General features: G+C 38.7%; 6 protein-coding genes across 19 annotated transcripts; 4 read left to right on the top strand and 2 right to left on the bottom strand.

The window, feature by feature from the left end:
- Positions 1-996: 996 nt before the first annotated feature.
- Positions 997-11,658, bottom strand: LOC110995882 (dual specificity protein phosphatase Mpk3). Of its 2 annotated transcripts, none has more exons than XM_022263271.2 (6): positions 10,967-11,658; positions 5,599-5,689; positions 2,711-2,885; positions 2,490-2,625; positions 2,167-2,402; positions 997-2,084 (listed from the first exon to the last, which is right to left on the bottom strand). In XM_022263271.2, the coding sequence occupies exons 1-6, from the start codon at positions 11,331-11,333 to the stop codon at positions 1,959-1,961; spliced, it is 1,131 nt and encodes a 376-aa protein (XP_022118963.1). In that variant the 5' UTR covers positions 11,334-11,658; the 3' UTR covers positions 997-1,958. The 2 variants fall into 2 exon arrangements, with proteins under 2 accessions (XP_022118963.1, XP_022118964.1); XM_022263272.2 differs by having other exon boundaries at positions 2,172-2,402; positions 10,967-11,657.
- Positions 11,659-12,661: 1,003 nt separating this feature from the next.
- On the top strand, positions 12,662-17,488 carry LOC110995877. Of its 3 annotated transcripts, none has more exons than XM_022263263.2 (7): positions 12,662-12,896; positions 12,969-13,040; positions 13,613-13,743; positions 14,079-14,186; positions 14,575-14,718; positions 14,807-15,372; positions 15,446-17,488. In XM_022263263.2, exons 1-7 carry the CDS (start codon positions 12,840-12,842, stop codon positions 17,287-17,289), a joined length of 2,922 nt encoding a protein of 973 aa, XP_022118955.2. In that variant the 5' UTR covers positions 12,662-12,839; the 3' UTR covers positions 17,290-17,488. The 3 variants fall into 3 exon arrangements, with proteins under 3 accessions (XP_022118955.2, XP_022118954.2, XP_022118953.2); XM_022263262.2 differs by having other exon boundaries at positions 12,663-12,896; positions 13,625-13,743; positions 14,792-15,372; XM_022263261.2 differs by having other exon boundaries at positions 12,663-12,896; positions 14,792-15,372.
- A 2,791-nt stretch (positions 17,489-20,279) lies between these two features.
- On the bottom strand, positions 20,280-28,435 carry LOC110995863 (kelch-like ECH-associated protein 1B). 5 transcript variants are annotated; one of them, XM_045630259.1, is made up of 13 exons: positions 28,176-28,435; positions 27,735-27,988; positions 26,663-26,820; positions 25,063-25,176; positions 24,755-24,919; positions 24,411-24,560; positions 24,000-24,116; positions 21,913-22,074; positions 21,604-21,795; positions 21,393-21,524; positions 21,247-21,326; positions 20,801-21,183; positions 20,280-20,735 (listed from the first exon to the last, which is right to left on the bottom strand). In XM_045630259.1, exons 3-13 carry the CDS (start codon positions 26,813-26,815, stop codon positions 20,575-20,577), a joined length of 1,809 nt encoding a protein of 602 aa, XP_045486215.1. In that variant the 5' UTR covers positions 26,816-26,820; positions 27,735-27,988; positions 28,176-28,435; the 3' UTR covers positions 20,280-20,574. The 5 variants fall into 5 exon arrangements, with proteins under 5 accessions (XP_045486215.1, XP_045486216.1, XP_045486217.1 ...); XM_045630260.1 differs by having other exon boundaries at positions 28,201-28,435; XM_045630261.1 differs by having other exon boundaries at positions 27,735-27,831; positions 28,201-28,435.
- A 740-nt stretch (positions 28,436-29,175) lies between these two features.
- LOC110995872 lies at positions 29,176-29,876 on the top strand. The gene is made up of 2 exons (XM_045630306.1): positions 29,176-29,320; positions 29,354-29,876. The coding sequence occupies exons 1-2, from the start codon at positions 29,235-29,237 to the stop codon at positions 29,874-29,876; spliced, it is 609 nt and encodes a 202-aa protein (XP_045486262.1). The 5' UTR covers positions 29,176-29,234.
- A 1,252-nt stretch (positions 29,877-31,128) lies between these two features.
- LOC110995878 (ran-binding protein 3) lies at positions 31,129-33,843 on the top strand. The gene is made up of 5 exons (XM_022263265.2): positions 31,129-31,339; positions 31,721-31,843; positions 32,519-32,904; positions 32,983-33,363; positions 33,440-33,843. Exons 1-5 carry the CDS (start codon positions 31,321-31,323, stop codon positions 33,692-33,694), a joined length of 1,164 nt encoding a protein of 387 aa, XP_022118957.2. The 5' UTR covers positions 31,129-31,320; the 3' UTR covers positions 33,695-33,843.
- A 486-nt stretch (positions 33,844-34,329) lies between these two features.
- On the top strand, positions 34,330-44,848 carry LOC110995864 (putative protein kinase C delta type homolog). Of its 7 annotated transcripts, none has more exons than XM_022263245.2 (13): positions 34,330-34,742; positions 36,034-36,131; positions 36,248-36,449; positions 36,791-36,920; positions 40,422-40,532; positions 41,181-41,255; positions 42,020-42,156; positions 43,336-43,509; positions 43,661-43,815; positions 43,942-44,080; positions 44,161-44,349; positions 44,436-44,576; positions 44,653-44,848. In XM_022263245.2, exons 1-13 carry the CDS (start codon positions 34,653-34,655, stop codon positions 44,800-44,802), a joined length of 1,791 nt encoding a protein of 596 aa, XP_022118937.1. In that variant the 5' UTR covers positions 34,330-34,652; the 3' UTR covers positions 44,803-44,848. The 7 variants fall into 7 exon arrangements, with proteins under 7 accessions (XP_022118937.1, XP_022118939.1, XP_022118938.1 ...); XM_022263246.2 differs by lacking the exon at positions 34,330-34,742 and adding an exon at positions 35,136-35,358; XM_022263247.2 differs by lacking the exons at positions 40,422-40,532; positions 41,181-41,255.
- Positions 44,849-58,624: the final 13,776 nt, after the last annotated feature.

Below are 58,624 nucleotides of genomic sequence, written 5' to 3'. Positions count from 1 at the left end.
ACAAGGCTCACTGGCTTGTTCTAAATTTTAACAGCTGTGCGATACACAAGAATAATATGATGTACATATGTGAAAATAGGTGTAAGTAGTAGGTCTCCGTCTGTTGCCTTTTGCCGTTCTGGTCTCTCGGTGCAGACATACCGTATTTATTTATATACTCACTATTTATGTGTAAGTTGCAAAAGTGCGTTTGTAGGACTTAGAGATCCGTAGGGTTGTTAGGTTCTTAGGAAGATAGCACATGTACATACAGATACTCCTAACATTTAATACATATAATTTTCAATATACATTTCAGTCAGTAATTTCAGCTGGCGAGCTGTTCCACCTGTAAATATAAGATATCGCTACAGGTCGATGTAATCAGGATTTGGGAGTTAATATTCTGTCCACGTTAACAAAATCGAACGAATTTACGGCCATTCTCCAAACATCTATGCCGATAAGTTACTACATTCGCTATAAATGCGATACGCCTTTTTGCCGATACCGACGCTTATTGAATTAAATTATAAACACTCACAATCTTTGGTAAGGATTAAAGGTTTAGTTATTGACATTCAGAATTAAAAGTAATAATTAAATTTAAATAACTGTTTATAATTAAAATTAACATTGATAAGATTTTTGCAATACTGTATTTTATTTGTAGATAAAACAAGATGCGCGTTTAAATTAACTTTTTAAAGCGCGAATTATTATATTTAAGAAATTTGAAAAGTATCGTTGTATCGGCGCTATATCGGTATCGGAGGCATCCCTAAAATGCTAGTATGAGAAAAGACTGACATATTTGATTTCTAACGTTTTGCCTCAAATGTTGTGCACTCGTGTCATTTATGTGTGTGTTTTTGTATTTCGAGTGTTATCTGTAAGCGTCGGTAAGTTTTTCGAAAGTGGTACCTTTTTAATATAAATAAATAAAATATTTTTTTTTTCAACAATGTCACGGGTGTCGAGCAGCAATGGCGCCGCAGAAAAAGCAAACCTCTCGGGTCAACGTACTATACATATATTTTTAAATTGTAATCATACACGGGTACAAGAATATCGTCATCTGTGACGTCACGAGCTACGTCGGGCCTGAGCGACTTTGTGCACTAATTTATATAATTCAATAACAACGTGCAGGTGAGCTCCGATAGATCGGACGTCCGCTCTCCGCTTCTTCCTAATTATAATAACAATAATGAAATCTAGTCCGCGCGGACGTTCGACGGGAAAGTAGGGAAAGCTGAATCTCAATAATATTCCTTAAACTATAACAAATTTACAATTTGTAACAATTTTCTACTTTTTAAGATACTTAACGTTAAAGCTTGTCTTACGCACGTAACAGACGAACCGAATCGTATAACGTATAACTTTGTGATAGAAAAATATATGAAATGGGAAATGCCGCCGGAGACAAAAATACATGTTCACTAGCGAAACGTGGAATACATTCGTCCACGGGTGTGGCATTTCCCACGATCTAATTGAGGAACACGAGTAAAAAAATAAACTTTCGATCTTTCTTCGTCAATATACTCTCGAATAAAATAATGAGACGAACCGAGGAACACGCACGACACTGGAAGAATCATCAGAAGCACTCCGTTAATTAAAAATATATCCTTTCAATGCATCGGAACTGCGGGACGGAAGACGGATGCGCGGCCCATGCTATTTGATACATACAATAAAAAACAAAATAGAATATGATTAAGACACAGAGAAATGTAACCGGACGGTCTGCAGGTGTGGCTCATCAGAGAAACTACAGAAACACAAAACATCGCGCTTCGCGAGTAGCAGTTGCGCGATCGCATGAGTATTGGCTCCGTCTTCCGGCCTTCCCGCGCAACAGACGGCGTCACCCAGTGACTTCGGCTAAATACAAAAGCGACGAGGCGTCCTCACGGAGGACAGGCGTCCCTCGGGGAGCGCGGGGAGCGCGGGGGTCGGGGGGCGAAGGGTCAGCGCGGCGTGTCGCGCGCGGCGCTCCAGCGGTCGAACTCGATGCCGGAGTCGGGCGAGACGCCGACGGCGCCGACGCAGCCGCAGCGCTCGGCCGGCTCACGCGCGCCCGTCTCCTCCAGCACCTGCACAAGCGCGGACTGTAGGCGGGCCTGAGGGCGGCCGGGCTGGCGTGGAGCGAGGGTCGCGGGGATGTCGAGCGCGGACCTTACTCAGAGGGGCGGAGCGCTCGTGCAGGCCCAGGTCCCGCTCCAGCGAGTGCAGTTGCCGCATGAAGTGGAAGTTGGGCGCGATGTCCGTCTTGCGCGAGCGCACCAGCTCGAAGGCGTCCCGCAGCGACAGGCGGTGCCGCTGCATGAGGTAGGCCAGCGTCACGGTCACGGAGCGGGACACGCCGGCCACGCAGTGCACCAGCACGCCGCATCCGGCCGCCATCGCCTCTTCTGCGCGTTCAACGAGAGAAATTTTAAAGCGGACCAAATCGATGCAGATGCCGCGTTTTCTTATTCGGCGAAAGATTCTTTGCTCACCGATGAAGCGAATGGCCTGCGGGAAGTGCACGGAGAGATTCTGGCTCCAGTGGTCGGCGATGGGGATCTTGAGGTAGCTGATGCCGCATCCCTGCTCGAACGTATTTGGCAGGTCGGGGGTCACGTTGAGCACGTACTGCAAAGCCATTATATAAAGCCACATTATATTAGTGAATCGATGATGATAACTATGAATAAATCTTCCTCGGGCCTTGGGGTACCTTAATGTTGTGACGGGCGAGCGCCTCGCAGTCCTCGCTGTTAGCGGAATTTCCGAGGAACAGATTGGGCAGGATCTCGACGGGGAAATCTTGCGGCACGTGAGTCTCTTCGCACTCCGAAGACGATCCCGAAGACAGCGCCTCGTCACACCCCGCGCCCGAAATGCGCAGCGACCTGCGACGGAAGGACCTTTACTATTTTTTATATATTATATTATTTACTATGGTAGATAATCGATTAAATTTAACAATTACTCAAAATTCTATGTGTTTAGGCCTCGGGCTCGGGCGACGAGCGAGAGGAGCAGGGGGCGATCGATGCAGGTCGCTGAATGGGGATCTCCATTCAGCGCCCCCCGGCCCCTCTCGTGGATCAATGGCCACCCACACCTTTCTCCCTCTTCGCCGACGCGACTCCTCCCACGCGATATCTTTCGGAATTCGCCCTCTCTCTTGTCTCGCCTCCATTGAGTAGACATGCCATTTCAAAAACAATCAAAGAGGCGAGCTCGTGCAAACCTACGCTACAACAACGGCAATGTTCAATCGCAGGAAGATGTAATAGGTCAGCAGGAGTCTTTGTTACTGCATGCATTCGCACTTTTTGAATAATTATAAACGCAATGAGCATGGCATCTGTTTGGGGAGCAATCGGGTGTGCGGCGTGGGCAGAGCGTAGGCGACGAGCGACAAGTCGCGAAGGCCCACGCGCCCGATTTAATATCGCCGCGCCGTTCCGGTTCAATAGAATCCATCCCACATGAACTCCACGAATGTACTCGTGATACTCGCAATCCCTTCCTAATTAGCGGTGCTCATTTTTGTTGTGGTCGAATTCAACAAACGAGGAATGAAATATCTTTACGGTCTACTATAACTTTATTTCTAATTCTCACTCCAATAAAAAGCAAGAGGTGTAAGTGACTACGAACGTGTACAAAGTAAAGGGAGGAGTTAAGCAGTTCGCAAACTGTTAGGTCATTGCATCAGAGCCGGGCAGGGCGCGTACCGGAAGCCGCGACACAACTCGCTCGTGTTATTAATGAGCGAGACCCATAACATGTCGAGTGGCCAAAGCGGCCAAGTTGGATGTGCATCTCGAACGGGTCGAGCGGTAGCAGGAAAACGCTGTCGTTATCGGTCGGAGTGGCAATGCGCGCGGTACGTGTAGGCGTGCGGTGCGCCAGCGCACAGGAATGTGGCCCGACCCGCCCGACGCCAATGACCGCCGGCGAGGGCTTTTTTAATGCCTCACTTACTAGTTTCCATCCTGTCAGGGCTTTAACGAGCGAAATCGGACAAAGAAGTTCTCGTCGCATTTATTCGGAATGCGCGTGTGTGCGGCTGACACTGTGTCCCTACAGATTAAATTGAATCGTACAGTCCAAGCGATATGGTAGGTGGCCCGTTTTGCCTTTATTAAAATGAAAGTTATATATTGAAGGACCGATACCTAAATCACGTAGGTATAACGATTAGCCTGCGGGCTCATTCGCGGCGCGTAGTGAATGCCGCCGGAAGATAAATGAACGATGACATCATTTGCGTAACCAAATAAATTTGACGCCTTCATTATCTCGTTCACGACTGGCGGCGACAAATGAATGAGTTGCACGTTCAGCCTTGAGCAGCTATGTATTTAGCAAACCGAGCGCAAACGTAAACAATGCCACGAGCGGAACAACCATATTTTTTACAACCTCATTCATCTCTCATTCTCTTCACATTATTAACATAGTGCTGTGGAGTTTTTATTAACTGTTTGGGCGTTTGCCAGCTATGATAGCGCGATTGCACTCGAAATGTACATACGGAGGATACATCTCGATGAGCCTATTAATTGTCACGAGCACAACACTTTAATTACACAACGTAAGACTAGGAAAAGAATCCCAGATCAATACAATTTTCTCTAGGATTTTTCGATTCAATAGTAATAATAAATCTAGTCCACTATACAATTATCAAAATCGTTCCACAATCGAAGGAAATGTTACAAAAATTAGTTTGAAAAAGCCTCACCTAACAGCGGTCGTGGGAGGCAATTTCAATATAAAAAGATCTATTTATAGCCATGAACAGTTCCATGAACGTACGTAGGCGACGAAGCTTGGTAGATCCCGATTAGTATAATATATTGATTTAAGAAATTGTAATAATGCCAGTAAAAGGCTAGAAAATAGTGATCGGCGATAATTGAGCGCGCGAGTCGCACGAATGGAGCGTAGGTCTATCGCAATAGTTGACTCGGTGAGAGGCCTCGCTCTAGACGACGTAGGCTAATATAGAAATACTCTTTTATTAATGTCAAGTGGCGACTGCAATGCGCCATCGCTCTCGACCAGGGTCAGCAACCCTCAGTCGAACCACCCGACCGCCAAAAACTATCCAGTCAATATAATTATTGCTTCTAGTAAGGTGATCCAGTTTTCACTTTCATTTATCGCTCTTCGAAATGGGAAAGTTCAAAAGGAACTAATTTAGTCTCAATAAATATTAATTAATCGAATCGAGCGATAACGTAACGCGTAAATACAAAAACTAGTCACATTGGAGCCGACGCTTGTGAATGGAATATTTCAGAGCCACGTAATCTGCGAGTCACCTTCCAGTATCAATCGACACGTGCAAGTGTCTATCGGAACTATTATTACCCCGCATTACGCTGCATTACGCTGCGTTACCCTGCACTATACCGCACCTAACTGTCGCACTATATTGATATACTTACACAGAACCCATCTGAACTTAGGCTTAATTTGTATGAATGTTTGTATCACGCTTTTACAATATGAACTGAATGCCGACTCCCACGTGTAGAAATCGCTTTCGCATGAAGCCAAGGCGTTTCCACTATGGCCTATGCATTGCCTTTAATTTTTACTAACCGCAGTCCCATGAGTGGCAAGTGAGGTAGATGCTGACCGCCGGCTTCGCTGCACCACTCGGGATATGTCCGATGAAACTCCGTGAAGTCACCTGCAAATAACACGTTTAGCTTCAATATCAGGAGAAAGTCACATAGGCTCAACACGAAATTTCAAGACTGCGAACTTCCTCGCCAGAACATTAAATAACATTTTATATCTCGATCACGTCCTAACAAACGACAGGCCGCGTCCGGTGCGTCGGACCACTTCCGACGCACGCACTTGTAGTCCATTTCTCATTAGAGATTGGTGGATCCACCAATCTCTATTTATACGTTGTGTTACAGGACCGTGTCATCTTACAATATGCCTACTTCTGAAGCGTTGTATAATTATGGATTGTTCAGTTATAAACAAATTTAGCAATACTCCTTTTTTCGTTCCGATGTAGCGTTTGGCAGTTAAATTGCCCCGTTGATTTTAATGTGGAAAGAGATAATAAACAATCTTTGACACCTTCGATCCCGAACATTTATCATTTTCATTCACAGCAAAACGATTTAGATTGTTTTAATTGTATATTGTTTACCAAGGTGCTACGAACAGAGGAGTCCGGTGTCCAAGTGTGCCATTACTGCGGAAGATTTGATTGCCTATATAATATTTACAATAAACAGAAAAATAATACAACGTTACAGATGCCCTTACACATACGCCTCTTTTGTGACACATTACACAGATACATTGATGTGTCAGAAGATATAGGGAATGAGAGCGGCCTAATTCATCAGTAGACACGATGTGGAGAGCGGAGAGCGCAGGCGCGGGACTCTTTCATCGATCGCGTGACTCACCGTGTCCCATTCATCTGCCGCGCTCAATGAACGCCGTAAGCACACACACCCCCCACCCCCTCCTCCACGGCCAACGTGTTCCCGAGCGGTGTCCTCGCCACCGATGCCTCCGCCCTCCGTTTAAATCACCCATCGCCCATCGCCCCTCGTCGGGTGGATCTGAACCACTTTGCGCCCACGTTCAACAAAGTTCAAGTTTGGTTCGTGTGAAATTTTAAATAACATCGTGATTCTCAAATAGAATTCGTGGAAAACAGGAAATCAATTTATCGAACGTCCACAATTATATCGCGGAAGCGAAACTAACGGCTAAACGAAGCGGTGATGGAAAACACCCGCCCGTTCTCGATATTAGGTGGCTAAAGATGTTGCTCATATTATAAATTGCAAATAATTCTAATTAGATCAATAATTTTCAAGTGTACGTCCGCCTCGAAAAAAATATCCTATCTATCATAACACATTAAATTGTAAATTAAACGAGAAAGACGGCGTGGTAGTGGGCGGGTGGGCGTCGAGCCGAGGCCTCGGAACCCCCACCTATACAACCTTGTGTTTTGCGCTCAATCCACAATATAACTATGTATGTATAATATAAACCCCTATTACTATTAAAGAGACAAATAAAAACGACGAAACCTTCATTAAAATAACAAGTTATGTAAGTTCACATATTTTTCTTTCGTTTTGAGTTGTCTAATTTAAGCTTGGGAAACAGGTATCGGCCCAGGTCGGTCTTTACGCAAGCCACCTTAGTTATGACTTTCTCGAGAGTCAACCCTTACAGGGAACAATGTTAAGATAAAAATAGACATTTATTAAACAAGCTTCGTAACATTGACGTCATACGCCCGGATCGGCTTCTAAGAAACGATGCCTTGATCGTTTAGGATGTTGCATTGAAACGAAAATAAACGATAGTGTTGAGAGAGCGAAAGAGTAAACTGGCAAAATTGCTTAATTAATAAAGATAATTCTTATGAGTACATTGGGCGAGAGAAGTAAGCTTGACCACATACTGCTGAGGATAACTCGTTGCTCCGAACTAAGCTGAATATTGATGAAAGCCTTTATTATACGTTTGGTTAGATATTGCTAAATAGGTTATAGACCGATAGCTGCGAGTGTCCGCAATATTTTTAGACGTTTCTAAGAATTACCAATTAAGAGTCTGCAAATTTCAAATAATAATAGACATGGCGCCACAGATAACCGAACGCCACTCTTGTTGCCTCATCCACCAGTCGGCGTCCAATATCGCCTTGAAGATGAACGACGCCCAACGTAGCATTACCTATTATAGATTTGATTCAAAAACCCATCTGAATCATCAAACGCACTTCCGTACGTCTGCACACAAACTCATTTTCGTGTTCTTTATTACGTCTATACTAATACATTTGTGTTTTTGAATGTAATGAATATATATTTGCAATATCTTGTATGTTCAGTATAATCTGTATATATAACGACGCTAAAGGTGCTGTGCATTTTGGGTAAACACAAAAAAATAATCTTAATTGAAAGCGTTCAGCGTTATGTATAGCCTGGTTATTTTGCTTGACGTCTTTTGCTGCATCACTAACTTTGTGGAATTTTTTACATATTTTGTTCATATCTTGCGATATTAAATCATCTTGGTGATAACGGAAGTGTTTTTCCAATAATTTAGCTGCTACTAGAGCTCTTCTTTAATGCTCGGTAGAGGCTCAGGCTCATCCGTCTCATCTTCTTCATATCCTTGTTCTTGAGTGAGTGTTTCTCACTGAATTCAAATGTTCTTTGTCATACACCAATAAGTAGGAGGATTATCTAAATGATAAAGTATTGATCATCTATGACTCTATACTTATTAGTCGCGGTCAACAACAGTCTACATGTGCAAGCAATCCCAATTCGTAAACAAAAGAACGAATTTCTCAGAAAGTTCGTATGCATGATGCCGATAGTCTATTTTGTTAGTTAGATGATAAAGCGACAAAACACCGTACAGAGCTGTGCAGGTTTGAATAATTTTAGCAACTTAAAAAGAAGTTTGTCGTTATTCAGAGTGGGTATAATATGTTGATTGTATCATTATATAGAAGATAAGCTTAACCAACCGAAACCAATTGATTCAGACGAGAGCTCGACTTTAAAATCGACGGACGTCACATGGACATCTAACTATATTTGCAATGTTTTGATACAAAAACTACTGGCCTGTTCCAAATATGATTATACCATAAGAAAGCTGCCTCGTCATTTACTGACGTAGGCCATATTATATTTAAAAAAGGGACTGCTAATAAAAAGGGAACAACAAAACCCAACCAACCCAATGTGAAAAAAATATCCATAAAAACGCGCGCCGTGGAAACTAGTAATGATAGAACAAAAATATTGTCTTAACATGGGCAGTTGTAACTCCACAACACGAAAATACGTCAAATGTATAGGGAAGTTCTACAAATAAACTGTTTTCTAATATTATACAAATCTTTGCATTTTGAATTTCGATATACATATATTAATTATTTAAAAATAATAATTCTACATAATATATAGGATTATTATTCATAGCAGCATAAAATGTAATGGTCGGAAACGTGAACGTGTTGGAGCTAGAACGGCGATCATAATCTATCGTCTCGCATTGTGGAGCACAATAAGTAGCAGACTTCCTCTCCCACGTTTGGCAGACGGGCGGCGGATGCTCCTTAGATAATAGTGATAGACCTCCACTATTACTTTTGAGCCTAGCGTCATAAATACGGCTGCTTAGTAGTTTATGTCTTGTACTTTTTAAAGTCATGTCAATTAGCCTAGCCTGTTTAATATAATTTATATTCATGAATTTAATGAGAAAGCTTATTTCATGTTACAAATTGGGATTATCTTACTTTTTTATTATAAGTCAGTCAGTTATGTGTATATAACATTATATTTTTCAGGTCACATGAAATAAGATCCGACAACATATTACTTATAATGGTAGAATTATATTTAAACTGCAGTGCACTGTTTGTTATTTAAATGATGACATGACATATTATGCATGAAATTATTGTTGTATTATGCTCCCTGGCATCACAAATTAAGTCTCTAACTCAGTCAGCATATTAGTCCAGTCATTATTGACCTTCGAAATCGAAAATTTAATTATAATTCCAAAAGTTTTCAAACTTCGGTCCAGTGAACGGTACAATGGGACGACAGTAAATCTCATCAATAAACCTTGTCCGCAGTGTGGAACATTGTTAATATTGCAATTAAATTAATTTTTGATGTATGGTCGTGAAAAAAATTCTAAAAGTTCTGCCAACTTGGAGAAGTTTTCGATATAATATTTCATATCACATATTAAATGTTTTTCTTTATTAAACTGAAGGAAAACGGTTAAAAAGTTTTGCAAATTTGACATTAATTTTCAATAATAAAAAAATTTCCGTACACTTAAATTGGTTGCAAATTTGACACGTGATGTAAAATAATATATTTAACACCACTTCAACTTTGCAGAAATTTTATATAATAATAAAAAAAAAAGCCTTTTAATTCTTACAGCAGAACAAGTTACATTGATTAAGTTTACTTTGTTAATTAAATTTGTATCCTAAATTTAGTAATGTTAGTTTTTCCTATTTTTAAACTGTTATTTTTCTGTAAGAACTCCTCTATGGGTGAAGGCCTCCAAGGACAGCCAGTCCTCTCTCGACTGGGCCACTTGGATCCAGTTGAGACCAGCTGCTTTCTTTATCTTGTCTTCCCAGAAATTTTATAGTTTGTTTTAATACCATTCTTACATCAAAATTTGAAAACTTTTGGAATTATAATGAATTAATTGTCTTGACTGACTGGACTATATATGCTGATTCAGAAAATGTAAAGTTTGCATAAATGTTTCTTTTATAAAAATTCACTGCATATAATAAACAGCTATATATTATTGTCACCATTATTATGGTGCCACTAATATGGATAGTTCCCGATATCTCTCAAGTTGTTGATAAATGGTAGCGGGTTTCAAAAATACAGTTCTCAGGAACCTAGGACCTAAACCACACATAATAAGTAATCAGTTCAAAAAATTACTATGACCATAAATAATTCTTATGCTTTTTCTTGAAATCTTCAGTCAAGACAACAGGACTAAATTAATTTTTAAGGTTACCTTATAATCATAAAAAAGAATTGAATACACAAGACGACTATTTATCTGTCTATGACAGCGCCCTTGTACATTTTTCACTTTTTAAGTTATCAGTCATCAGTTAAATAGATGGTAATTAAAATTAACAATGTTCAACTTTTTTGTTTTTGGGTCAAGATATTGTAATTGTTGAAATTGTGCAGAAACAATAGATTTTACTTCTTTATAGAGAAGACAAATTAAAGTAATGTGTCTGTCTATTAGTGAATAAAATAAGTGAGTGAACCTATACTGGGAAAAACCTAAGAAGGAAAGTAAGAAAAAAACACAAATAGTATATAATTTCCACATTAACATATAAGGGCATATAATATTATCCATACCCATGAAAGAATCTTACCTTCTAGGCACACAACTTGCACTCCGTCTTGTTTAAGTCGTTTCAGCAAGATGCCATGCACCGAGTCAGGTTCCCGAGTTGCTCCATCACTGTACAGCACAAAAGTTCCTCTTGAACAACAATGTGTAATTCGCGCCTTTAATTCCTTGCACTGGACGGTTGATGCCAACTCTATCTTTCCGGCCGCTAATCTCCTTAACATTATACTCGGTATCGAGAAATTTACTGCTGACCGTATATGCGACACTGCATACTCATTTGATCCACGGCAATCAATCAGGATAGTGTCTCTCTCGTCCGATCGCAACTTTGCTAGCAGCCACTCCTTAGTCACTAAGTCACACTCGCATTCAGAGTCCGTCGGCATGATGAACTCTGAAGTAACCGATGTATAGGCAATAATTTTTAGAAGCCCGTAGCACAAATTAAGTCACACAAGTGAAATAGTATTTGTAAACATTTCGTGTAGAGAAAAAAACGAATGTTAATTTTTTACAAAAAAAACGTCCAAGACAAAATCATAAGCAATCACCAAATTAATATTATACAAAAATGTTGTCATTAAATCATCACATGCGTAGAACACAACATTCAGACGCCTATCTGGCTGCCTACTGGGCATTGGCTACATGCACCTACGTAAAATACAAATTACAAAATGAGAATAATTTCTTCTACAAATGCGCGTTTGCCCATAGATAAAATAAGCGGCAGGTAATAGAAGAACCATAGTCACACATAATTTAAAATCTATAACAGACTAACTAAGGGGCTTGAGACAAAATCACTTATGAACAGTCAATTGTAGTGACCCCGTTACCTTAAACGAACATGTCTTGATTTAAGATTTTAAGGTGAAAAAGATTAGGTTAAAAGCATAGGAAATGGTAATTATGGTCATAGTAATTTCTTGAAACTGATTACTTATAATGTGTGGTGTAGGTCCTAGATTCCTGAGAACTGTATTTCTGAAACCCGCTACCATTTATCAACAACTTGAGAGATATTGGGCACTATCTATATTAGTGGCACCATAATAATGGTGACAATAATATATAGCTATTTATGGGTCACGTTCGTCAAAAAATGAATTTCTTACAAGCCCGAGGAATAAAGCTAGGCTATGTATTAGGCAGGCTAACAACATTTCCAAAGCTATGAATATTTGGCTAAAATAATTTTTGTTTCTTAGATAATTCTTAATTTGTCTGTCTGTGTTAAGTTATTTAAGCGACATCCCAAAACCTCCCAATGTAGCGATTGCCGATGATACCGCTCTCTGTAATATCCATAAAACAGTGCTGTCATCGTAATCAGACTTTAGGCAAAAGGTTTTGGAAATAGAGCATTCAAATTAGTTCTAAGAAGAGCGTGGCAGCTCTTTTTAGCCAGGGGGAAGACTCCGGAAGAGTTCTATCTCAAGAGCGTCGAACGTTCCTAACGTCCAAATATTTAGGCATCGTACTCGATTCCATACTTGATCTGGGGTTTAGTTTTCGACTTTCTACATAGTACATACACTACTGTTAAGCCGTCTTGACTAGAAAGACACGTATCAACAGTCATTACGAGTTACAACTAATGCTAACCACTCATAAAGACGAATTTGTAATATTAGTAGCTCACGCTTTGACAAATGACCATTTTCTTAAAAATTTGTTTGGCGTTAAGCCTGTCGAATACTGATTACTGAATAGTGACTCTGTGATCTGTCTCAAGCCCTCTGTTTTTACTTTTTACGAAGAATACTTAATTTTAATTATGAATAATGTTATTTATGATTAGATCACTAATGAAATAATTATTAGCGACAATATTCACTAAAGCTAATGTGTGAGATTTAGATTAAATATTTTAGAATTCGTGCATCACGATGGAAAACATATATGATGATTTGGAAAATTATGAAGAAGCCAACATAATTGAAGATGTACGTCAGACATTGACACGATTAAGCGCCAAAATGAGACCTTAGTTTAATTTTTTTTTTATTTTCTTGCAGCTTAAAAATGAAAATAGTGAATTGAAGACGAAACTAGAACAATATTCCAGCACTATAAACCAACTACAAATTGTAAGTTATTAGAATGCTACAGTCTTTAAATAATTTCTACATACCCAATGAACTTTAATATAGTCAAGCTTTTTACAAGATTCCTCAATATTTCCACCACTAATGAAATTACTCAGAAATTTTAATAATTATTTGACTTTTTAAGTTGTTGTTCTCAGAGCAGGTTGCTTTAGGTTCTAAATTTATAACATGTGAGGATTTCACTTGGTTATACAAATTTATTTATTTCATGCAATTGCTAAAAGGCACACAGAAATATGAAATATAGTTCAATTTATTACCACTTCATATTGCAATAACTTGGGTAATATTTTGTATCTTCTTATATATTATATCCTCAATGGACTCACTAAAATTAGTCCTGTGGTAACAAGACTTGCAAGTGTCCTTAGTGAGCGTACTAGTATATCTTGTATTGGTTGTATTTTATCTTACTTTTCTATGTCTATCTTCTGTGTGCTTGTTATAAATATTTCTTTCGTTTAAATAAATTTCTTGGAATGAATGTTTAAAGTAGACTTAAAACGTCTTAATAAGATCAGAATAGTAGTGCAATGCATTAGTATTTGTAGAACATTTTTCAGGATTTTGAAAACCTTAGTTCTGAATATAAAAAATTAGAACTTAATTATTCATCACTGCTGAAAACTGCAAGAGCAGAAATAGAGAGAAAAACGAATATGATATCACAGTTAAATTTAGAGTGAGTATTACTCAAATAATAAACTTTCTAAATTGTTTAATTTGTTATGAATATGACTGCACAAGTATGTGTGTGTACATAATGTAGTAAGAATTGCCTTGACCAATCCCAATTTGCTTCCATCTAAAATTTTGTATGTACCCCTTGTATCCACCATTGTTCCTAATTAAGAAAAACTTCTTTACTTCATATTTTGAACATAGATTACTATTACATGAACTAGATTTAGAATTAAATGAATTATGTAATTTTGTCATGAAAAATGGTTTATTATCGGTAAGCATCATATCTACTTTAGTTGAAATGTTATATTTAAAATCCTTATATATTTCTAGGAAAGACATGATGATTATCCAAACATTTCAAAATAATGGAAGACGATGTTTTACGAAAGTAACTTGTAATAACAAGGCAACGTCTAAGAATACTGAGATTGACAGCAGGTAAATTTAAGTAATACTTTTGTTCATCATGCTATATACTATGTATGGGTAAAAAATTGTATGTGCCAGGTATCAAAACCAGGATAGTGAATTGGATATGGACCACAGACCGAGCTGAATGCATTTTATCCGTTGGCTAAATACATGTGGATATTACTTTTTCTTATAGTGCTATCTCCTTGTGAAGGTTGGCGATCATAATGGATATTTTAATTTTGGATGCTGCGCTTCTAAACAATGACTTGGTGCTTTGACCAAACCATTGTCTCTCTTTTATTTTTGTATGTCAGTATTGAATTAACTTAAAAACTACTGAGCTAATTTTAAATATGTATACCATACTACCACTTTAGAACATTGGAAGGTTTAAATACTGAAATTTTAACAGGTACAGAACTGAGGACATTCATTGTAAATCAGTTGGGAAACGAAAATCAGGTCTGTGCACAAAGGATATAAAAGAAAATGTATGGGATAGTAAACAGAAGACTTTCTCTAAAAACACCCCAAATTTCAAGGAATCCATTCCTAGGTAAGGGATGGAATGATTATTTGGTCATCCGGAATCCAGGTAATCATCATATTAATTATTTAACTAATTTTAGCCAATTTAAAAATAGATGTGACGAGGAACAAGTTCACCTATCAAAGGAGCAACGACTAAGAGACGACGAAGCCTTGGGCAAGAAAAGTAGCAAAATTAAAAACTCTCACACTATTGAAGGCAAACAATTATATCACCAGTCCGTTTCGACGAGGAGCGACAACGATAGATATAGCGATTACCTCTATCGACAGAGAGAGAGAGCGCGACATAGACGGGACAGCCCTCAAAGAATTTCGCGTCACAGATCTAGAAGTCCACCGGCCGACAGAATTAGCCGACATAAAAGTCAAGACAGACGAAGACAATACGAATCAGAACACTCGGCCCATCATGATAAAATTCTAGCCGATCAGACTGAACAACCTATTCTCAAACACAAGCTCCTGCCACATTCTGAAGAACCGAGCCAAAAAAAGATTCGCGTCGATTCATATGGAACATATGCTATTTCGGAAAGAAGCTGCGGAGATTCAGAATTAATAAGCTTCGGCGAAGCTTTAATGGCGCCCGACGACCCTCTCGGATCCTGTCAATCGCCGGACTATTTGCACTGTGATGCCGATCATGCATCGGTGAAAGGTATGTACGCCAAGGTTGCATTTTTTATTTATACTAATGTTATCGAGTACTAGACATCATACTGATTTTTCAGAAATCATTCATACGGCTACTACACCACAGGCCGATCCCAGAATAACTAGCAAGAAATATATTGTTCAAACCGAAAACGGCAAAGAAGTTTTGAAGAGCCACTCGAGTAGTGAATTTTTTTTACAAAGAGTTAACCCGTCACTTTGGGGTGTTCCGAAAGTTATTGTTCCAGATGCGCTACTGCAAAAACCTTCAGTTCAATGTCTTCAAGGTAATTTGCAAACTTTACCAGAAAGTAATAAAATTGGTTTGTCTATCTCTTTAAATCCCCCACGAGACGATCGCAATTCGTCAATCGTCAAAGTAAATTCTAACGGATTTTTAACTAAAACCATTTCAATAGCATCAGAAAGCCCCGAAGTGAATATCATTAAAGCGAGCAAACCTCCACAATACTCCACAAACAATACTGATTTTCCAAGTTTGTTGACAAATGCGTGTAAGGCAATGCAAGAGTCGGCTAACACTTCTAAGAATAAGTTGCCATTTATTAATGACACGGAGCTAAGCCAACTTGTTAGTATAGAAACCATCGAAGGAGACTTGCTGTTGAGTGATGAAGGCAGCGATAATGCCGATAGAACGTCCGCCGCCGATAAGACCACTATAATCAAAATTAAAAATACCAAGACGGATAATAATACATTCACATATCAAAGTTCATCTAATTGCGGTGAAAATAAAATGATATCTGATATGATAACAAATAAAAATGTAGAATTCGATAGCAAAATTCCAGAAGATCAAGAAAACAATTTTCTGAATCTCCCAGACACAGAAGTACCTTCTAAAGATCCTGTCAAATCTCTCCAAAATGAAAATAATAGAAGTAAAATCGATATCATCTCTAAAAATTCAGATATCTCGTTGGAGAGCAGTAGGGCAGAAAAAAGCCTTTCAAATAAGCAACAATCCAAATTAGGCAAAAATGCCACTTGTAATGGTGAATTGGACCAAGTGTCAGACATAAATGAATGTTTCAATGTAACCGTTAAAAACAACAAGATTCCGCTCGTTTTACCCGGAAACCTTAAAAGCGAGACAGGAAGCGAAGATAGTACTGATACAAGCACTAAAATTGAAAAATCTAAAAAATACCAAGAAGCAAAACAAAAGGAACGGAGTGACAAACAAAGTAAAGGACATTTTAGTAACAAAAAACATAAAAAGAAGAAATTAGACGAAACAAAATTGAAGGAATCTGACAAAATTACTCTGAAGAACACGAAGATAGTGATCGACACGGTCGCACCGGACAGTCATAGGAAGTTTTGCGACTTATTTGGAGAAAGTAGTAATAGTCTGATAATGCCAGAGGATTTAGGTATTCGAAGCGAAGAAGCCACCGAGAGCCTGAAGATTAAATTTGCATCTAATTGCACCGATACGCAAAATGCTGTCGATCGTGTTGAAATTGATCCAAATCCAGGTCCCAGTCTAATTAAAAAAAGCACTGTGGACACGCGAGTCGACGTCTGCATGACCGCTGGTGAACAATTAACAAATGGAATCGGCTCGCCGCAACTCACTACTCTAAGATCGGAAAATGTTAATTTGTTTGAAAACATAAAACCTGCCATATCCACGGACAGTCCAGACGTCGTCACAATCTCGACAGGAGTTCAATCTAAGCTTCTCGAGGGCGATATCGTCGAAGACATCCCGAAAAATATCTCGATCGAAACCGCGCGTCCTCTCACGGCACTGGCGACATCGACCCCCCTCAAAGATCAAAAGTGCGTTCCGGCGAGTCAACCCGTCAAAGATACAGTTCGGGATGTGGTCGGAGACGTCCCGGACGTGAGGATTTTCGTCAAACGGCGAAGGAAAATAAAGAAACTTTAGCTGAGTCGTCGTCTCGCCCGTTCGGATCGGTGACGTGAAAATATGTAACGACGACTTCGACTCTGTTCCAAAAGGAATATTTTCTTGACCGATCGTGTGATATAAGGCCAAGTCTACTAATCGTCACAACGATGTGTCGATTCTGCTATCGAATGCCATCGCGCACACTTTTATTATTATTATATCGGTTAAAACTACATATTCCTAGTTTTATTTATGAAGTTGTTAGTTTTTTCTACAAACGTAGAATAAAATTTTTGAAAAAATTATTGTCTTGTTACGCCAAAGAAGTACAAGGTGTCTCAAAATAAGTTCATATTTAATTAGTCGATTAAAAAAAAGCAAGTCGTGTATCAAAAAAGTGTTGATTAAAGAACACATTTTGGGAATTTATTTATTAATTAAAAATTTGAGCATGTAACCTTTACTCGCGACTTAAGTAAAATTTCTTTGACTTGATCCTTTGGCGTTGCGTAGAGATGTAGGGTCTCTCTGCATCTTCTACCGCATTTACCATGGAGAGTGTTCAGAGGAGTTGTTCAGATTAATACCTGCAGCTGAGTTTCATCATCGGACGTCGAGGCAATATACAAAATTCCACCCGTATCACCTCGACGTCCACCGTTCCACAACTGCCCGTTTTTCTAGGCAGTTTTTGCCGCGCACCACCACTTTGTGGAACCAGCTGCCGACTGAAGTATTTCTGAACCAATTCGACTTAGGGTCCTTCAAGAAAAGGGCGTACCAATTCTTAAAAGGCCAGCAACGCACTCGCGAGCTCTCTGGTATTGAGAGTGTCCATGGGCGGCGGTATCACTTCTGGTGAGCCGTGATCAGGTGAGCCTCCTGCCCGTTTGCACCCTGTTGTATAAAAAAAAACGTTGACGGCATATATCACTGAAATGATTAAAACTTAAATAATAAATATCATATTATAATTTGATTATTCAAATACGAAGGTTAGATCAGCACATGTCAATATAACCTTGTTATTGAATATTATAGAATGTCGCAATCGTTAGAAAATTTATTAATAATTTACTTATTTTAAAAGTAATAAATCAATAAGTAAGTATATTAAAAGATTTTTTTTAAATTTTGCAATTTAAAATATTTTTTAAACCTGTTGAATTGCTATTCTTTAATACAACTGTGTTATTTTTTTATAAAATAGACACGATTTTTAGGATAATTAATTATTATTAATTTACTTCTTCCAAATGGTTAAATAAGAAATTAAGCAAAAAAACTTATAAATATACTAATAATAACATAAGTACAAGAATCAGTATCAAATCAAACGAGTAAATGCTATTCTAAATAAATACTACCAAGAAACTGACATAAATCAGTTCAAATAATGCAGCACTAGATGGCGCTGACGGACCTAAGAAACACGGTATCGTGGTTATTTTTAAATTCCCGAAACTACACAGTAAGCGCCTCTTTAATGCAGGAGGCATTATACTTATGTCATTTTCTCCCACTTTAAATCTTCGTCTCTTTTTACTGTCGCTTTTTCCGTTACCATTGCATCCGGTTTGAAATTACAACTAGATGATAGTAGATCCTCGCGTTCGCGGTACTCACTACTCATTTAATCGAACAATAAAACTACCTAGAAGGCATGGTGAAATAGGAGCACGCACCTACATACTCGGTGTCACGCACCACATACAACACGCAAATACGTAGTAGAAACAACTAACATCACCGCATACACGAATTCAAGTACGACCAGTCACCACAAGTAGCCCTCGTTCACGAGTATGACGCATGGCCAGCCATCAGCCCCCTCGCTATATTTTAGGGAGAGAGACAACCCGACGCATGGACGCCGCCAGAAGCATTTCAGTGAGCATGTCGATCCTTGAAAAGTGGACTTGTTACACAAGAAAATAGTAATAATACTAATTAATTTGATACCACATGAACCACGGTTTGTTCCCACTTTACATTTAAAAAAGTCGTAGATGTCGACGACCGCCCCATAGTCTGAAAATGCAGCCGAGAGATTCAGTCGCGTTAATAATAGGCCTTAGGGCACGCAGTTTTACTTTAATGTACGATTTAAATTTATTTATTGACAACATTTGTATCTCACTAGGGATGTTGTTGAAGAAACCGTATGGTACAACAAAAGAACTGCTGTGGAGTACTAAAAGTTCGTCGAATCATATTAAATGCTTCAGAAGAAATCGGTACTGAAATGGGAGTCCCTGTTCCTAACGCACTTTTCGTTTCTCCGTATTTTGTTTATAATACTGGGATAATTATAGAAGCTGCTGCTTAGATACACTACAACCTTTCACGATGAAGGGTCAAACACTGGAACAGTTGCCAGGCGCGCTTAGTTGATACTACTTCAAATGTTTGGAACGCTCTCTCGGCGCAGTCATTCATGGCGCGCTCCAGGATCGCATATTTCATACGATTTATGAAACTCGATATATCCCTTTTATAACTACGCAAAACTATCTCATTCAGCTACGATATCTATCACAAGTTTCTCAAAATAAAGCTGGAATTAGTTAAAAGGAAATTGATATGTAAGCATAACTGTTATAGGAATGCTAATCAAAACAAACCGAGTAATGTTTACTGGAGTCCTAATTCAGTGATAAAAGATGGGTCCACCTGACGGTTCCATATTAAAAATGGTAAAATAGTTTTAGCACAAAATTATTTAACCAATATATTTAAATATTTTTTAAGCGTTTTTTTGCTTTATCAGTTTGGTTTTAGACCGATATTATCTACCGAGTGTCAATCCTGACGCTGAAGCATGTGATCAAATATTACACGGAGAGGAATACGCCTGTGATTCTTGATCTTTCGAAGGTTTTCTTTCTGTTTCATTAGGAGATGAAGACGTGTATGAATCATTGAGACCCATTAATGTATTTCACATATTATTAGAGAATAAAATTAAAGTTATGAACTGCATAACTTGACTCCGGTCATCCAGCCATCATTAAAATATATACACGTCATGCTAAAATTATTTATTACAATTTGTATTATTTTAATTTACAATTATTATATTACATTAGCGATCGTATCACGAATTAACCAAAAATTAAACTTAAGACGTAGATGTCGTGGACATTGTTCCATATCATATTATTAGGATTTACACGAAATGCGATTCTGCGATTCTTCTGACCGACAGTCACGTGCGAGCGAGTGATGTAGAAACGAAAAGCATTGGACGTAATCTTCATCATCACATCGGGTCGACGATCACCCTTTTACGCGAGGCGCTTATGACTTTGGGGGTTTGGGTCACGAGCGCGAGTGGGGATCCGCGGGCGCCGGATGCTGGTAGCAGACGGCGGACGCGTGGCCCGAGCGCGCGGACGTCAGCGGCGGCCCGCTCTTCCACGAATCCGTGGCCGGGTCGTACACCTCCACGATGTCCAGGAACGCGTTGCCGTCGTAGCCGCCTGCGAACAGAGGGGGCGTCAGCGCGGGGGCGCACGGGGCCAAAGAGAGGAGGGGAGCTACCGACCCATGGCGTAGAGCTTGTTGTCCAGCACGGTGAGCGAGAGCGCCGAGCGCGCCACGGGCACGGGCGCCACCGTCTCCCACGAGTCGCGCTCCGTGTCGTAGCGCTCCACGGCGGCCAGCTGCTGCGCGCCGTCGTAGCCACCCACCACGTACACGTGCTGGCCGAGGGCGGCCACTCCGGCGCCGCTGCGGGCCACGCTCATGGGCGCCACCTCGCTCCACACGTTGTTCTCGGGGTGGTAGCACTCGACGGAGCGGACGCGCCGCACGCCGTCGAAGCCGCCGACGGCGTACAGGAGTCGGTTGACGACGGCCACGCCCACACCGAGCCGCGCGCAGCCCATCGCCGCCGCGTACGTCCACGTGTCCGTCTCGGGGTCGTAGCTGCAAGCGGATCGGGTCAGTCGCTGCGGCGCGGGCGGGTGGCGCGGAGGCCTCGACACTCACCGTTCGACGGATTTGTGGTATTCGGATCCGGCGGAGCCTCCCACGGCGTACAGCAGGCCGTCCATCACCGCCACGCCCACCTGACGGACAGGTACGATTTAAGTGAGACGTCGAACGAAGTCGCAGCCCGCGCGAACTCTACTGACCCTGTGTCTCGGCGTGGCCATGGGGCTGCAGGGCCTCCATCGCTCGGTGGCGGGGTTGTATACGTCCACCCAGTCGCTGTCGTACGACGAACCCGGCGACGTGTTGCGGCCTCCCACTGCGTAGAAGATTCCCTGGACGCAGACGGGACTCTCAGAAAACGCGTAGGACCGGCGACGGATATCAATTGGTCGATCGGAAACGAGTACTCACCTTCAGAAAGGCGGCTCCTAGTCCCGAGCGAGGCACGGTGAGGCGAGGCAGCGTGGTCCAGCAGTTGTCGTCCAGGTTGTAGGCTTCGAAGGTGTCGATGGAATGGCGGAAGTAGCCTCCCGCCACGTAGATGATGCGGGGCGTGTTGGGTCGTCTCTCTTTCACCACGGGCTTCTTGTGGAGCGTCAGATCCTGCGGGGCCGAGTCGTTATAAGTTTCGTCGAATGAGTCCGTGGGGCGAGTGAGAGGCCCCACGTCCCACAATGATCCCAAATCATAGAACAGAGTGACTCTGAATTGTTTCGAGACCTGGAATATCCTGGCGAGATACTCCCGGCAGGCGGGCACCTTCTGAAGGACGGCGCAGGTGGTCATCTGCTCCTTGAGAAAGCTGGGCGTCAGGAACTGGCAGCGAACGGCCTGCAGGATGTGCTCCATACGCGGGTGACGTCGCTCCTCGTCGTACTTTACCTATTTCGCCGAATTAACATGCCATAGTAAATAAATAAACATAAGAACATACATTTATTTACAGTGACATACGTTTTACGAAGGAGCCCTAGGGCTAAACTAACGGCTCCAACTTTGAGCCCCACATAAATAAAACTAACTGGTTCTATAGTTTAAAAGAAAATATAAAACGCGAAACCATATTTCTACTTCTGTCGACCCATGGGTTAAGTTTAGTTTTTTTTAGTTCTACTTTAGTTTAGTGGAAACTGAACCACGCGGATGTAATCAGCTGTCCTCGTATATTATTGCACCATAAGAGGTAGGCGGAATGATTGATAGATTCTACGATATTTCTGGGCATTACATTAGACCAAAAAATTCAATGGCGTCAGCATATCACTCAACATAGTTCTGCGGCATACGCTATTACAAAAAATAGGCAACTCACAGACGAGGAAACAGCCAGAATAGTATATTTTAGTTACTTTCACAGCGTTATGGTCTAAAAGCCCGTGGGAGGTCGTCCTTCACCGATCTGATAACCAGATGAGACGTATTTTTTATTAAATATTTTTTATAAACAAATATTCCTATAATTGCTTGCCTATCGAAAAATGGTCATGGCTATTTTTAATTAAATTTACTTTTATCGATTTTTCGATACACAGAATATGCCTAGGTATGCTTGCCTTCATACATTTCAGTGTATAACTGACAAACAGGTAAGTCAAAATAGGTGACTCCATCGATCTGCTAACTTATCTAGGCATGTTCTGTGTAGAACCTAGAAGATAAAAACGCTTGGCGATAGTTCTAATTATATTGTTATAATTTGTTTTTTTTATCTTGGAAGTATTGTGAATATGTATGTAATGGTGAATGTGGTAAATCACAGAACAGATTTTTATTTTATTTATTACTATTAATGTAACTTCAATAACGTTGTGGTTTATGACATTTTCCTTGAATAATTATTGTAATGTATAGGGAGAGTAAAATTTGCTGAGTTTCTTGCCCGTTCTTCTCAGAACGAGGCCTCCTGGTTGCGAACGGATGGCTAGTCTTGCTCTTTCGCGAATTTGGAAACGTTTTTGACATTCATAAACATGCCCTAAGATGCATCTAAACTGAATAAACAAATTTTGATTTGATTGAATGCCTGAGCCCGGAACTGTCCTCCACCACAGGACACGTTTATTTCTCGGATTCGAACCAACGACCTCAGATCGAGGGTCGAACGCTAAAGTCATCGGGCCGACATTGCCGATTGAGTTGTAGGTATATTAACTTATCGTATGATAACCCACAATGTTTTTATAAAAGACATAATAGCGAGCAAACAATATATAGTCTTGAACATATACATGAATTGCAAATACGACGCCAACCGAGTTATTGGACGCGGTAATTCGCGAGTCATAGTCTCGCCGACGTCACTCCGATAACGCACTGACAGTGATACGGTCAGGGTCAAGAGATAAGTTTTCGGCTTCGGAGTGTAGTCGAAACTATAAACAGGCCTCGGGAATTATCCCTTATTTATAATCGAGAGCATTCTTTTGCCCGTTTTCTATTGCTGAAGCTATTCGCTCCAATCTATGACGCTCTCGCTCGGATAACTTTAAATCTAGTCGACCTAGCTGTTTGCCTCTGCTGTGTACTTGTTCGCATACATTTGGCAGGGTCAGTTAGGTGACGTCATGTCATTAAGGAAACTTTGTTATTGCATAAAGTATAATATTAAAGAAAATGTTGCATTAACCCTAAGCAGTTAAATTAATGGTTGTCACGACTTACACGTACATAGAGAATCGTTTATCATCAAGTGTAGACAATATTTTATTTCATAACAGCTTTAGCTTCCGTGGTGTAACGGTCAATACAAAGTTGGCAATGGCCAATTAAAGGACTTATATAGCTTCGAGTGCAAAATCAGCGCTTACCCAATTCAACACGGCGTTGTATACTTCCCGTTCTTCTCTGACGTTCAGTTCATCTTTTCTGATGAGATTTATTATCTCTGGCGCCGTCAGTTGTAGGAATTCCTCCTCTTGGCATACCTGCCAACATTATGTTAGAAAACTGTAGACGTTGAAAGTATAAATCTTTTTTCTGCCAGGTCATCCTGATCTTAGCTTTAGCTCTACCATAAAACAGTGAGACTGACTTACATTGCTTAAGACGATTTTATATTAAAATATAGATAAAAGCAATCATTATATAATTTTCAAAAATGAAAAATTTGCGGGGCATACCCTACCCTAGCCCCGTCGGTTATTTAGTCTTATTAATAATTAATTCAAGTAAAATGACCAACTCGGGCCACAGACTAGCCTGTCACAGTTTATACTCACTTGTATAAAGTTTCTCTCGATGAACTGGTTGGCCTTCTGCTTGAGCTCGACGCAGCCGTGCTGCTCGGCGAAGTTGGCGATGCCGATGGCGTTGAGAGGGTCCAGCTGCCTCTCTAGGAAGGCGCAGCACGCGTCTATGACATTCGAGATCTGCGGCACACGACTGCAATATAACGTCCCTCTACACCACTCCGTCCGTCACTCTTCCGCAAAAGCAACTCCTGCGGCGGAACACGCCTGCGCCGAGCGACCTCGACGAGGAACGTTCCGCCGGAAATGATGAAATGTAATAAATAAAGGGTGATTTAAATGTTTAGCGGTATGAGCAGATCGGTAGTGCGTACCTGGAACATGGTGGCGGCGGGCAGCAGTTGGCAGACGGTGACCTCTGTGATGCGCACCTTGCCCGTGTACATGAAGTACACGAGCCAGGCCATGGCGGACGGACACACGCCCTGCAACCGCACGCGCGACATCTCGCACTCCTTCAGCCCGCTCGTGAACATCGCCTGTCGCACTGCTCTCTTTTATACACACTCTTTCTACTGTCTTAAGTTTAAACGAGGAAATATTTAACTTCCCGGTTTGAAAACACGCATCGTCCGATAATGACGTAATCTGAATCGACAAACGCATTATATTCATAGTTTACCTTGAAGTAGGGGCTGCCGGCGGCCAGCACCACCTTGTGCACGTGGAACAGCTCGTTGCCCACCTCCAGGACCACATCCGTCAACATGTGGTGGGACCGCATCGTGAACAGCATCTGAGCGAACGACGGCTACGTCTATATTGTTTCCACTTACGGAGAAAAGTAACCACTTGTGACGTATTTAGTGGTCCCATATCAATTTCATACTTTTTAATTATGGAATTAACATTATATAATGAATTGTGTACATTTTCATAACCTTGAGCATTTGCCGAGTCATTACAGCTTGCATGGTATGATAACACATTTGTTCCGCGAAAGTTTTATTCTTAAGTAAAGGTAAAACATTCTATGAATTAGTAGTAGATATACCAACGTTGATGATTTTATTTAAAGATTTTTCTCGTCTTCTGCATATAACCGCACACACTTCCAGCTCTTCCAGCGTTTCTCCTATCCGTTCAAATCTAGCAGTCTGGAAGGTTCTGGTAGGTGCTTCTTAGATGTTATTCTATAAACTACGAGACTGCGGATTTAGGAGATGAGAGGAATGCGTTTTTAGCATCCCACTCAGGCTTGAATTTGCCTTCTACCGTCAACTTTTTAAGAAGCTGGGATGATCCTCTTTGTAAATCTTTATTGCAACAGTTATTAGATCAGACTTTAATTACAGACCGCGCATGGCCGGCTGTGAGATCTCGGGAAGCCGGTCTTTGCCTTATTGCTTTGCCAAAGAGCATTCTGAATCAATTCGCATTGCCATTTGCCTTCGCTTAGGAGTGCCCATATGTAATCCCCATAAGTGTCCCGTGGCTTTGAAGTAAGAAGCGTTGGACACCATTGCCTATTGCCAAAAGAGTGCAGCTCATTTTTCTCGCTATGCCACGCTCTACGACATACGAACGACTCTCTTGCCTCCGTCAATGTTCAAATATATATCTGTCCTCCAACTTAGATTTTGTTTACTTTTGAGTAGATTGGGCCGTGGGGTTCAAGTCCACAGGCGCTTACCAGTGACCCCAGACTTGGCTTCAGAAAGGAAATGCAGCCAGCGTAAAATGTACACGAGGCCACAAGAACAAACTTTTCAATTTTGTTTAATTTTCTATTTGTTAATCTTTAATTATACATTTTGCTTATTATTATACTATGTAGGTTAAGAATATGTATTTATTCTAAATACTACTAATTATCCTAACACAACTAATCTACCTATGTTTCTATTGTAATTTATATATAAATACCTTATGGTAGTAAGGATGCTGTGATGATGTGATTTTTCGATTTATTAATACCTAACTGAAAAATTACGCAAATCTTATTGTTTTTTACAACTAGAACCATAATACGCACCATACAAACCGCCGCCGAGAGAACACGATAAGAATCTCCTATTCTACCTCAATTTTCATTGATGGAACAGTAGATATTAAAAGAATTTAATGAAATGATAGGAAATAGCTGTATCTAACACTCAATTAACTTCATGAAATTAATGTTGAGAATGTATACTAATTAGAGAATTGAATTCAAATCTGTTAAATAAAAATTACAGTCCTTATTTAATTACAACAGTATCGGGGCTCAGCCCTTCCTTTACCTTCATAAAGTCTGGTATGTAATTTCCTAAACAGAAGGTTGTATCGCCAATGTCCTTGCTGCTGCCATAGACAGAGTCTATCATGACATCACAGTTAATTGGCGGCATATCATCAAGTAAGTTGCCTCGTCGAGCTTCATCTTCTTTCTCCATGTTACCTGAAAAATTAACTTAGAAATATTGCCAAAGACCAACTTGAATCACTTTCAATTAAAGTGATCTTGAATCTACAGTTTTTTCACTATAAGGAAAAAGCAATTTGTTTCTTTATAATAAAAAGATGACTAAGCACAATTGTTATACAATGTTAATGTTTGTTGTGGAAGTACTTTACTTTAGGTTTAGGTGTTTTAAGGTTGTAGGGCTGTTTGTCACAAATTTCCTGTAACTATCCTATCATGGCATTATGTTAGCAGACAGGAAGTGAGACAAAGGTTCTTGCTGACACATTAATTCTTACAATCAGAAATAACTGCCCCTTAAACTTCTTGGTGATTTAACATACAGTAGACTTAGTATGAGTAATGAAACCTGTATTTCTAAAGCTATATTAAAGATTAAGGCTGTGTTTAACGATCTCAGTTGACGTTTTTAAAATTAACGCTTATTCCAGAAGAATGTTTTGATGATCAGAATCTAACAGAAAAATTCTGAGTCAGACTTCACTGCTAAGTTGTCTGCTTGTTCTGATTCCGTATGCCCACAGGCAATCGTAGATTAACAAAAACAATAGCTGTAATGTTATATCTTGTATTCTGATATAAGGCTATAAATAAATAAATAAAATGTTATACTTGTCACTATACAAATTGAAAAAAAATTGAACTATACAAATAAATAATATGCCAAAACATTATTTAACTTGACTTAACGGTTATAATGTTTACGAATAATTAAATTAAATAAAAAAAATATATTAGTATGTACTAGTTAACATATGCTACAATGTAGTTACTAGATTATTTTTCATACTACATGAAATATATAGACCAGCGATTTTTTGTTTGTAGGTGTGAACACTAGTACTTACTAAAAAATGTGTCATAATTGAGACAAATACTTAGTAACTTACCAGCAACAATAAAATAGTTTTAAAACCCAGTGAATATAGACTGATTCAGTGTAGTTTTCACTTTACACAACACACAATTCTGTCTTTTATAATATCGCTTTACACATATTTGACAAAAAGAGCATGATTAAATAGTTGTAGATAGTTGGTTATAAGAATTTAAGCGTGTAATTTGTTTCGTAAAAGTTTTATCGCGCTAAGTTTACAGTTGTATCTCAGATTAAATAATTTGTTATAATAATAATTTACGCCATCTAAGTAAATAGTAAAGTAAGGAGGGTTAGAAATCTCTAAATAACGACAAATATAAATAATTATACGGAATCCCGAAGTAAAGGAGATAATAAAAGTATGAAATTTCCACACTATTTTAGGTTTCTACAATTTTATTCTATTCTAAGAATTCAATAATATCTAATACAAAAAAAATCATTAAGTAACCCGCGGCGTTTTTGCGCTAACTCACTGTTCTGCGACGGCCCGAATCAACTCACTTAGTTAACTTTTTGGTAGGACTAAGTACACTGACACATAATATTGTCACGTGGTCTATCATTTACTGCTTAATTGAAGAAACAACAAACAAATGGCAATGTCAAGGAAATGTCGCGTAGAATTCTAATTTGAGCTAACTCTAGGCTTATAAACTAAACAGGCTAGTTTAAGTACTTTTTGACAGGCGTGATTCAGTAATGCCAAACAAATTTGTATTTAAAATTCCACGCGCAAGCGTAATCTAATGTCATTCATTAAAATATACATTCGTTGAACATTAGTCGGTCACTGTCGAAAAGTGACTTTGTCTCAAGCGCTTAGACCAAGAGCTAAGGCATAAAAACTTGTACAAAGTACAAAGTAACTAACATTGAACAGTGGACACCAACATTGTCTTTAAACGTAATATGACAAATGTTTCGTAAGGCTGTGACTCTTCGACCTTAATCAAATGCTTTATTACTTGGTGGTCGTAAATCCATTTATGAAATTGTGTTGCTTTATGCCATGTTGTTTAGATTAGATTAAGTGTGTCCATTTGTTTTGTTATATTAATTTATGTATAGTATAGACATAAAGCTACCTTTGTTATATTGTGATGACAAGTAGAGACAAGAAGATGTCATAACCTTGGGTCATTCCAGTAAATGCCGGTTTAACGTCGCTTTCGCATTTTAAACTTTTTTTCTCAATAATTTTATGGCCTGGTAACGAGACCTTTAAGCCAAGTCTTCATTTTGGTCATTAATTCACATGTTATAACACGTGCGCGATAAGTTGGGACCTTCTAGGAATGCAGCTTCCCGCCCGCTATCCCAGCACTTCCCCGATGGAACCCGTATTGTACCGTTCGCATCGCAAGTTTTTTACTAGGATTTTTAGTCTCGTTCTGGCTTACGTCACGTAACGACGCGCTCTGGAATCCTTTTAGTTTCGTTTGTGTTATTGTTTTGTTGTTGTAGTTTTTGTTGTTATAGTTCTTGTTAAGTTTTTTTTGTTATCATTATGACGGGTAAACCTTTACATAGCGGAGAAAGAATCCTCGTGTTAAAAGTGTTAGAGTTTTTTGAAAACGAAAAACGGAACAAACAGTTTTGTGTACCTGTTGACCAGGTAGTATAAAGAACATGCATGGCAACGGGAATATCGAAAACCACGTTGATGAGAATAAAAAACGAAGCCAAGCGCTTACAAAATACTTCACCGACACCAGGTACTTCTACAAGTTCTACGCCAATAAGTGAAGTGAAATTGTCAACACCGGGCAAAAAACGGAAACCAAAGTTTAACCGTATCCAATTGGACAGTTTTGATGAATGTGCCTTGCGAAATATCGTAAATAGCTTTTACACTGTCAGGAAAGAAATACCTACTTTAAATAAAATATTATCTGTGGCTAAAAGAGACCTCAATTTTCAAGGGCAAAAAACATATTTAAGAAAAGTGTTAGTAGACAAATTAGGCTACGAATTCAAAAAATTTAAAGATAAAAGACATTTTCTTACTCAAAAACCAGATATTCGAGCTTGGCGGGCAAGGTACCTACGACGTCTAAAGGAAAATGATGACTTGGGTGCAAGGAAAAAACCAGTCATTTATATAGATGAGACGTGGATACATTCACAAATGCAAAAGCAACTCGGGTGATCACCATCATGAGATGAATACCGCAAACTTTAAACAGTGAGTTCTTGAAAAGTTAATTCGGAATTTGCCACTTAACAGTATCGTGGTACTAGATAATGCACCGTACCACTCAACTCAAATAGAAAAACCACCCACAAGTGTGGCGACGAAGGAGACTATACGTCAATGGTTATTAGACCACAATATAACATTTGATGAAAGAATGAGAAAATCTGAAATGTATCATTTATTACATATAAATAAGCCCCCAAAAAATATTTGATTGATGAACTTTTTTAAAAGCATGGCCACGAAGTAGTTCGTCTACCACCATACATGTGTGACCTCAATCCAATTAAATATATTTGGAATTTGGTCAAGCAAAGGATAGCCGATAAAAATATCAACCAGTCAGAAAGGGAAATAGAAAAGTTAACAAGAGATGCAATTACCAGCCTAAGTGAGAGTGACTGGAAAAAAGAAGTCAACCATGTGGACAGACTTCGACAAAAGTATTGGGATGATGACCTCTTATAAGAGACAAATGATTCGCAAATCATTGTACATTTATCTGATACCTCTTCATCAAGTGAAGATTATAGTGAGACTGAGGACGAAGAGCAACCTCTTGAAGGCATAAATCCACTTAGTAGTGACGAAGATTAGATATTGTAAGTAATAGATACGAGTAAAATAAATGTATGAACTTAAACATTGTATTTTTATTCATTACAAAACGTTACCTTCCTTCACTTTCTGTGATACATAATTAAATAGTATTGTATTCAAATAGTGTAAAAAAAATAAAGGTAGGATAAAAAGCAGCATCATCCCTGAGTAACATAATAAAAACGGCGGCTGCTCGTTGTGTTCGCTTTTCTGCGGACGGTACAAACACGCCACTGTGACGTCACCGCGCTCAGGTCCCAACTTATCGCGCACGGGTTGTACACTATAAACTTAAAAATACAATGTTGCCACTTAAATGCTTATTTTACATAAATATTTTTTATTAATAACATTACACTACATAGTCTGTATACATTACAAAAAAAGTTAAAATTTCTTAAATTTAGAAAATTGGTTGTTTTTTTTTGTTTTATATGATCTGATATAAATGAAAGGGTGGACTAGCAATTAAATAAAACGTTAGTAATACTTGTAACATTGTGTTTACTTGTATAAGAGAAAATATATATTGAATCTATAATTAATGACATTGCACATCAAAAGTAAAGAAACATAATATAATCCAAATTCAAACGTATTGCATCATAGACATGTGGTAATCCCCACAACCTTCCAACAATAAAATCACTGTGACAAATGTTACATTCCCATAGAACATTGTTTGGCTTTTCCAATTACAAAGCAATTTTAACGCGGGTCTTATATTGATATATTCTTCCTAGTCTGTGAATACAGTGATAGTAATTTGTGCTCTTTGGATATAGGAAGTGCGATAATGGCAGATACAAAGCAAGGTATAAATAATTTTCGTAAAACAATTGCTTCTCGTTAAAAGTTTCAGTTCCTTATATATTCAGCAATATAAAGAACAAGTTTGCATCTTTGTTTATAATTAAGTCTTGTCAATAATACTTAACCACTACTTTTTGACAATGCATTCTAAGTCGTCTATCTTTTTGTTTTTATTTCTTTTGGCTCACAATTCTATTTGCTATTATTATTTACCATCGATATATAGAAGATTAAAGGTACATTTGCGATATATGATATTTATAAACTTTATAAGTAGGTATTAATAGATAAATATGACTGTTTGCTTCTGGCCTGTACGGATTATAGAATGTACAGATTTACTTGTAAAACATTCTGCTACGAATTATATATCTGACTTGCAGGAAAACAAACCGAAGATCTTTACAATGGCTCTCCGTCGCGAATCGTTTTGGCAAAACCGAAATTAGGAGGTTTTGGTTCATCTGGATTACCAAGCTGTTCTAATAAGGGCACTAATCAATTGGGTAGGTGATTTTATGAATCATTTGGTTTGACAGTCCAATAGATATCAATTTGGATGTGCTAATTATTTTACAGAATCTCAGTTAGTACATAGAATAAAATTCTATATATAGTTTCAACTTATTGAAGTTTCTTCTATATGTTATTTTGATTTGTAAACTTAATATTAAAAATTCTTAGGTTCATATTGATTGGAATTGAAAAAGTGAGTTTATTTTTTGTAACATGTTTATATTCACATTTAAGTAATAGATAATTTTCATGATATGTTCATGAAATAGCTAAAATGGATCATAGAATCACATTTATGGTATTAGCAATTTCTAGAGGCGGATAGTTCTTTGGCTTTACTCACATAGTATATGCCAATTCCTTGTTTTAACTTACCATGTTGAACAGTCTGAGAGTGCTTGGTAAGTCCATATAATCTGCCATGCCACATTTAATTTGATAAATATACTAGTATTTTAATCAACGTTATGACTGCACCCGTACAATATTAATGTCTGAGTGAATATGATGTGAACATGATTCTAATCGTACTCCTTTTTTAAATTTTTCTGTTGTATCTATTAATCAGTTTGTGTCTAAGGTTTTTAAATACTTTTATATTATTGTTTAAGCTGTACTGTTTTATTATTAAATAATTAAAGTGTTAAATGTATTTGGTATCGTAGGATCAGTGTTACGCCCACCTCAACTAAAACCAACATGTAATCTATTTGCCAAAATAACAACTGAAGAGCTTAATGTGGATAAGAAAATTGACAGCGAAGCAGTCGCTACTACAAAAGAAAGTAATGACGATGAAGACGAAAGACCTAAATTTGTTCCACTCGGAAATTCTAATGTCACTGCCAAGACTAATACCGCGGTCTCCGCACGCGTATCTTCTGCTACCACACCATCGGCAAGTTTTGTTTTTGGACAGAATTTAAGTGAAAGAGTTGTCATGAAAGAAGCCCTGAACAATGGAGAAAGTCAAGACAATCATACTTCAACCAATGGAACACCAGAACTATTGTTTTCGAGCGCCGCAGCTACCGCAAAAGAAAATCATCAGGTACGGTTAAATTGCTTCTGTTCGAAGAGCCACAGTTTCTTGCATTACAGGAGTATCAATCGAAACGTTATATTTCAGGAGGACCCTGGGCCCGGCGAAAGCAGATCGGAGAGCTTAGCCGCGGCCGCTGCGGAGTACGAGCGTTCCCACGCCCGACCCCCGCCCCCCACCTCCAACTGCACCACCACGGGCGAAGAGGGCGAGACCAACGTGCTGCAGATGACGTGCCGGCTGTTCGCTTGGGAGGCGGGCGGGTGGCGCGAGCGCGGGCGCGGCGTGCTGCGGCTCAACGACGGCGCAGGCGGCGGCGCCCGTCTCGTGGCTCGAGTGGCCGGCTCTTTGCGGGTGGCGCTCAACACGCTGCTGTGGCCCGACATGGTCCTGGAGCTGGCCGGAGCTAAGTCGCTGCGCATCAGCGCTGCCGACGCGCAGCTGCAGGTCAAACTGTTCCTCATCATGGTGAGTCACCTCGGCCTCGCCTCGTCGGCGTTGTATCGCTATAGTGGTGGGTGTCTGATGGAGAGTTGCGTTGTAGGGAGCGCCGGGTGACATCGGCCAGCTGCACAGGGCTCTGCAGACGCGCGTGACGAGGCTGAAGCGAGCCGCCGCCGGCGGAGGGAGCGAGCCCTGCCCGGACAGACTGCGGGACGCCCCCGAGACGACAGACCCCGAGGCCGATAGCCAGGAACCGTCGGATGAAGAAAAGGAATCCGCGGCGCTGAAGAGGAGAGAAGAGTCGGAGGACGGGACTTCGCCCAAGAGACCTTGTCGCGATGTGTCCGTGCAGTGAGTGCGAGTGAGTGACGTGAAGTGACTGTTTACGAAGTACTGAGGTGATGACAATTAGCGTAATTTTGTTGTTAGGAGATCCGATATTTGAAAATGTACGTATCTGCTATTCTGTATGAACTTTGTCAAATATAACATTTACTATGACGAGTTTTAAATTTTTTTCTAAATCATTCCAAACTTTGCTGTGTCACGTTTTCGAAAGCTTTACACCAAATACTGTGTACATTCTTTTGTTTTGGCAAAAAAAATTAAAATACCATTTAAAAACCTCTAGTGTCTATTATTTGATTCAGATAAAGTAGGCTCCGACCGACTCTAACGTAATTTAGATTTAAGTACACCTTAAAGCTGACATGCGTCGCTCTGGTTTCGGTTGAAAGATTTACATTTCTCTAATTTGTTTAGTTGCGTTTGTGGCCATAGCTATATATAGCCCGTTCTACTTTTAATTCCATTAGCGCTTTGTTGTCGAGTCGTGAACGATTTCAAAACACTTGGCCGACGTCGCTTCGGCAATCGTCGTTCACTACGTAGCAATAAACATAAGATTAGACTAAAAATAAATTTACTATTAATTGTTTTGAATGTGGATTTCGATGAACGTACAAAGACAAAGTGCGCCGCGATCGGCTGAGTCACGGAGTCGGGCAGACCGGATCGCTGCGGCGCCTGTTCAGTGCTCCGGCCGTCGTAAGTGCTCAAAGCCGTGTAAAAAGTTGTATCCGGCCGCGAATAGCGTGTGAGGAATTTCGTTTATAAATACGTTCGGCCGCTGGAGGTGCGCAGTGTTCGGATGTGGGTTGTTTGCGTTGCCGACCGCCGACGACGCTGCGAAAGTTGTAAGCCTGGGACTCCACGCATTGACATTCAGAAATATAGCTCCTAGTACGGAGGCACCTGTCGGTGGTCATCGAGGATCGAGTCGGTGGTGAAGCGGCATCGATGCGGTGCGGCCGATGATATTCACGGGCGGGGGGGCGCGTCGCCGGCCTCCGCCAGCGCCCGCTCGCCCTCGCCCGCCCGCCTATCGGCGATTGCAGGACAACGTAAGTGTATGGTCCCAAATTCGTCCGTCGTCATTTGAACAACAATTGTCTACCCTTAAAAATTTAGTAAAATTAGCTTGTTCACTTATAAAGTTTATCCATTGCATAAAAATAAATCATATTAGCTAGCAAGGACGAAGATTGAGGGGCTAAGTGGCGAGTATAGGTAAATGCATGGCTATAAATAGAAAGCTCTAACCGTACACGCCTTAAATGTTTCATTTAACGATCTGCATACAACGCTAAGCTATCTCGGCCAAGCCTAATCTAAACGTTACGCTTGTCAATTAAGAAATCCTGAAATTAAGGCCCTTTTTCATTTTAATGAATCATCCGACGCATCAGCAAAGAAGCACGCTCGAGTTATGATATAGTACATTCATCAATTGAGCTCGCTCGTTGCCCAAAAAGATTTTCACGAGCAAGCACATGCCAAAGAATTCTCGCAAAGACCTTGAACGCCGCGAACTTGTGAGATTGTGAATAGCGTTTAGTCCCTTCAGCAGTAAAGAGCTGCACTTGCGTCTAATTGTGGTAGAAATGTAGATGATCACCCCGGCACTATTGGCGATGTTTCAAGGAATCTCAAAATCGAAATATGTCTTCATTCTTTCGGGTATGTTTGCCTGTTGCTTGCCGCTGTTTGCTGTTTGCTGTTGCTGTTTTTCAAGATAGCGCAAACATTCATCCAAGTACACATTTTGTTATGCATTGCGAGATATTGATCATACTCGAAGGTGTTAATTGTAAGGGGTAATTGATATAATTAATTACAAATTAATTGTAGGTATCTATAACATTTTAATAATTAATACCTTATGATATATATTTAATCTATCAGAAGAGCGATCTTCTTCGGGCTATTCATAATCTATTACACCTTCAGTTCACATATTACACGACCTTTCACATTAGTAGACTTATGATGACATACTTCTTCACTATTAAAAAAATAATAGTAAAACAGATACAAAAATTAGTCTGTAAATGTCTTAAAACTGTATACTTACTTATTAACTAATTTTTTAATCATTTCATTCATGTTTACATGTCACAAAAATTACTAGACTTTCTTCATAGACTATATACTTGATTATACCTTGGTAGGTAATAGTAACCTAATTCTATCTTGCATAGATCCACATTGTTTTTGTTAATTACCCTAATAAAAATAAATCTAGTAGATTGTCGTACGTGGTGGTAACTTTATTTTGACGTATTATGTCCTGCACGCAGACTATTACAAGTGATGTTAATAAGGTCTCTTTAATATTCCATAATCAACACTTAGTGGGTGGGTGCGGGTCGGTCTGTCGGCGGTTATGATGAGACGCGCCAGTCTCGCGGCAAGCGCATCACGCAGCGACGCGGCGCCATCAAACACCATAAGTAAGTTTAGCTTACCACATGTATTTCCAATGACTCGTGAACCTTATCCATCATAGCTATAATGCTTAGCGATCGATGCTTTAGATGTAAGTATAAAAACCATCGACGTAATTCAGAATCCACGAAGCGCACGGGCACCGGTTTGTGGCGAAATTCTTCAGGCAGCCGACGTTCTGCTCTTTCTGCAAGGAGTTCCTCTGGGGCTTCGGGAAACAAGGCTATCGCTGTGTGGTTTGTCAAACGGCTGTGCACAAAAGATGCCACGACAAGCTGCTGGGAAAATGCCCCGGATCCTCTGCGCACTCTGATGCCACCGTGGTAAAAAACTATGTGTTATGAAGTACCGATTCCTTGTGATTTGGTAGTTCTTTTATTTATTCTCCGACTTTTTTGCGCCTGACGTTTTAGAAAAGCGAAACTCTTATTCCCTTAATTGCTATTTATTTATTTATTAAAGGTATCACATCATATATTATAATGCTGTGTCTGCAGTATACTGCAGATAATATATATGTTATTATAGTATACTAAAGATATAGCGTATACAACGTACTCATAGGGCAAACTTATCCAAGCATTCGATACCAAATGAAGTTTTATGGTTTCTTGTTTTCTTAAATATTTTAAAGAATATTAATATTTGATCGTCACGTAAACAGTTTCTACGCGAAAGGTTCAAAGTGGACGTGCCGCACCGATTTCGTCCGCATCAGTTCATGTCACCAACCTTCTGCGACCACTGCGGAGCTCTTCTCGCCCCTTTTTTCACGCATCAACTGAAGTGCCAAGGTACGCACGATCGAATATGAATATCTAGCTTGATGCGAAGCCACTAATTATGGTTATCAATGAACTCTACATTTTACTATTAATTACTGCCGATTAAATAATAGTAAAATGTAGACATACATCTTGCATTTAAAGATAGTAGGCGCGATATAATATAATAAATATTAATAGAGCTTGAACCGTTTACGAAGTGCACTCAACGACTGTTTTGAATAAGTTTTTACAACATTCATTTATTGATCGATACTTCGATACAAAAGGTATTACCGCAAATTTAATTTAATTAAATTAAATTAAATTAAATATTCGCTGATAGTACTTTGTGAACCAGTGAATTCGTTTCAGCAGTTTTCGAGTTTATAAGGTTAGTAAAGGTATTTGTATTTCATAATTAATGATTTAGCGTATTTAATACGTATATGTGTCCAAAAAGGTAAAATCCCAGGTTAGGTAGGTACGTTACTGTGGATGAATCATACTTTCTCAGAATTATTAAAAGAGATCCTATTGTTTGTAAAATCTATTAGTGTCATAAAATTCTCATCCATCAATCAGTTGGCAGTGGGCGGAGCACGAATGCGCGAGAGTCGTTCTCCGCTGGCAGTCTGCGGCGCGCGTTCGTACGGTGAACCGAGCTTCACGCTCGCTGTTTAATGTGAACGATGCCGCTTTTTTCCGAACATATTTCGAATATGTATTACAGTGGATCCCCTTCGTACTCCGGTGTGCCGTACGGCACGAGCTACGGCAGCTCACCTTACGGAATGTCTTACAGTGCATCTTATTTGAATCCCGGAGGAAGTTATAGTAACCACTCATCTTTGGCCCCGTATACTAGGACGTTATCATCGAGGTGGCTTGGTAGAAGTTACTCTCCGATACTTGGTACTATTGCGGAAAAAGGTACAACGAGCCCGGTCAGAATCAATAGTCCTAGAAGAACCCACGTCACGAGAACTTATACCTCACACATATCTATTCCAACTAGTTATTCACCCCGACCCATAAATATTAACACTGCAGACATTGACGTTTCTCGTGACAAATACCGAAATAGATCGACGCCGTCTATGAGTACGGGATCGCCGCGCTGGAGCCCTACGTCGGGAAGAAACAAAGAATCGTCGCAAATATGCGAAAAACCCAAGACGGCTGTGGATTCGACGCCGGGTTCTCCTCCGCAAAGACCAACTATAAAACGGGACCGGCCGGTCGTTAGATTACACACAATTAAGAGAAAAGATAGGGACTCCCCACGTCAGCCTGTTCAAAACGTTTCCGGGGAAAAGGATAGAAGTCACATTGGTCTCAATAATACAGAAGATAGTAATAAACCTGGACCAAAATGGAGACAGCGACTTGCTGATGATTTGACGTATAAAAATAAAAAAGAAAAGAAAACTATAGGTGAAATGTTAGTGGAAAAATTTACTCTAAAGAATAAGGATGATGAAGATTTAGAAAATGTTAAAATTGAAAATGTCGATGATAAAATAAAAAAGGAAGATGTTATGTCTCCGTCAGAAATTATTGCACCTATAGCTAAAAGTAAATTAACAATTAGACGCTGTTCAATGGAACAATTGGCAGAACAAGCTTCATTATTGGATTCATTAATTAGGAGAGAGAATTTGAGCACTGCAACTTTAGATTTAATTAAAAGTACCACAGAAACTGGTGAAAAATGTGAAGATGTCGACCAAAAAAAAAGAAAACTCGCTGATCAACCAAATCCTCTACAAACAACAAAATCTGTTCATTGTTTTATGTCGAATCCGGCGACTAAAAGGAAAAGTTTAAGAAAATCTACTTCGGGGGATAACATTCGTAGATTGGATCGAATATCAGAATTACCACAAATTAATAATGAAAACCAAGCAATCGATGAAATTAAAATTTCATTGAAAACATGTAATGTTAAAAATATAAAAAGTAAACCGAAAATAAAACAAAAAATAACCTCCAGCGTAGATGTACCGACGCCGCCGAGTCCTTTAAAGTTTATAGTAAAAGATGTCACAGTAGAAGAAAAACCGTTAAATAAGAGAAAAGAAGTTGTTTATAGCAGTTCCATAGAAAACAACAATACATTAAATTTGAATGCCAATCAAACTAAATCAATTGAAAATGAACATCGAAAAAGCGTTAAGATAAAGCCTAAAATATCAACGTCAATGTTAGAAGAAACAGTTTCACCAGAATCGGATGATGGAAACTTTTGGGGTAAATTGGGTAAAAGAGAGACAATTTATTTAATTAATAGAAAAAAAGAAATAGACGAAACTAATGAGCAAAATAAGCGATCAATGTTTTGGTTTACCGAAGAACGAGAAGGTGAATTAAATAATGAACAAGTATCACAAAAAATGTCACAATGTTATGGTAGTACAACAGAAACAGACACAAAAAATACAAAGTTAAAAAAAGTAAAGGAAAATAATGAATCCATTAATATGGAGCAACAAGCATCAAACGCTTCAGTGTGTCGCAAAGATAATCAATTAACAATAAAAGACAATGATATTATAACAACGTCATCAATTAATAAAAATCCAAGAGAGCAAGACCTACATAAAATCATCCCCATAACAATAGAACCTGAAGAAAAGAATGAGTCCATTGAAATTACTTTAAAAAAAAATGACACAGACGCAAAAGAGGCTAATGATTATAGTTTATGTAACACTACATCGAATACATCTAATGAATTTAATTTAAGTACAGGTTCCCTAAATAAAACATATTTAAAAGAAGATATTACACAAGGTTTAGTGACAAGCGCATTTAAAGGTGAAGATCCTCATTCGATAATCCATAAAGAAGTTTGTTCTTCAGTACAAAACAAAACTGAACAAGTCTGTTATGGTAATAGTGATAATAGTCAGATAATTTTAGATAGGCATGAGGTCTTAGAGGGTGGTACCAAAAAAGATTTGCAATTCGTTAAAGAAGACAGTAGTCCTTTGAAAAGAGAATCGGCAAAATGCGATACTGTTAAGGTTGACGTTGAAAAGCTGCCTAGCGTCAAGAAACCTATTTCAGACGTCAACGCCCATCAATTGTTTGCTAATAAAAAGCCTGTTAAAAACGTTCCTGCCCCAAAACCACTAATAGCAACACCCCGGCCACTTCAAAAGAAAGCCCCGCAAGTCCTCTATTCCTCTACTTCTTCGGAAACTTCTTCATCGACTGAGTCGTCAGAAGAAGAAGACAATGAGACGAGTGACAGCTCAACAGACTCTAGTGCGTGTGTAAATAACGCTGACGGCAGAACTTCAACTGGTTCCAATGATTCTGGATTTGATTCTTCGGCTCCAGGGTCTCCTTCGGGATTCAGCTTTGTTCGAAAAGGTAAAGATCAGTATATAAAATTAGAAATAAGTTAGCGTTGTAAATAACTTTTCAACGACAGCACGCTTTTGCATGGCCTGTAACGCACTCTAAGTAGTCAGTGGGGGTGTGAGTCCTCCTAGTAGCAAATATTATCTATATTTGTTTTAGATTGTGATGTAAACTGCCATCGGAAATGTGAAAAACTGACAGCTAATCTATGTGGAGTTAACCAGAGGCTTTTGGTCGAGGCTTTAGCTCTCCGCACTGCGTCTAAGAAAGGTAACCAATCTTTGTTTATTAACTATAAGTGACTACTTATATTATTTTCCACATTTATCTTTTCATGTGTTTTTGTTGTTGATTATTAGGCAGCGTGGGCGCACACCAAAGTCGTGTTTGGCTATTTGCCAATCATTCGCTCACCTGTACGAGATGATAACCACAGATTGTTGTGGAAGTAATTACTGCTAAATTATTAATATTTATTTATTTTTTGATTATAATAATCATCTCGATACACGTGTTTTCTATTGATATACCTATACTTAGAAATTCTGCTTGAATTTTCGTAGTCGAGGAACGGTAGGTATATATCTTTAGAAGGAAGGAAAAACGTCGATCAAAATAGGATGAAGTGTAAAGACTCTCGGTCGATTAAACCACTCGAGTCACAGTTAATATCGGTCAAACGAGAAAACTATTGATACTTTCGAACAAAACAAATCCGAGCGATTTGTTTCTGCCGAAATATTTTGGCTACACTTCAAACGTAATGTATTTTTATCATAGTCTGTCCATACTGTGTAGTATATATGTAATGTTTTGTTTTATATATGCGATTAATGTTAGTTTATAAATCATTGAGCAAAATACTTTGTTTGTGATGAATACATGATTGTCAATGTTCTCGATGGATGTCATGTGCAGGTGCCGAACCCGGTTCGTCATCTTCGGCCTCCGTCCCTCTCAGCCACACCCACGACCTGCAGCATCATGAGCCTGGTAGGAGACTGTGTTGTTGTGTTATTTTTAATGGCTTTGTGGCGCTACTAACTCTCAGTCATGGAACATTAAAAAAAGGCCAAAATTCAGCCGATTACAAGGTATGTCCTTTCTTTTATGTTTTATTATATAACTATACAAACTAGCAATTTAATTAAATTCTATTTCAAGATGAACTCTTACTTCGAGATAAATTCGTATTTCCTGACACAATTGGCAAAAAGCGAGTCGTATTTTGAAACTGGCTAATTTTAGCGATGCCTACTGCTTCAGGACTTTGTCTGAAGAAGCTAATTTGCACGGCGGCCTGGATTATTTTCCGTGTTCAACTGCTCACCTCGTCATTGTTAAAGTTTAGTATCCTAGGTCCCATGCTACCGCGAATTATGCAAATAATCTATGTAAAATATTATTCGGCTTTCTTTTCAGTGGCCTTTTATTGAATTAACTCATTTTAAAATAACTTTCTAATTCAAAAAACAAATTTTTAATAAATTCACAACAATAATTCACCGATGCCCCTAATCTTCTTAAAGAGAAATGAGTAGTTAATGTTCCAGTCTACGCTTGAAGATGCGGACGGTCAATTTTATTTTTAGCGAAGCGCGTGATTATCTGGGGCCGTAAGAAAAATTAAACGTTTCGTGAATATTACAACACTATGAGCGGCCTATCAATTTTATGAATGAGCGTCGGTTATTACACTTATGCTAAAGCCTATATTAAGGTGATCCACTGTCTGTGATAAAACTCTTTCGTTTCAGAACAATCGACGGCGTATGACCTATTCAAAAAGACAGGAAAGTTCACTCCGCCGGCGAAAAGCATCCCCCGCTTTAGGAAGTACACCATAGACGACTTCCACTTCATCAAGGTCTTAGGAAAGGGTAGCTTTGGAAAGGTCAGTCAATGACCATTAATGTTGTTACAAAAATGTGAGACGCAAAGTGACAATGAGCCGAGTGTCGATTGATAGGATATATTGATTTAGCGATGACCTGATTGCTCGTGTTCCAAGAAGGTGTCATCGCGTCTGAAACATACAATATATATTTATTACCTAGTGCTTGCCTATGCTTGTTTTAGAGGTACACATACCGACGTTCCTTGAAAATTCCTGCAACTTTTTGGAACACTATAATACATATAGGAATATTAACTTGAAATGCTTTTCGTATTGAATAACATAATATTGTGTCTGAGTTGACACTGGATTGCGCTCTGCCGACAAACCGAGAATAGGCTGGTAGAACATGGGTCGATTATTGCGGCTCTTGCTCTTCTGCAGAGAAATATGCAGTGGCAATATTTGTTTTAAGGGCCCAGCCGTATTTTTATATTTAGTTCGTTCGGCTAAACTTCAAGGGAAATAGAAATTCACTGTCAAATTCAGCTAGTTGATAAAATACCGCAATTCGTCGTTCGGCCTTTTCCTCGTCAAATGTAGAATTATTTTTATAGTTCCCTCGCTTGAGGTTAATGAACTTAATAGTGTGTATTTATAAATTTATGACAGTGGTAGGCAATATCATAGTTAATTAATGCTCAGTAGGTACATAACATAATATACCATATATTTCAGCATAATATTTTTAACAGATGGAAATACAATATTTATATAAGTTCGTTGTTCGTTTAAGAATGGTCGAGTATGTCAATATCAAAATGTCGTGTGAATCCGTTAGAACGCTCTTTAAATGTTTTATCAGATCGGGTGGAGAAGATAAGATTTCTCTTGAAGTCAAGCATAAAAATTGCACAGTAATGTTGCAGTATGTTTAGCAAATATAATATTATCCTTATTGGTGGTGTGGCACGTTGCCATCGAGTGGCCCTGATGCTGCGGTTCACCTGTCACGACCATTCGTTAGTCGGGACTATTCTCAGGTTTGACATCACCCTATGACGTCACACACCACGTGCTTTTTTTAAGAATTAATCGTGTATTATCGCTTCGATAATAGCCAACGATGAACTAATTACAATTAGTTTTCGGGTACTTTTATAGAACTAGCTGTATTAAAAATACATTTGCATGTATAAATAATAATTGCATTCTTTGTTTGTATTCGGCCGGAAGGTGATGTTGGCGGAGCTGCGAGATACGGAGTACTACTATGCGGTGAAGTGCTTGAAAAAAGACGTGGTGCTGGAGGATGACGACGTGGAGTGCACTCTTATCGAGCGGAAGGTGCTGGCGCTCGGCACCAACCACCCTTATCTTTGCCATCTCTTCGCCACTTTCCAGACGGACGTGAGTTCTCACAGAATACATACAATAGAAACGGCAAAAGATTTTCATTTCAAACACCGTTATGCCCAGTTATGGCTACAGATTTGACACCATTCATTACAACATCTACATTCTATGAGAGACGTATTCAATAAGTGGGCGATTGTTTCAGTCTCATCTGTTCTTTGTGATGGAGTACCTGAATGGTGGTGATCTGATGTTCCACATTCAGCAGAGCGGCCGCTTTCCTGAACCCAGGGCTCGATTCTATGCCGCCGAAATTATTTCGGGACTGAAATTTTTGCACAAGAGAGGAATAGTATACAGGTATATTACGAAAGAGGAATAGCAGAGAGTAGTCTCATATCGCAATCTTGCCAAACTTGAATCGCTCGATAAACAGGCTATAATTTATTCTTTTGCTAACTCCAATGATGATCTGTCGTGTTTCAGGGATCTAAAATTAGATAACATCCTTCTCGACTTCGAGGGCCACGTGCGAATAGCGGATTTCGGCATGTGCAAACTACAGATATATCTGGACAAAACGGCGGACACCTTCTGTGGCACTCCCGATTACATGGCGCCTGAGGTTGGTCTCGCTTTCTGCCAACGATGACGCATAACGGTGCGTGAACGTTTCACACTCTGAGAACGTATATTCCCTTGCAGATAATCAAGGGCTTGAAGTACAACCAGACGGTGGACTGGTGGTCTTTCGGCGTGCTGCTGTACGAGATGCTGATCGGGCAGAGCCCCTTCAGCGGCTGCGACGAGGATGAGTTATTCTGGTCCATCTGCAACGAACTGCCTTCTTTCCCGCGTTTCCTCTCGGCCGACGGCCTCGATATACTCACCCGGGTGAGGCCTCGTCCCGCTCGGCTCGTATGCGTCGATGCGATTCGGTTCGATCGAAATGTCTCACGTGCGATCCATTTTCGTTTCAGCTGCTGGACAAGGATGCCCGCACTCGCCTGGGAGGACCGGAGTGCGAGCACGGAGACGTCCGCGATCATCCCTTCTTCCGCGAAGTGCCCTGGGACCGCCTCGAGCGCCGCGATCTTCCCGCCCCGTTCAAGCCTCGCGTGGTCAGTACACCGACTGCCCTCTTACCGCTCTGATTGGGAATCCCTGAACTAAAAGCCCTGTTATTTTCTTTTGCAGCGTCACCCGCTAGACACGCAGTACTTCGATCGTGCCTTCACGTGCGAACGGCCTCGCCTGACGGCCGTCGAGCCCCACGTGCTGCGCTCCATGGACCAAGGGCCTTTCCGGGGCTTCTCCTATACCAACCCTAACGCCTCCGACCGGTGACCGCAAGAGTTTCTCGATGTTTTGTATTTAACATGTTAGGATTTATTTATTGTTAAAACCCGAAATTTAGGCATACGATAGTAGTAGTAGGTACTTTAAAATACTCATAGGTTAAGTATTGTATTATAAATATTTTTAAAACTATTTATAAAAAAACATTAAAAATGATGGACATTATTTGTGCTTTTGTTTGCTTTGAATAGAGATTTTATTATTGTATTGACTGTCTTCTGTGAGGTTTGTGAAATAGAAAGTAATGTTTTAATAGACTACAAGCCCATGAATCAAATTAACCTGTGAAATGAACCAAAGTTAATAATGCTTAGAAAGCTTATATCAGAAAACTGCCTCAAGGCAGACCCAGATATATATTGTCCCACTCGAGGGACAAACCTAAAAATCATGGCTGACCAAAACTAAAAAAATAACGAACAAATATTCGTGCGAATAAACCCTTTTCGCATGAATATTTGTTCGTTGTGAGCATGCTCACAACAATGATCACTACACCTAAACATTCGCGATTCGCCTGTGTGGAGCATCCACAGTTAGAAGTTGGTATATCCGGGTACTGCCTCAAGGCAGAACCCGAATATATTTTGTCCCGCTCAAGGGACAAACCTAAAAATCATGGCTGACCAAAACTAAAAAAAAAAAAAAGTTTGTACTCTATTCCCACTAAACAGGGCGTGCGGAGCCGAAATCACTCACAGCCGAACTGATATCTCTAACCGTTTCAAAGTTAGCTTTCGCAAAACCGTAGCTCATTAACTTATCACCACCTTATCAGCTCCTATTTCCTGCACGAAATTCCCAGTCATAATCTTATGGGGCTTCTAAACGGGCCATGTTTTTCTGCAATTGATGGCTGCACTATTGGCAATTAATTGTCCGGCCATCACAAAAATGTTTTAATGCAGATGATGGCCGAGCAATGTATGGCCGGGCCATGTGTTGCAATATGTCAGCAATAGTATGGCCCATGATGCAGACTCCTAAACGGGCCACACATACCGGCAACAATGGCTGATGAAATCACACTTGTCGCAGCAGCTTATATTAATTTTAAAAGAACAGAAAAAGAAGAGATTGAGGATTCGACCTTATTTAAATAGGCGTGAAACTGTAGACAATTTGAGTCTAGCAGTAATAAGCCTTGATAATAAATTATTCAAGAACTTGGCTAGAATTTCAAAAGGCGACTTTGACTTTCTCTTAAACAAAATTGGACCAAAAATAAAAAGAAATGATACAAACATTAGAACAGCAATACCTGTTTCATCGCCATCACGAGATTTGCGATAACTCTACGGTTTTTGGCAACAGGAGATTCATTTAAAAGTTTTATGTACCTGTTCCGTGTTAGATGTTAGATTTCAAGTAGAGTGTTAGATTTCAACTTTTATACAAGAGGTGTGTACAGCTATTATAGAAGGATTAAAATAATACATCAAGGTAAGTTAACATAGGTTTATTAAATATGTTACGCATAGGTAGTAACTATTATGTACTTTTTAAATTTAATAATAATAGGTATCTAGTAGCAGCATATTCGTTTTTATTTTCGCCAGCATCGCGTATAATATTTTGAGCCTTTTAGTACGTGGTTTTGGAGTAGTATCGACGGCTTCCAAAGTGTCGGTTGTTTCTGATTCTACGACTTCACGTGGGTCAGCACTGATGTCAGTATGTAGTTTCAGTCGCCTGTGAATGCATAAAATTTTAGTATATCTTTAAGCCTTTCAGATGCCATCAGGAGTAACAGAATAGAAACAAGTTGCAAAAGATTTCGAGGGAAGAAGTTCAATTTATCAATCGATATGATACATACGTAATACAGAGATATGTACATTTATAATGACTAAAATATTTTATTAAAGATACTTACGTTAGAAGTTTTCATTTTCACTATGTAATCCTATATTCGTGGTATTTTGAGTAAAGAGAAACGATATCGCATCTTAAGCAAACCACTTTACTGTTTTACCGCCAGCACTACCACTTTTCTTCTTTTTCTCCTCATTATTGGCGTAAGTTCTTAGGCTTCTGAATTTTTGTAAGCCTCGTTACTTGTTATGCCAAACTTTTCAGCGATTTCATTCCATGCATCTTTTTTAGAATTTCTATCTTTGTATGAGCCGGTTTTTATATCCCACAACTCGGGGTGCAAATGTATTTCTTCAATAAAATCAGTAATTGTCTTGTTAGACCAGTAACCATTTTTACGTAGTTGTCAAAATGCAGCTGATCGCAAAACACAGAATATAGCAACAGGCACACTTCACTCATAGCAAACTTCATGACGCGTAGAAAAGGATACACTATGCCATAACAAAGAGAGTGACTGAAACAACAATAGAACTGGCTGTGCAATATTGCAGTTGAATTCGATAGCCTAGCGATCGTTCGGCAACCCATCGGGGCCATATCGGCCATAAGTGGCTACACAAAACATGTTTGGCTATATGGCCGGGACATTACTGCAACATTGCATAGTGTGGCTGACATTGTTTGCAATGTTGCCGGGCCATGTGTTGCAGCCATCAATTGCAGCAAAACATGGCCCGTTTAGAAGCGCCATTATGAATGCCTCAGTACTAATGTATCGCGTTATCTATTTTCCTACATTCACTAACCCAACCTATGGCTCTAAATGAAAAATAATAAAAATATATTTAAAGTAACCTAACGTATGGGTCTAAACAAATTATAATAAATATACCTAACCTTTAACACCACTACCTATAAATATAATTAGATGTAAGGGTTACATGGTAAAATAAAACATTTTTATTCCAGATATTAATTTTTATTTATATGTTCATTATATTTCTATACAAATTTACATCTATATAAATATACATCATATTATCATTATTCACTGAGTCACATGTGAAATTTCTGAGGAAGTCTTCTAATCTCATCCTCCTGAACTTGTAATATAAATATACCAAACAGTACTCTCCACATACCGCTAATAGATAATCTTGAACCGTAACGCTATTGTACCTCCACATGCAGGAATTCCTCCTTAAAAACCCTTCTATTGCCTCAATAAGTTTACGTCCAAATGAATCAAAATATTCACCAACTCTTTCGACGCTTATAATTTATTATGTACAGCCACCCAATGAGACCTCGGCTGTGAATCAGGGTCAAGATTGCATATTATAAATGCTGGCACCTGAGCATAAATTGGCAATCTATTTGAAGGATATACGTTGCTTTGGAGGCTGGGATGTATCATACGAAGACTCATATTTTGCACTTCTAGTGTGTTCATACTTTAATACGCGTTTACTCCGCTACTCTTTTGCTCTTTAACTGACTACATTTCTAACTATCAATTCATATTTTTTCCAATGAATTCATTTAAACCCACATAATATGATCTCAACAGAAGTAATGAGTCTTTTTATTAAACAAGTAATGAGGTAAATAAAAACCATGTCATATTCGTTTAGGTTATATTTTATTATTCTTAATATCATAATTACATAAGTGATTGCTTAACTATTATAATCCACACATACATTTCTGTTCTTATTTATTTCTATAATATTTGAAAACTCTGCGTAAATTTCACAGTTAATAGTTTCAGTCAATGCGCTCTCGAATCTTACTTCCATTCTTACACTACCAATATGATAGGATATACGATACGATTCCAATGCACATTAGAGTTAGCCGACAAGTCAGGTGTTAAATCAAAAGCTAGTAAACAGTATCCATTTGAATATTGCTCCCTCGATATTCCATTACCTTCGTTAAGAAAATGTATACCGGTGCCTGAGTACAGGGTGTGGTATGCGCTCGTAAATACATCGTTTGGAAATGATGATTTTGAAGGTATCTGTTGACCATCTATATATAGGCTAAATGAGCAAATACCAAAATTTTCAAAGTTGAAAGGATTTTTAACATAACTACCGTTGAATGCTGTATTATTCACAAAACCTATAATACATCTCTTAGGAACCTGTCCTAAAAATATATTATCCAGTGTTTTACCTTGCACACAAGACGGTATGGTCAGGACTTTCACTTCACCTCTTGTTATAGGAAATATTTAGCTGTAGTAGTGGCAAGAAGCTTTTGATGGGCTATTAGTATTGATGGATTAATTTTTGCTCTGCGTATTATTAGTATATTAAGTTGCATCTGTGATACAGACTTTGTACTTATTATCTGCATTCTGTGACATGAGGTTAAATGTTTCTCTCGATCTCACTAATTTTATAGATAATTCGACCCCGTTAATGAGGAATTTATCTTGATTGAATATATTACCATGTAAATTTCCAATCATTTCAACATCATTACCATCCTTTGAAAGTTGTTGTCTTTTGTAAAAGCCCTTGTTTGCCTCATTAGTTTCATTCATTTTTCCAGATGTATCCTCGTACCGGAAACCACATGTCAAATGTGATTTTTTGGCGGATGATGAATAATTTAGTAGAGTTTCTATGAAAGCACGATATGCATAAGTATTATTTGGGGGTGACACAAGTTTTTGGTTTAGGTAAACATCCAATTGTTTAAATAAAGAATGTAACCAATTATTGACTGGTGCCACTACATTATAATAATAATAATAATAATTTATTTATTTTTCTCCCTTAAACATTAACAATAATAATTCTTAATATAGTAACAGTATTGGGAGACTGGTTTCCAAACTAGGTAAGAACCTGTAATATGGATAACCAGGCTTCCATTCCATAGCATATACATAACAAAAAGGAAGTTAGTAAGGGATTGTGTATGTGAGTGTGTGTGATAGTGGGGAAGGGTACGCATGCGTGTGTTAGTGAGTGTTAAAGGGTGTTTGACATGACAAGAACATATTATGTGAAAATTATTATTTTATTACTTCTAGAAGAATTTCAGTTTCATCATAGCTCAAAGTACTTAAAAATTTATGAAGTGTTTGCTTTACACATTTTTTTGTTTTAGCATATATATTTAGAGTTTTGTTAAGTTTGTTATATAAGTAACAGCCAAGAAAAGAGAACGATCGTTGAGAAAAATTAGAAAAAGATGGGGTTGTACAAACGTTATATTTGCGACGTTTGTCCAATATAGCGGTATCAAAGAATAACAGCGAATGTTGTTTAAGAATAGTGTATAAGATAAATAGTTGACGAACTGTAAGTACAGAACAGGTTTTATAAAGTTCATCAGTAGGGAATCGAAAGGGGAGAGACAATGAGGTTTTAAGAACTGCACGTTGGGCTCGCTCAAGTTTCAGGAGAGAGGTTTTATAGGTGCCTCCCCAGACCCAGACACAGTAAATTAGTAGGGATTGGCAAAGCGACTCGTACACCATTCTAGTTGTAGTAGAGTCAGCAACCCCACGCAGGCTTCTGAATACATACATTAGCTTACGCAAGCGTCCCGAAAGCAATTCAATGTGACCATTATAGCTAAGATTGTGGTCTATAAGTACGCCGAGGTACATTAGTGTACTAACGTTTTGCAGCCGTGGGCAGTCGCACGAACCATTCGAGCGTTGCAGACGGCTGCAAAACGTTAGTACACTAATGTACCGGACGGACATTAGCTGCATTAACTACAGAACCGTGTTGATTTTTAATTTGAGCTTTGTGTAGTATATGCGAAAGGTCTATGTAGTCATCTCCAGTACCAGGTACTTGAAATTCGACGGGTCCATCATCACTTATTGAAGAAATTGGTTTGTAGTGTATCCAGTGTCCATATTCGATACTTGTTTGTGTGGAAGGAAGAGCAAACAGATCCACGTTCTTTAAAACGCCTTTCACGTTGAAGGGTGAAACTCGAATGAGCTCATTACAATATTTTCGTCTTTTATTAACACCCGATCCAGTCATAAGGCTATCAATTTTGGTATAAACTTTGCGTTTAAGGTTAGAAGTAGCCTCTTTCAATCGATTTTTAATGGATTCTTTAATAGGACGACTAGCCACAACATCTGACAAAAGCCCAATTCCGCCGTTAAGTGCTTCTTTTCCAATCACCTTAGCACCACTAGTGAGTAAAGGTAGCACACTTCGAAATAACCCCCCAAGAAAACTGCCGATACCATGACCACGTTGATGTAAGGCTCCTTTGTAGATTACATTTATACCAGACCCAGCTTGTTCGAATAATAATGTTCATGAAGACTTATAAATGTATCTTGAGGTGTATACATTTTAAAAAGGAAATATAGTTTATATTTTTTTTAAATGAAGTTTCACACACGATGTTCCGTATTGAAATGGTACCGTTTTTCCCGTGGTTGTTCTTATATCTATCTCAATAACATCAAATTCTCTTCTCTTTACCGGCAAATAATGTGGTGGTGAAAATATATGCATTTTATTTGAACCATATATGTATTTAGCAGGATATAATTCTCAATAGGGGTGTCATTACATCACCAACAATTTGTGGTTCTATAATATCACAACACACAAATAATTGTGATGGTAACCCCAAATGTAGATTAGCAGGGTGTATAACGATATTATGATTTACTAAATTGGTATCGGGCTCAAATCCAAGTTGAAAGCTCAAATTAGGTGAAAGAGATAATGAAATTATTGATGGATCCTTTACTGCAGCAGAGACAAACTTTGACACGGCGTCCTGGCGAAAACTAACTTTCTATTTCGAATTTAAAGCTAGAAGAATATTTTGTATATTATCATAGTTGGTGGCTGGTATATGGTTCTTATACATCAGTGTGGTCTCTTCGTTATTGATGGTAGTTTTTTTACTTATGTCCATAATATTTTCATGTTCTTGCACGGAAAACATAGTAGAAGGATATTGAAACTCAACTATACCTACCATCCATTCTCCTTCTAATGTAATGGCTTTAGGTAGTTTTGTAGAAAAATTTGATGTCATATTTCCCGGATAATATTGTGTAGAACTATTGCTGAGTAAAGTTAAATAAAAACTTTCCTTCATTGCAGATTTTTAATATTCGATAGTAAGTAAGACCCAAGAATTAAACTTGTTAGGATATCCTTTCTATTTAACTAATACTTCCTTTCTAATACCGCTTTTACGTGATCTGATGATTTTATCAATTTTAAATTCGGAAGTGGGGGAAAAAGTTATTTTTTGTAGTTCTTTCTCATAAAAAGTTCCTGTTTTTGATTCATTGTCTAAATCGTTTAAAGTGGATACAACCCACGGGGAACGATCTATAATCGAAGTAATGATAAAAATTTCATTACTCCAATTACTTTCATAACCTTTTTGAAATACATGTTTGTATTTTGTAATTCTTACAAAGTCACCAACGTTAAACTTAGGTACTGTACGGTTCCTGGGTCATCAGGTGTTAGAAATAATAGAAGATTTGTAGATTACCTTATATTCACCACTTCCGTATAACAATAGACTATGAGCGATATAATAGAATTATAATGAAATTATAATTAAACAATTGAAGAGAGTGCCGACGTCTGGCTATGCTCTCGGGGTGTAACTCCCATGACTTAGTTAAATGCAGATGAAGAGAGTGCCTGCGGACGGCTATACTCTCGGGACGTGACTCCGACGATTTAGGAAATCGTCCTGCTTATAAGTGATTCAAGTGTATAACCATAGCACGTACATACAATGGAAATCTTCACGTTTGTAGCTGAGCCTGATGTGTGAGCCTTGGCACGTATATAGAGAAACATCACGCTTATAAAACTAAGAAAACCTAAGTGAGCAAAATGTACAGCCTTGGCTTGTACATACTCCCACAGGCAAAAAGTGCAAGATGAATATGTAGGGCTTTACAATAACAATTCATTGTATGCTTAACAGTCTCTAGAACACTAAAGTCTTTAAACTTATATTAACACTTCTGACACAATTCCACTGCACTATCACTAGCACTAAGATATACTGGAGTCCGGTCCCGGGTGGCTTCTCCTGAGGCCATTGCGAAACCGGTTGCTGATTCTGCCGATGTTACACCTACTGCTTCGTGACGTCACCTGATCTTCATAATATGATTGTAATATCCTATCCATTAATTGTCCTGAGCACATATTGAGAACTATCATGAGCATAAAAAGTACAATACTGATTTGGTGAAAAAACCATTACCTAGGTTAAATATAATTATTATAAAATGCAACCGTATCTCGGTAATTTGATATCTATATCATATTCATTGTATGTGACGTCTTTCACAGTAGGTCAATCAACTAGCTAACATATGATATTTTGCTGAACTGGCATTCCACCTATTGTTTACGATATCAGTAGCGTTTTTCTCTTTATAAAATGATTTATGTATATTGATGTATGCATAATAATAACTTTCGCTCAATATTAAATGTAATTTTTCGACAGTGTATGTTATTTATAAATGGAACTGAACATACAAAAGTCTCGGCTTTGTACCCTTAAAAGAATTTTAAGTATAATTTTATATATAGTGCTTTTCTTTCTTTTCCTCTGATTACTCATATTTGACTCATAGGATTGCATAACCGAATAAGTTTGTTGTATATTACTTTTACGAAGTCCTGAGTATGTGAGCCTTCTATATTTTGGAACGATAACGTTGCGCAATCTTCCCCTTTTACGAAACATATCACCTTTCATTCTAACCTTTCTTTTTGACCTTCCTGGAAATTCCTTTCTTTTCTTAACTCCTTTTTTCTTCTTTCTTATTCCAAATTTCTGCTTTTTGTCGAAAGCTTGTTGCTTATATTTCTTGCCTTTATTGATAGGCAAAATATTTAAGTTGCGTGAAACCTTTTCTGATCCATACGAAAGTTTGCTAGAACTGTTTCTAGTTAGAATGCTCTTGTTTCTTACAGCTATGTCGGATCCTTTTGTACCTTGCAAATAGGGTCCCGTATACAATTGTATCGGTGCTTCTAGCAAAGGCTTAGACAACACCAAGCGGCGATTTAAGTTTTTATTATTTTGAGAACACACGAACTGAGACAAACTTTCTTTATCTTCTGGTTCTTGCTTGTTTTGTAAACAGTTTATACTTTCGATACCCACGTTATCGTGATGTGATTTATCTTCTCTGATTACTTTACAACCAAGTTCCGTTTGCTGTTCTATGGATTGCAATGACGGCTTGCTAAAAGATTCAACAGATAATTTACTATCAATTTTCTTCTTCGTACACACATTGGAATTAAACGTATTTGTAATATGAATTGAAGAACCAGACATTGTATCTTGACCTGTACTTTGTTGCAGGGTCACTCCTACTCCGGAGATGATGCTATCATGCTCCATTCTGTCTTAAAGTAATTTTGCTACGCTTTCTGCTAATTCGGCTACTCCGCCTTGATAAATATCTGCACATATACTGTGATTTTCCATAGGTAATTTACTACCTGTTTGCTTCTTAGTAAACACATTGGAATTATATGTACCTTTACTATGAATTGAAGAACCGGGAAGTGTAACTTGACCTGCACTTTAATGCAGGGTCTCTTCTACTCCTGAAATTATGCTATGACGCTCCATTCTGTTCGAAAGTACAAATTTGGCCACACTTTCTGCTAATTCGGCTACTCCTACGCCTTGATAAATATCTGCACATACACTGTGCTCGTTCTCATTTTCTCCTAAACGTTCTTCCACTTTTGCCGAAGACGAATAATTTCTCTTATCCGATTTATATTGAAATGATCGCTCTCTTTGCGTAGACTAATAATTTACATTTGAATTAAATAGTGCATGGTGCAATATAGTATTATGTTTTTGGGAACAAATCTTACATCTTTTATGCGAGCGGTTTAAGCAATCTTCCACGTCATGCTTAAACAAACAATTTGTGCAAAGCTGCAATCTTAAAATGGTATCAACCCTTTCATTAAAATCTTTTTCTAACAATGATCGACAATTAAACAGGCTATGATTAGACAAGTTGCATAATTGACAACATTTTATTTTATTAGTATTTCTTTGACCTTCTATGAGTGTCTTAACCTCTTTTTCTATTTCTTCCAGGACGGGTCTTATCGGTTTCGGTTTGGGTTCGATGTAAAAGGATACCAGGTGCACCACGCCTCTGGCTGTTTTTAGACCGATGGGCACCACGTTTCTTGTTGTGACTTCTGAATATTGTAGTACCTCGATGGAATCATCGAACACTACAATTGCCGCGTTATTGGGGCCTCCCACCGTGTCTGCATTCTGGTACACATCGGCACCCTTTTATTCCTTCATTTTGCGTTTTGATCCGACGTATGGTTCTTGAATAAGAGCCTGCTATTTGGCGCTTCCGGGCTTCCATTATCAGCTCTTCGGTGGCGATTGTGGCCCTCTGTAGGTTTGCTTGTATTACCTATTTTTTTTATTTTTTTTATTAAACAATCGTCAATATAACATTAAGGATACAAGATAAATATCTTTATGATTCATTTACATTTTTATGTTGTAAATTGTACAATTATATGAATAATAATCATAAAAAAAAAAACACACTATAAGTAACATTAAAAAAAAAAAAAACTAAGTAATATAACAAAATTTGATATTGTTCTAATATTTTAGAGTCTTAATAATAGATGGCGCCAGCTGATAAATAAATTTTGTCCAAACGCGATATTGTTACATGGCACAAACGACATAAGACGTCGTTGATTATCTATTACGTCTTCGACGGTTATTTTTATGTTGTAAATTGTACCATTGTACAATTATATGAATAATAATCATAAAAAAAAAAACACACTATAAGTAACAATAAGAAAGAAAAAAAAAACTAAGTAATATAACAAAATTTGATATTGTTCTAATATATTAGAGTCTTGATAATAGATGGCGCCAGCTGAGAAATAAATTTTGTCCAAACGCGATATTGTTACATGGCACAAACGACATAAGACGTCGTTGATTATTTATTACGTCTTCGACGGTTAGGTTAGGTTAGGTTAGGTTAGGTTAGGTTAGGTTAGGTTAGGTTAGGTTAGGTTAGGTTAGGTTAGGTTAGGTTAGGTTAGGTTAGGTTAGGTTTTTTTTTTTTTTTTTTTTTTTTTTTTTTTTTTTTTTTTTTTTTTTTTTTTTTTTTTTTTTTGTTCTAATTGCTGGTAGGCCTACCTCCCCGGCGACTCTCGCCCCGGGGCCGAGGAAGCTAAGCTATTAAATAATTTTTTCAGTTGTAATCTTTATTGTAAAAAATGTATAAAGGTAGGTGAGGTGGCTGAGGGTTGGCTTCGCTATTTGATACGATTGACCTTCGCTGAGCCACCTGCTTAGAGTCCGCGTCGTGACAATTACATTTTTATTAATAAGTTATTCATAAAATTACAAATTGGAAAAAAGAAAAGTTACAAAATACAAATATTACTAATTAGATAGACTTACAATTAATTGACTTACACATTAGTATCTTATGCTAGTGATTGTAGGTTCGGTTGGGGCGGCTGAGTATCAGTCATGCTATTTGATACAATTTCTTCCTCTCAACCGCCACCAACCGCACCGTAATTATGATAGAACGGAGTGCAAAAAGCTCATGCACACAGAGCTTGATAATTTAAACTCCAAAAACTAGGAGGTATAGCCGCTGTTGTGTTGGTTGAGGGTCGGTCATGCTATTGGATACAATCCCTTCCACTCAACCACCAGCGTCGTGACCATGGTTAAATAAAAATATAAAAATAATAGTAAAGAACTAAGAGTAGACATAAAACATAAAATTGTTGTTATACAAAAGTAAAAGAAAAAAGTATGACATTAAAATTATGAGAAACTATTTAAATATATGTTACAATTAATTGACTTACACATTAATATCTTATGCTAGTGATTGTAGGTTCGGTTGGGGCGGCTGAGTATCAGTCATGCTATTTGATACAATTTCTTCCTCTCAACCGCCACCAACCGCACCGTAATTATGATAGAACGGAGTGCAAAAAGCTCATGCAAACAGAGCTTGATAATTTAAACTCCAAAAACTAGGAGGTATAGCCGCTGTTGTGTTGGTTGAGGGTCGGTCATGCTATTGGATACAATCCCTTCCACTCAACCACCAGCGTCGTGACCATGGTTAAATAAAAATATAAAAATAATAGTAAAGAACTAAGAGTAGACATAAAACATAAAATTGTTGTTATACAAAAGTAAAAGAAAAAAGTATGACATTAAAATTATGAGAAACTATTTAAATATATGTTACAATTAATTGACTTACACATTAATATCTTATGCTAGTGATTGTAGGTTCGGTTGGGGCGGCTGAGTATCAGTCATGCTATTTGATACAATTTCTTCCTCTCAACCGCCACCAACCGCACCGTAATTATGATAGAACGGAGTGCAAAAAGCTCATGCAAACAGAGCTTGATAATTTAAACTCCAAAAACTAGGAGGTATAGCCGCTGTTGTGTTGGTTGAGGGTCGGTCATGCTATTGGATACAATCCCTTCCACTCAACCACCAGCGTCGTGACCATGGTTAAATAAAAATATAAAAATAATAGTAAAGAACTAAGAGTAGACATAAAACATAAAATTGTTGTTATACAAAAGTAAAAAACAAAAAGTTATAATATTAAGATTATGATGAACTATTTAAATGTTACAATTAAAATAAAGTAAAAATTTAATAAATTTAAAAATGAAGTTCCGCAAGTAAGGCGGATGACAGCCTAGAGTTGTGTTATCTAAGTGAGTATGTAAAGGGTGTATGCAGTGGATTAATGAGTTAATTATGGGAAGGAAGGGATGTGGGGATGATCTATGTATTAAAGTGTGCAATATGTGTGGTTTAGTGTGATGTGTTATTGTGTGTATTTGTTGAAATGATTGTTTTGTATAAAGTATGTGTGTAGGCCATATGTGTATATGGAGGCTCCCCAAGAGCCAGTGACGTGCGTTGAGATCATAATCAACTACAATGTCTGAGCGAGTGTGAGGTGATATGCGGTTTAAAATGTGTATTGTGAGTTGTCTGGTAAGGTTTCCTGCAAGCAGCGAAACCTGATATGTGGTGTTGATGATTGGTGTATTTGTGGTTAGGCGTAGTTGACTTTGGCCTCAACGCGGGCGCGCATGGCTCTGACCTTGGGGCAGCTCTCCGAGTCGGCTCGGTGTTGAGTGTCTGTGTTGGTCTTGTGTACGGTGTTGTGTTCTGTGCAGTTGGTGCATTTTATTGTTTGCGCCTTGCATTCTGCTGTAAGGTGGTTGGCAGAGCACTTGGCGCAGGTTGGGGAGTTGGCAGGGCAGCGGCTTTTAGTGTGTCCGAAATTTAGGCAGTTTTGACACTGCCTAAATGGTGAAAAGTTGCCGCTGTGGACCTTCTGTATACCGATGTTGACTCTGCCTAGGTCGGCAAACGCTTTCCAGGCAGAGGGTGTGGTGTTGAGTACAGTGTTATAAAGTGTAGAGTTTCTGTTTGTTGTTTTGAATTTGATACTAAATGTGTGATCGGCTAGGGTGGGGTTTTGGTCTTTTATTGTGTTTATTAAATCGGTTTCGTTTATGTTTTTGTTAATTCCTTTGAGGATAATCATCGGGTCCAACCGCTTTTCTTCTTGTGATTTGATAGTATTTTGTTTTTGTAAATTAGTGAGAAAGTGTGTTTTGTGTTCGTCTTTTTCAAAGACGAACTTTAATTTGTTTTTAGATAGCGGCGAGACCTTGGTAGGGGCGTATCCGCCCTGTCGAAAGTCGACGGTTTTGGTAATTTGTTTTATCAACTGCTCCGTTGTATCGAGGCCCTCGCCAGAGACCACAATAGTGGGGCCAGCAGGAGGTTTGGGAGCGGAGGTGACCTTAGCATAAGATAGATATGCCTTTTGCGAGTCAGCCGCCGCAGGTTGTGATTCCGCGGGTGTCGGTTGCGGTCTTGCCTTTAGTGCCCTAGTGTG

This window comes from Pieris rapae, chromosome 12 (assembly GCF_905147795.1).
Source record: "Pieris rapae chromosome 12, ilPieRapa1.1, whole genome shotgun sequence".
Taxonomy (NCBI): Eukaryota; Metazoa; Arthropoda; class Insecta; order Lepidoptera; family Pieridae; genus Pieris; species Pieris rapae.
Note: the sequence above shows the minus strand (reverse complement) of the source record. Positions and strands in the feature narration are given on the sequence as shown.

Excerpts from the sequence above, each read along its gene's own strand:
- LOC110995882 (XM_022263271.2), bottom strand. The coding sequence starts at position 11,333 with ATGCCGACGGACTCTGAATGCGAGTGTGACTTAGTGACTAAGGAGTGG. Across the intron at positions 5,690-10,966 it reads GCAAGTTGTGTGCCTAGAAG|GTGACTTCACGGAGTTTCAT; the intron begins GTAAGATTCTTT and ends TGTTATTTGCAG. Across the intron at positions 2,085-2,166 it reads GCTCCGCCCCTCTGAGTAAG|GTGCTGGAGGAGACGGGCGC; the intron begins GTCCGCGCTCGA and ends GCGCTTGTGCAG.
- LOC110995877 (XM_022263261.2), top strand. The coding sequence starts at position 12,840 with ATGGAAAACATATATGATGATTTGGAAAATTATGAAGAAGCCAACATA. Across the intron at positions 13,744-14,078 it reads ATATCACAGTTAAATTTAGA|GAAAGACATGATGATTATCC; the intron begins GTGAGTATTACT and ends ATATATTTCTAG. Across the intron at positions 14,187-14,574 it reads AATACTGAGATTGACAGCAG|GTACAGAACTGAGGACATTC; the intron begins GTAAATTTAAGT and ends AAATTTTAACAG.
- LOC110995863 (XM_022263238.2), bottom strand. The coding sequence starts at position 26,815 with ATGGAGAAAGAAGATGAAGCTCGACGAGGCAACTTACTTGATGATATG. Across the intron at positions 24,117-24,410 it reads TCGAGAGAAACTTTATACAA|GTATGCCAAGAGGAGGAATT; the intron begins GTGAGTATAAAC and ends TAATGTTGGCAG. Across the intron at positions 21,525-21,603 it reads TAGGAGCCGCCTTTCTGAAG|GGAATCTTCTACGCAGTGGG; the intron begins GTGAGTACTCGT and ends GTCTGCGTCCAG.
- LOC110995872 (XM_045630306.1), top strand. The coding sequence starts at position 29,235 with ATGACGGGTAAACCTTTACATAGCGGAGAAAGAATCCTCGTGTTAAAA. Across the intron at positions 29,321-29,353 it reads AACGAAAAACGGAACAAACA|AACATGCATGGCAACGGGAA; the intron begins GTTTTGTGTACC and ends GGTAGTATAAAG.
- LOC110995878 (XM_022263265.2), top strand. Across the intron at positions 31,844-32,518 it reads TAAGGGCACTAATCAATTGG|GATCAGTGTTACGCCCACCT; the intron begins GTAGGTGATTTT and ends TTGGTATCGTAG. Across the intron at positions 32,905-32,982 it reads CCGCAAAAGAAAATCATCAG|GAGGACCCTGGGCCCGGCGA; the intron begins GTACGGTTAAAT and ends GTTATATTTCAG.
- LOC110995864 (XM_022263241.2), top strand. The coding sequence starts at position 37,583 with ATGCCGCTTTTTTCCGAACATATTTCGAATATGTATTACAGTGGATCC. Across the intron at positions 41,256-42,019 it reads CCTGCAGCATCATGAGCCTG|AACAATCGACGGCGTATGAC; the intron begins GTAGGAGACTGT and ends CTTTCGTTTCAG. Across the intron at positions 44,350-44,435 it reads GCCTCGATATACTCACCCGG|CTGCTGGACAAGGATGCCCG; the intron begins GTGAGGCCTCGT and ends TTTTCGTTTCAG.